The 72,089-nt window shown below is 43.1% G+C and overlaps 1 protein-coding gene and 1 long non-coding RNA gene across 2 annotated transcripts; one reads left to right on the forward strand and one right to left on the reverse strand.

Moving 5' to 3' along the window:
* Positions 1–3,880: 3,880 nt before the first annotated feature.
* SOX1 (SRY-box transcription factor 1) lies at positions 3,881–5,221 on the reverse strand (the record flags this gene model as incomplete). The annotated part of the gene is made up of 1 exon (XM_084495166.1): positions 3,881–5,221. Exon 1 carries the CDS (start codon positions 5,003–5,005, stop codon positions 3,881–3,883), a length of 1,125 nt encoding a protein of 374 aa, XP_084351292.1. The 5' UTR covers positions 5,006–5,221.
* Positions 5,222–12,339: 7,118 nt separating this feature from the next.
* LOC311427755 lies at positions 12,340–18,897 on the forward strand. The gene is made up of 3 exons (XR_014687538.1): positions 12,340–12,454; positions 14,688–17,328; positions 17,429–18,897. It is a non-coding gene; the product is annotated as an uncharacterized lncRNA (long non-coding RNA).
* Positions 18,898–72,089: the final 53,192 nt, after the last annotated feature.

Raw genomic sequence — 72,089 nt, forward strand, 5'->3', positions numbered from 1 at the left:
CGCGGGGGAGCGGAGCTAGAGGGAAGGGGCTTCTGCCCCGGGCCCAAAGAGCCCTCCACGGAAAAAGGAGGGAGATGGAGAAAGGAAAAAAAAAAAAAAAAAAAAAAAAAGTGGGAAATGGGAAAAAAAAAAAAAAAAAAAAGAAATAAAAGAGAGAGAGAAGCGTTGGGAAGGGAGCTGTGGAGTTCAGGCCAAGTTTGCGTTTTGGCTCGAAGTTTGGAGCGGATCAGACCTGTTATCACTCCGTGCCGCCTGGCCTCCTGGCTCCTCCGCCTCCCCCTCCCAGGGGAGAGGCAAAGCCGGGCCCGGGGGCGGAGCGCGGCCCGGCTGCGGGGGGCCCTGACCCCAAGCCCCCCACGCTTCAGGCAGCCTGACTCGGCCGAGAGGACACCTCCGCCCTCGGCCCTCCGCCTCAGTCCCTGGATTCCCCTTCATTTTACCGAAAACGAGATTTAATTTTTTTTTCTTTTTTTTTGCTTCTTTCGCATAGGTGATTTTAATAGCTCTGTCAATCACGTTATAGGGGGAACATTTCATACAATTTTAGACCTAAAGTACTTAAATCATAAATTGTTCAAACCTATTCTTAGTTTCGCATATTCAATTATTCTCTTATATATAACCTGCACAACAAAAAGCCCCAAGACTGAGTTATTTTACCCTACCGAAAGCCAATTCCTCTGCCTCGCAAAGTAGCTCTAACTTTGTTTGTACACCCAGTTCTGGAGTTTAACTCGAACTGAACTACAACGCCAAGCCAATAAACCACGAACAGAAATAAATTGGATAGGGATTTTTTTTTTTTTTTTTAACATTCGCAAAGGGAATTGCATTTCTTTGAAAGGCAGGCTGAGAATATTCCAAGTTTACTTGAATACAGCCGAGGCTGGGGCTGTTTAATCCCCCTGTGTTGAAAGTGCAGGTATTCCTATTATTCCAGGCATAACGCCATCGAGCCGCTAAACTGTGGGCAGAGGGAGGAAGGCTCGTTAAAGGAGCTCATTTAGAGACCCGTACTATGTCTCTTCTAAGAGATTTCTGTAGTATTCCTGCTTGGACTGTACAAAGGCTGATTTCCTTTTCTCCCTTGACCGCCCCACTACTCTCACTACTCCAGTAGCGTTCAGCCATACAGCATCAGCTCGCTGTGGGTTTTCCCTTCCGCTTTGTCAGTAAATGCGAATTTCAAAAGCTGTGACCCTTAAAGAAAAGGCACGTAACAGGGTTGCATCAGATGTATGTGCGTCTGCATGTGCACGGGCACACACACACACACTCACACACACTCACTTCGGTCGTGATGCTATCGCTAGTGCGTTCAGCTATGTACGAGGACGTACACGCAGGGCAGATAGCGCGTTACAACCAACAGTTCAACAGGTACCCAGCTTGTTCTGCGCGGTGCAAGGTACGCCTGTTAATATTTTAAATGACACATAGGCTCACGCTTGGCTGCAGGAAACCAGCACCACAGAGGGTTTCTCACAGGGTCCTGCTTTGTGTGCGCGCTATTTGACACCGAGCGCTTCCAAAGTGTCTGGACCTGCACACACCTCGCTATAAGAAAGCCTTGGATAGTTATAGGGGAAAAATAAAAGGGTGGGGGTGGAGGGGGGGAGGGAGGGGGGATATTACCTAGTTAGAAATCAGTGGACATCTAAGAAATTTTTGCATTCACTTTAACGAATGAGTGGCTTAAACAAAATTATCCAAATGACTCCGAAGAGTTACACGTTAGTCGTCTTGTCAGCATTATAGTTAAAGTGCAATCTTTGATATGGACCGAAACAACTCCTTTTCACCCAACTAACATTTCCCCGCTCCCGGATGAACGAAGTTCTCTTGGCCGTCACGAAAAGACGGCTCGAACAGCCCGAGAGGCTGGCGCGACCGAGGTTTCCACCCTGGATCATACAAGTATATATATTTTTTTCCTTTTGTTTAAGCACAGTATGACCAATTTCGAAAATTTATTTGCTACAGAGCGATTTTGAAACGCAACGCGTAGTGCCGTTAGCGCTGTTAGACGAAGTTTACAGCAAACTTTCAATGCCAGAACACCGAAAGGTACCGATAAACAACCTGAAGGAGGGTGTGTGTGTGAAAAATAATAAAATCAATCCAAACCCCAAATTAAACAGAGTTCAAAGCGCCGAGCAACATTTGGCGAACACAAGCGCGCATCCCTGAGCCCTCCGGCACCCGGCTGCCAGCCCCCGGGGCCGTGCGCGGAGCTCGGCGCTGCCTCTGCGCGGCTGCGGAGGGTCGGCGGCGCTCGTCCCCCTCCTGGCCTGGGGCTGGCCCTTTTTGCTCCGTGCTGGCCCGGGCTGGACACCGGGACTACCGGAGGGGAGCGGCCGCGAGAGCCCCAGCACCCCGCGGGCCCCCCGGTGCGGGGCGCAGCGGAGCGGGGCGGCGGGAGAGCCCCGTTCCCCCCGGCCGGGGAGCCCGGTGCGGTACACAAAAGGAGCTCGGAGATGCAATTTGGCCTGCCTCGGATCCGGCGCTCAAACAGCCCCGGACACCCCCGATCAGCCCTCCTGGTTTGTACCGAGCGTCAGCCACCGCCGGTCGCCGAGGGGTTGCGCTTCGCTCCGCTTTCCGCTCCGCTTTCCGCTCCGCTTTATAGCATCCTCCTCGTTTGCTAGGTTCACTTGCCGTGTGGTCGGGTACACCGTGGTAAACATTGCTACGCTTTCGCCTTTTTTTTTTTTTTTCTTAAAAAAATAAAATAACAGGTGACTTTTTCCGCTTTGAAATTTATTTAACTCAAAATTGAACGCATCCTTAGGATTTCTGTTTAGCAGAAAGGCTTTTTAGTAAACTATATACACAATCTGAATTCCCTCGTAATGCCTAAATAAAAATTATTTCACAATGCATTTACAAGAAATGAAACAAACAAACAAACAAAAGAAACAATAAAACCAAAGAGAAAACAAACAAAAAATATTCAGATACAATAAAGTTTACAAAACCCAGAAAAAAAATAAAACATTGCAGCCTCAAAAAGGAAAGAAAAAAAAAAGTTTTATAAATAAACAAACGAAATAGAACAGAACAAAACAAAAACGCGAGAACATCTACAAAAACTTTTAAGTGTTGTTTTGGATTTGCTTTAGTACATGAGTAATAAATGAGAACTGTTTCCTCATCAGCTTCGACTTAATTAGGCAGGAAAAAGCCTTCGCAAGAAGCGATCCGTGAATGAAATCGTAGCGGTTCTGCGCGGTATAAAAGTTGGCATCGCCTAGAACTTTGTGTGGCTATTATTGATATTTTTTTTTGTCTTTTCGTCGCCGTGTTTTCTCTCTCTCCCTCTCTCTCTCTCTCTCTCTTTCTCTCCTCTTTTGCAAATAAACGCTCTATGTCTCTTGGGTGAATGATAAATACTGTACAAAAAGTCTCGATAAAACACAGAAGTTCAGTCTAAAACTAGTTTCATAAACTAGTCCTCCTAAAAAAAAAAAAAAAAAAAAAAAAAGGTAAGTAAAGCAACCGTTACCTTTTTTCTCTCTCGTTATTATTATTATTATTTATTATTATTATTACAAGAACATCAAAACATTTCTTTTCTGTACAAAAAGAAAGAAAAGAAAAAAAAAAAAAAGGAAGAAAAAAAAAAAAGAAGAAAGGCGGGAGGGGGAGGGCGGGAAGAAAAGGGAATAAAAGGCAAAAATAAGAGGGGGGGATCGGGGCCGGAGAGCCGAGGGGCCGGGGCGAGGCGGGCGGCCGGGGGGCGAGCGGGCAGCGGCGGCGGCGACGGGGCGCAGTCCCGCGGGGCGGCCCCGTGCCGGGGCCGGGGCCGGTGCCGGTGCCCACCTCCGCCGCTCCCGTTGCCGGGGCCGGTGCCGGGGCCGGGGCCGGGGCCGGGGCCGGCTCAGATGTGCGTCAAGGGGACGGTGCCGTTGACCCCCGTGCTGGCGCTCTGGTAGTGCTGGGGCAGGGAGTGGAGCCGGCTCTGGGCGGCGGCGGCCGCCGGATCGCCGCCTTCCCCGGCCGGTAAGTACATACTGATCATCTCCCGCAGGTCCCCGGGGCACGGGGCCCGCGAGTGCGAGGTGACGGGCGGGCTCACGCTGGGCTCCGACTTCACCAGCGAGCCCAGCGCGCCCAGCGCCCCCGAGGAGGCGGCCGCCGCCGCTGCCGCCGCCGCCGCCGCCGCCGCCGAGTTCTGGTGGGGCTGGGAGCCGTAGGGCAGGGCGCCGTAGCCCGAGGGCGAGGCGCTCATGTAGCCCTGCGAGTTGGAGATGGGGCTGTACTGCAGCGCGCCCATGTCGTAGCGGTGCATGGGCTGCGGGTTGTGCGGGTGGTGCGGGTGGTGCGGGTGCGGGTGGTGCGGGTGCCCCCCGCCGCCCGGGTGCTGGCCGTAGGCGAGCTGCGCCTCCTGCATCATCGCCGCCGCCGCCGCCGCCGCCGCCACCGAGCCCGGGTAGGCGCCGTTGGCCCAGCCGTTCATGTGCGCGTAGCCGCCGCCGGCCGTGCCGCCGGGGCTCTCCAGGCGCTGCCCGACGCCGCCGGGGCTGACGCCGACGCCCATGCCCACGCCGACGCCCGCCGGGCCGCCCCCGGCCGAGCCGGCGCCCAGCAGCCCCCCGGCCAGCGAGTACTTGTCCTTCTTGAGCAGCGTCTTGGTCTTCCTCCGGGGCCGGTATTTATAATCCGGGTGCTCCTTCATGTGCAGCGCCCGCAGCCGCTTCGCCTCGTCGATGAAGGGCCGCTTCTCGGCCTCCGACATCACCTTCCACTCGGCGCCCAGGCGCTTGCTGATCTCCGAGTTGTGCATCTTGGGGTTCTCCTGGGCCATCTTCCGCCGCTGGCCCCGCGACCACACCATGAAGGCGTTCATGGGGCGCTTCACCCGGTCCTGGCCGCCTTTGCTGCCCCCGCCGCCGCCGCCGCCGCCGCCGCCGCCTCCTCCCGCTCCGCTCTGCCCCGAGAGGCTGCCGGGGGCCTGGGCTCCGCCGGGGGAGTGCAAGTCCGTCTCCATCATCATGCTGTACATTCACGAAGCTTTGTCACTTTCCTCCGGCGCCGGGCGCGGAAAGCGGATCGGACATAGAGGAGCCGAGGCGAACGGGAGCCAGGCGAAGGCGAAGGCGGAGAGGAAAGCGGGAGGGAGGCAGCGCGGGCTCGGCCCCGCCGGCGGGCACCTTGCCCCTCTCGCAGCCCCCTCGGGGGGACCGGACTCGGAGCTGCTCGCACAGGTGCTCGGCAAAACTTGCTGCAGCACTTGGCCGCCGGGGAGGGAGGGAGGGAGGGAAGGAAGGAGCGGAGCGTGCCGAGCGCCCGGCGGCTCTCCTCCTGCTTCGCTCGCTCGCTCAGCTCTCCCGGCACACACGCGCACACCCCTCCTCTCTCTCCGCCGCTCTTGTTCTTAACAGATCTATCTTTTTTTTTTTTTTTTTTTTTTTTTTTTTGTTCTTCGCTAACTTCGAGGGAGAGGAGGGCGGGAGGGAGGGAGGGAGGGAGCGCGCTGTGTGACTTGCATCCGCTGATCGCAGGTGAAACGGGGAGCGGAAGGGAGAAGGCGAAACCCACCGCCACGCCAAAAAAAAAAAAAAAAAAAAAAAAAGTATTTAAACGTTAACTAAGAAAAAAAAAAAAAAGCGGGAGGAGGAACGGGGGAGGAGGGGGGGGTGGGGAAGCCAGCCCGGCCGCGTCGAGCCCCGCCGCAATTTGCTGGCGGTGGTCTCCCTCCCGCGGCCCGGGCGGGACGGGACGGGGCCGGCCGGGGAGGGGAGGGGAAGGGAGGGGTCGGCCGGGGAGGGAGGGGCGGGGAGGGGCGGGGCGAAAGCCGACCCCGCCTTCCCGCGCTCGGCGGCGGCCAATGGGGGCGCGCCGAAGGGCGGCGATTTGCATAACGCGCGCGCTGAGCAGTGACGTCCGGCGGGGCGCGCCGGAGCCGCGCGGGAAAAGGGGGCGGGCGGCGGGGTCACGGCGAGGACCCGCCCCCGCCGTCCCCCCCCCACCCCATTGGGACCCCCCGGGGGACCCCCCCATACCCCTGTCCCCTGTCACTCCCCCCCCCAAAGCGGGGCGACCCCCGCCGCAGGCCGTGCCCGGGGCCGCCCCGTCGGTGCGCAGCATCCCCCCAGCCCAAGGGGGCTTTGCACGCGTGGATTTCCCCCAGTTCTTGCCAGATCCGCGGGGGCAAAGCGCGGGAGGTCGCCGCAATTGCTAAAAATGAAGGATTAAACACAGCATCGCTCGGGGTTGAGGGCTGGGAGGGGACAACAGGTCGCTTCCCACTCGGGTGGCCAGACGAGGACACGAGGAGTCAAACCCACGGGAGGAGCAGCACGGTTCACACGCTGCACGACACGTCCCACCCCACGTCTTTAGGGCCGTCCTCACCCCGAGACACAACACTAGGCCTCCCGGAATAGGAATCGGCCCGGGACAGCCCTTCCCGACCCGTGGGGCCGGCGGAGGTGCGTGTTCCCGGACAGGGAGTTCCCGGGCCGGCAGCCCCGCCGCCTCCCGGGCCGCCTGCGGGCCCCCCCGTGGCCGCGGCGGGAGGGACGTCCCGTCGGGGCGGGGACGGACAGACGGACGGACAGACGGATGGACGTGCCCGCTGTCCCCGCCGTGCTCGGCCCCGAGGAGGGGGCAGGGGGCTGCGGAGCGGCCGAGACGGGAGCCCCCGGAGCAGGCGGCGATCGCCGTCTGCTGGCTGCCGCCGAGCCTCCCGCAGCCCCCTCCCCGGCCCGGGTGGGGGGGATCCGGGGAAATGCCCCGGGGGGGGCCCTCTGTCTGCGTGTTCCCCCCCACGCGGGGCTGGTCCCTCGCTGATCCTCCTCAGAAACACGCGTGGGAACGGCCTGTGGCTCCTCCAGCCCCACGGGGCCAGACCCAGCCCGCAGCCCTCGCGGGGATGCCCGGGGGTGCCCCGTCCTGCCCGGGGGTTTGGGGGCTCGGGGCCCACGGTGCTGAGCACGGTGGGAAAGGTGTGTGAGCGGAGCCCCGCTCCCTTTTCCAGCACTGCCAACTGCTCCGAGGGATGCTGCGGCCCCGGTCCCAACTCAAACACGGGCTCTCCTTGTGTTTTGTTGTCTCTCCCCAGCTTGCCGGGTAAAAGCGTTTGGAGAATCTCTGGAGCTTTCGAGTAGGGGCTCACCCTGTGAACGGTACTCACACATATAATTCAAATTTCACAGCTGACCTGCTCTGAAAACCTCAATCAGCTTCTAATTGAAGGGAAAACAAAATATTGCTTCCCTACAGCAGAGCTAACGATTTAATCATTATATCAGACATTATAGCTTTTAATTAGGCTAATGCTGATACTGTATGGAAAGAGATAATTCAACACAGTTCTTGATGAATTCTGTAATTGGGTTAACGGAGGAGCAGTTGGGGGAAGAGACGTCAATATTCAAGCTGCGTCTATAGCCACCAGGTTTATGAATGGAAGGCAAGGGGGGAACAGGGAAAGGGAGGGGGAGGAAAGGGCTAAAATTCCCCGACGAGAAATGTCTCCCCCTTCGCCCAGGAGAGCTGTGCCAACCAACGGGAAGCCTGAGAAGGGTAAGGGCCGTCCTGCCGCCCCGGGCTGTCGCGACAGCGGCGCGACATCACCGCGGGACCTCGCTGCGGCTCCCCGCGGGGCAGCTCCCGGGCCCCTTTCCGTGGATCTCCCCCCCTCTCCCCCTCACGGCCGCGGCGACAACACTCGGGGAAGGGGCCACCCGGGCCACCGGCGTCGTGCCCGGCCGGCTTGCCCAGGGCAAGACCGGGGGCAGCGGGGAAAGGGGCAAACTGCGAGGGATGGCTACGAGACGGGGCCGCAACGCTTCCTAGAAGCCGCGGGGAGCAGGCAGGTGCCCCCCGCCCCTGGGGCCAGCAGGGTGAGCGCTGGGGCTCCGCCGGGCCGGGGGGGCAGCAGGGAGATGCTCTGCGGGGCAGCCTGGTAGCGGCAGAGAAGAAGTGCCCGGAGTGCATCCGCTTATTTATTTACTGGAAGGGCGGTTGGAGCCCTTTTTCTAAAGGAATTTCGAAATTCCTTCTTTTCTTCCCCCCCTCCGCGCTATCGACAAAATGGCCTTTTCAGAAGAGTTTGAACATCCCAGGCTTTTTTCTTTCCGCTCCTTCTTTTCTGCTTTTCCCCGGCTCGGAGAATTGGGCCGCATGCCTTCGGTGCGCCTAAAAGACCCGCTATCGACCTGCGCACCTTTCATCTGCGATGTGCCCGGGGGGTCCCTTGGAGGTGCCCGGGGGGTGTCCGGGGGAGCCACCTGCCCTGGCTGCAGGGCAAGGAAGCGTCCAGCCCACCCCCAAAGCTCTCTTCTCGTTCCCTTCTCTCCCCGCAGGACATTTGGAGCGGGCCCGACCCGCGGTCCTGCGGGACTTTGGAGCCCGCAGGGAGAGCAGAGCCGGGGGCTTAACGAAGTTTTGCCAGCGGGGGCATTTTAGGAAGTGTTTGTTTATGTTACGCATTGGCTCGACTTCCAGCAGGATATTCCTCTGAAAGAGAAATACTCTGTATTGTGATCTAGCCTTGTCTTATTTTGTCAGTAATTACAGGAAAATTAAACGGGTCATTGATAACATTCCAGTGACACAAACCCCTGTAATTAACAGTCTGAATACACCTTTTTACATTACACAAAAGTTGTAATTTTCAAGTCTGTTCGGATTTTTTTTATTATTATTATTTTATTATTTTATTATTTTATTATTTTTATTAAGGCGCACGCACGGAATATGGGCTGAGCAGAAGGCAAAACACCTAGCGGGAGGAGAAGGTTTGCGGTGTCTGGGTTTTGGGGTCTGGGTTTTGTACCTAAAGGGACAGCCAGGGCTTGTACTTTTTACAAGATGGGTTAATCGAGAGTTCACGATAATAATAATAATAATCGTCATCATTATCTGCCCATTATTTTTCTTTCTAGTATAAGGAAAATATTTCGAAAGTACACTTTCGAAGTGGTAAACTTCTAAGGGAAAAAAACAAAAACTACGGGAACGGAGGGCTCATCGGACTGGTACGACACGGGAGTTATTATGAAGTTGATCTTTAAAATTGCTCCGTTGAAATGTCAGTCACGAAACCTCGGGAAACAGCTTCACAAGGCGAAGTGCCATTTGCTGCAGGGCAACCTGGCAAGCCATGGCGCATCGCCTGGAGAAGTGGGCTCTAGGACCACATATAAAGGATATCTTTCTGTTTTGCATCCCCGAATTGCAAAAGCTTCTTTCAGGGCAAGTCAGAAAGAATTTGCGTAAAAAAAAATAAATGAGGAAAGAAAGAAATGAAATCATATAGAAGCTTTTTTTTTTTTTTTTTTTTTTTTTTTTTTTTTTTCTTCTTCTTCTTGCAGGCCATCCTGTTATTGCAAATTAGATTAGCTACACAGGCTTCAATATAAACATGACATGAGGTTCACAGGAGAGCGAAAGTATCATCCACTCCAATCTCTCCTTTCATCGAAACATCCCACATAAATTACATCTTCTCCTTTAATACACTTTTCAATGAGATTAAAACATCACCTTGACACGATTTCAAACCTTTTCAGTCGCATCCAGTGCTTACTTCAGAAAACAGCAAACAAGGGGAAAACTAGAAAGATCTAAATATTCTCTGGCTGCTATTCTGGAAAGTAAAAGTGCCTAGAGGGAATAAATGATCCTCTTGCTCCATCCAGTGCAGCGCTGTGGCCAGGGGAAGGCGTAAAACGAACCCCAGGGAAGCAAAGAGGAAAACCTGATTTCCTTCCCCTAGCTGTACTCGGCTACCTAGCTGGAGCCAGGATACAGGTTATTTACCTTTGGGAAAAGAGGTGATTTTCACAGATCTGTGTAAGGCAGGGCGGTAGCACAACTACTGACGCCTTTAGCAAATGAACCTTTTATGGGGCTATCGCTGGTAAACCTGACAAAGATGCTGCTGCGGGCAGGGCAGGGCAGCCCATTCAGAGACTGCCCGGTTTAGGGAACCACTCGCAACTTTCTGGGTGTGCTGCGCAGCCCACCCCCCGCCCCACAGACGCAGGAGGACCCCCAGGCACATCCCAAACCCTCTCCTGGCAGCAGCGGAACCCGTCCCGGTGTCACTAGCAGCCCCCCGCCGCCGGACCCGGCGAGACCCTGCCCCGCAGGGCACGCATGAACTTTTGCCATGGGGTCAGCGGGGAGCCCCCGGAACCCCCCAAGCGCTGCCCCCCGTTAGGATCTCGGTGCTGCGGGGCTCGGTGGGCAAGCAAACGAGAAAAGGTGGTTTGGCACGTTACCCGCCCGCGAGATACTGTACATTTGGGGACAATTTGCACCCCCCCATCCCCAGCCATCCATCCACGCACACACCCCTTAACAAAGAGTCTTTCAAACCACCACCTTTTATGGCAGCCTGCGGGAATCAATGCGATAAAACGGGTTTTTAATGGGTTAATTGACTGGAGCCGCTATCATGTTTAAACACCTGTTTCTGGAAAGAGATTCAGCCAAAACCCGTCCCCTCCCTGATCGATAGATGCACAGCCTTGCTCCATTGCCTGTTGATCGACCCCAAACACCACCGGCAAATAAGAGAGAGAGAAAAAAAATCCATTTCTCCTCTTAAATATCCCGATACTTTATGGTACGAGGAAGCTGCCCGGGCACCTAGGAGCTGGGGAGGACACAACCCCGGGGCGGACCTCCCCGGACAGCCCCAGCCCAGAGTTCCTTTAGCTGGGACTTCACTGCCCGAGCCTGGGCAAAGTCCCCCCACCGAGAGCCCCCGGCAGCTGTCACCTTCGCGGGGGACAGGACCGGGGATCCCCCTGGTCCCTGGGAAGATGGAGCCGGGCTCAGCCCGGCCGCATTAGCAATGCTAAGAGCCCATGTGAATGCTCACTCCGAGGGGCAGAGATTAAGCAGGCATTAGTTGTAATAGCCGAGGGCTGCTCTGCCTATTGATTTTTCTTTTTTTTTTTTTTTTTTTTTTTTTTTTTGGCAGTATGAATATAGCCGAGCCCGTCGGTCAACCGCAGCGAAACTGATCCTTTGCCCAAAACACCTCTCTCTACGTGCCCCCCGCACACCGACACGTTCATTTCTTCACGCCACACCGGAGCGAGCCGCCCCCGGCGCCCTCCCCTCCCCGGCCCTCCCGCAGCCCCCGGCCCCGACCCCGACCCCACACCCCAGCGAGGCAGGCGGAGGGGGGCAGCCCAAAACTTTGTCTCCCCCCCCCTCCCCAATCCATGTCACAGCCGATAACCCAGTGACTGCGAACGGCTCTTCCCTCCTTGCAGGAAAAGTGCCTGGGAAGCCCTCCCCTCGCCGGCTTCCCCTCCTCCCTTCCCCAGACAGGGTGAAGACCCCCTCAAAAGTTAGAGGCACACTTACAGTTGCTCTTCCAGCTCCAGCCTCCTCCCAACATATCAGCTCAAGGGGGCAGCTTTTTTTTTTTTTTTTAATATATATATTTTTTTACCCCCCCCCCCATCTCCTCTCCAGCCTAACTCACGCCTTCCTCCGACCCAGCCGGGCGCTTTGGGGCCGGAGCCCCCTTCGCCTGCCGCCCTCCTCGCCCCTCGGCCAGCCGCGGCTCCCAGGCGGCTGTGCCCGAGCCACGAGTGCCCGGCGACACACGCACACTCACCACTCGCTCTCTCGCTCGCTCGCTCTCTCTCTCCCTCGCACACACACACACGCACACACACACACACCCCGCACGGGAGAGGGGGAGAGAGAGAGGGAGAGAAGAAAATGAAATTTATTATTGATAGAAAAGACTTTAAAGACAATTTCTGGTTATTGTTTCGCTCTGGAGAGAAAGGAAAAAAAAAAAAAGAAAAGGGAAAAAAAAAAAAAAGAGAGGGGCTTTTCTCCCCACCCCGACATAATGAAACGTCTTTTGTGTGGCACCGAACAATACCAAACAAGTATTCTAATAAATAGCCACTTTTTTGTTCCGCCGCGGCGGTGAATAGAATTGAGCAGTTGCTTTGCGAGCAGCTGGAGCGCCGCGCCGAGCGGGGAGGTGGAGCCCGGCGCCTTCCTCCTCTTTCTCTTCCCTTTTCCCCCTCTCCCTCACGCACTTTCTCCTCTAACCTTGCCTCTCTCTCTCCCTCCCCGCTCCCGCTGGGCCGCTCTCCCCGTCCCCTCCCTTCGCTGCCTCTTGCAGGACCGGGGGCACCGCAGGTGATGCTCCGCGCACCTGTGCGGCACAGGCACCTCCGGCCGCCCCCCCCTCGCCCATCCCCTCCCCGGCAGCCCCGGGACCCCTCTCCCGCCCCCTCTGCCATCCCCAAGCCCTGGCAGCCTCCCCCTCCCTCCGCCGGCGAATTTGGGGTTCCCAAGGAGTGCGTCCCTGCAGTGCGTCGCCGGTCCCCCCCAGCCCCGTCCCCCCTATTCTTTCCCAGTCCCCTCCTCTCCCCCCCTTTCTGTCAACATGACGAGCACTCTAGGAAAGGCACTCGATAGAGGTTATTAAAACGGACACAAATCAGCTAAAGATTTCCAGGTAAAGCTCAGGGGAACCCGTTTTCTTTGCCGCGCTGGACGTGTCAGGGTGCGCGCTCGCATGTGCGCGCCGGAGAAACCGGGGAGGGGGCGGGCGGGGGGGCGGGGGCCCGCAGGGGATGGCCCTGACCCTACCGGGGCTCGGGGCGGCCGCCGGGAGGGCTGTGGCTGCTTTCCCCCTGCAGGGGGACCAGGAGCACCGGGGCCAGAGAGCTCCGAGCAGCCGCTGGGGACAGTCGCCCTACCGCCGCCGGAGCTCCTTTCATCGCGGGCTGGAGCTAGTCCTCGTAAAAAAAAAAAAAAAACATATAAGAAATGTTGATAGTAATAATAAAACCCGACGCTGCCCTCCGGTATGCTTGACAGCTAGAGCCCTGCTTGTCTCGCAAAGGCTCTAGAAAGCCGCCCCCCCCGGGTTCAAACAAACCGTAGCACCTGCTGCAAAGACTGGAGCGCGGAAAGGTTGCCTCGCCGGCTGCTTTGCCTTGCTCAGGGCTGGTGCACCCAGCCATTAGGGAGCCCGCAATAAAAAGTACTTTTCTTTCGAATTTCAGCCGCCGCCGCCGTTTGCAGACCCCTACCCTCGGCTGGAGGCTGACGGGGAGCTGGGGGGAGCGGACGGGCGTGGGCTGGCGACCTGGCATCGAGCCTCACGCTCTCATCGGGGGGGCTCGAAGCCACCCCTTGGCCAAGGCACGGCGATCGCCCGCCCCTCCTCGGCCGTCCCGGAGGGGGCGAGAGCCCCCTGGGTCCCCGGGGGGGCGCAGGGGCACCCCTGTGTCCCACCCTGCTCGCCCCTTGCGCTGCCAGGGCGCGCCCGTGTGCGTGTGCGGAAACATTTTCTCCCCCCGCCCTTTTCTTTTTTTTTAAAACCACCTCCCCCCCCCCCTCTTTTAAGTGGATTTTTGCTCTCACTTCAATAACACGCCGGCACTAATTAGCTGCAATATTAAGAAACGCTGCTAAATGACAGTTTTATCGGGTTTGTGCAGATAGGAGGAACGCGGGGACCCAGCGCAATACCCATCCAATGCGTTCGGCGCTGGATCCCCGCCAGCAGCCACCGCTCTCCCTTTTTATATGGAAAAATGGCAACATTTTGGAAAGCAGCTTTAAAACTTTGACTTATATTTTACATGCTAAATAACGGGGAGAATGGCGACGGCGTTACAGAAAGCTTCAAACCCTGCAAATATTTGAATGGGGCTTTTTTGTAAAGTAGAGCAGCTGTCAGTCAGCTGGCTTTGACAGCCTGCCACAATTTTGTCATTTAATAGTGGGTGTTAGGCTAAGTGCAAAACACTCTGGCAAACAGATGTCAAACCTACATCTCATATAAATGGGGGTTGTAAAATTGAGTTTTAACCCACATATAGGGTTTTAAAAAGCGGTGCCAGTGTGTAAACTGTATACCAAATAGAGATGCTGACAATCTCCCGTGTGGGCTTGTTATTTAAAGTAGGCTTATTTAGAAATCTGACCTCCAAATTATGCTAAATTTTCTTTCATTTCAAACAGTGGAATATGAGAGCACTGCTTGGGAAAGTCGAAATTAAGGACAGATATGATGGCTCACTGAAAGGGGCTGATTGCCGTATATACTGAAAAAAAACAGGGCTCCTCATTTCCTCCACACGCTGTTGGTCTTCCCAACGTGAAGTGCTTAAAGAAAGGAAAGAAGAAAGGCAGGAAGGAGGCACGAAGGGAGAGAAGGGAGGGAGGAAGGGAGGAAGGGAGGAAGGGAGGAAGGGAGGAAGGGAGGAAGGGAGGAAGGGAGGAAGGGAGGAAGGAAGGGAGGAAGGAAGGGAGGAAGGGAGGAAGGAAGGAAGGAAGGAAGGAAGGAAGGAAGGAAGGAAGGAAGGAAGGAAGGAAGGAAGGAAGGAAGGAAGGAAGGAAGGAAGGAAGGAAGGAAGGAAGGAAGGAAGGAAGGAAGGAAGGAAGGAAGGAAGGAAGGAAAGGCTTGGCAGGGTCCAAGTTCTGAGGGACCACTTTTCTACAGAGTACTCGAGGGGCTTGCTTTGGTAGAAGGCGGCACGGAAGGGAAAGACCACGAACACAACGAGGAGGCAGCGGCACCAGCCTGCTCCTTTACGGCGAGCGGGGCACCCTGCGGGAAGGTGGCCGGAGCCGGTGCAGGGGGTGGCAGGGGACATTAAGAGCGGCAGCGGGACAAATAGCGCTCAACGCGGTTAGTCCCATCCGAAGTCACGCTTCGACAGCCGCTTTTCTCTTAGGAGCTCACGTTTCCAAGATTTGTCTCTTCGCCGAGATGTGGTTTTCCCCTGCGCTTCCAGGGACGCCCCTGACAAATGTACTTTGAACATTTGAAAGTGTCATAAATATTTATACCAAAAATTCTTCGTTGCCTCAGATGGCTGGAACGAAGCAAGAACAGAAAAGAGGGTAATTCATCGCACAACTCGTATCATATGGATGGTAACAAATTCCCCAGGATAAGTCTGCACCCACATTATCGTTTCGGAAGCTAAACGTGTTGCTTTCTAAACAAGTCGACATGAGGGGATTAAATGAAACAAGCGTATTTAGAATTGCTCCTATTATTAATTAACCGTAGTTTAGACGCGCTCAGCTGATTTCCTTGCCGAGCACTCAGTTGCAAGATCTGCACGGTCCTCGCTGATGCTAAACGAGTGGAGGAATGCACACGGGGCGACTATTGATCGCACAGTTACAGCTGTCCGCCGTCTTTGAGTCCCATTTGCCCCGAATTCTTCCCCCCACCCTCCAAAATAATAATGACAGGAATAAATCCCGCAGGCTCCTCTGTCTGATTGCAGCGTTCCCCTTTTTGCAGCTCTGCAAAGCCCCTTCGGACCCCACCATCGTGGATGTGCCCGGCCGCTGGCTCAGCCCCCCAAGGGCAGGGGGAGAGGGGATGCCCACGATCCCCGGCCGGCTGTGGAAGGGGGCTCGGGGCCGCCCCCAGCCGGGGCAGTAAGCCCCGTTTTTTTCTTTTTCCCCGCCGGCTACGAAATCAGGCTGCGGGGAGAAGGTAGTGGGGGATGCTCGGGTCACGCCGGCTCCCATGCCACCGCAGCTGCGTGCCTGGCACCGGGCGAAATCGTGACAGGGCAAGGCTTGTTTTCTCTTGGCACAGCCGCCTCCGAGTTTTTAGAAGTCGGTTGCAGCCGCAACTCTGCCGAGCAGCTTGCGAAAGCGCACGGAGTGGCTCTGAGGCTCTTCCCCGGGTCCGGGGTGCAGCCAGGGAAGGTCCTTTATTCAATTCCCTCCCGCAGGAAAATGCCCGCAGCTATTATCCAGCCCATCTGCCCGAAAAGAAAGGCTCTGGTAAAACCACGACCCTGATTTTCGAGCAACAAACCGGCCGACAAATCTGGAACAAAATATTTACCGAAGCTGCTTCTTGATAGGTAATGAAAAACTTCCATTGGCACCTAAAAATGGGCATTCCGTTAGCTCTACTGTTACTGCTTTTTTACCAGTATGCTTGTACGAGCGAGCCCTTCATTGCTTTCCAACACAGACACAGCTGCCGCGACACAGTTCTGAAGCTCAGAAGTCAAAATACAATTGACCTTAGATAAATAGATTTTCTCAACAGCACCGGTTTTATTAAGTCTTGAAATTAAGTCCGGTGACTACCTGGCCATCCTAAAATTGCTCTGAGATGTGGATCTGCGCCGTTTCTAACTGCAGTGTCATCAGAAATCCAGGCACTCAACTTGTATTTATTTCCGTGCTTTGAACACTAACATTAGTATTTCTTCAGGGGGGAAACACTATGGCACAAATTCAAATGATAGATCGGGAAAATGACTCTAAAATAACATAGGAAATGGAAATAAAGATGAGTACGATTTTACCATTTAAAGATTAAATTGGGCTTGTGCTGTTGAATTGAAATACAAAGATGGTTAAAATTGTGTCTTCACTGGAGTGAAATCAGAGTGAAGGCATGAGATCTGTAATACGAAGGCCACAGCTTGTAAAAATCAACAGGTGAAATCTAATTATATTGCTTTGCAGAGCTCAGTATTCACCATTTGTGTTGATTCTCTCATCGTAATTCATTTTAGAGCAGTCGATAGCCACTGAATTGTTTTCTTAGTGGTTTGTTTTTTTCCTTGCATCTCAGATTTGCCCCTGCTTTGAATACATTCTCAAGTCTGAACCACACTGCTCAGGTGCAAAATATACCTTGCATGACCAAGGTGCAGATCAATTTTTCAAGTGGCTTGTGAGTAGAAAATACGGGGCGGGGATAAGGCATGCCACTGCAATGTGATCCAGTCCTTTGAGGAAATCATTAAATTTGAAGCTATTGCTGTAAAATGGAGCTTAGTCTAACATCAGGCTTTGTGTCTTATCAGAGAGGAAAAACTATCACTCCTTGTTGAGGAATGAAGCGTTTGGATGCTTTGTCATCACTGTCACCTACGAGACTACTAGAACATTTTACAGCTTTAAGAAGTCAGTTTCTTTCTGGGCATTCAAGCACATGTAACAAAAGGTTTGCTTTTTACTGTGATGGCAAAAATGTTTACCCATCTTTTATATGTTTAATATTACTTATTTGTGTTCATCATTTAACATTATTTGTGTTATCACTCAGGGGAAGTGATAGCATATTGTCCACTTGATGCCCTGGCTATAAATGAAAATAGAGCTTATGTATTTTTTCTATTAACTTTTCTGTTAGTTTCTAATGCAACTAATGTTTCAGTGCTGAAGAAGTGATTTCTTGGGTCATCGAGATGAGAAGGCCATAATGAGGTCTTGCTAAGACAGCAACTGCTGTGAAGCCATTTGAACCTTTCAGTTCCTCTTCCAGTGAAGATGATTAACTCTGGCCACCTCAACTGATCCACATCAGGACTGCCACTGATTCAACCAGTGGGTGAAATTGCCTGTTACATTAGGTCCAGCTGTGTTGTCAATTTTTTGCCTCAAACTTTACCCAAGTGTCCTGATACCCTGATTGTTCCCACTGCAGAAATTCTGGTCCTTTTACCAAGATGGACATTTCATTTCCCTTGTGAGGAAGCCTGGAAGAAGGACAGAGGACAGTTTGTTCCTGATCCCTCTCCTTGTAGTCAACCCAGACATGAGACAATCTGAACTGCGATCCAGGGACTCATTCCCTGCTGCAGCTCACAAAAGCAGTACACGTGCATAGAAATAGTGGAGGCAACTGCGTGTCACCAATGGCTAAGAAACAGCCTGAGGTCCTTGGGTAAGTCCTTTAGACTCCAATACTTGCAGGGATTCAGGATATTTAGAAACAAAATTTTCACTGAAGTTAATGGAAGCTGTGTAGTGTATTTAAATATATTTATGTATTTAATCTCCCTTGAGATGAAGACTTGAGATATCTGACTTAATCTTGAACCTTCACTGAACCTTGGCTATTCTGGGTTGTTCCAAGAACACCCAGGAGCATCACAGAGGAATTACAAGTATAAATGCTCCAATACTTTTAACGAGAAGTAGAGAGGCAACAAACGTGTTAAGGTTTCTATTTACCACCACTACACTAACTGTGAAAGTGGGAAATAATGATCAGAATATCTGAGGAATGTTGCCTAGCTTGAAAACGTCTCTGCTAGTAATGTGATGACTGTCTTGTGGAGTTGTGGTTGCTGGGAATTCACACTCTGATTTTATGGAGAGATAAAAGAGTGGAGTTTATATGGAATAAACCCCTTTTGAATAAAACAATCTGCATAAATGCTTTAAGAAAGCCTATAATTATGATAAAAATGTTGCTCAGAGTTAAAATTATGAAGCAATCAAAATTTATAAACAGTCTCTCATCGACTTTTAATCATACTTTCTTATATACAAACTGTAGAAAACATATAGTAGCAATATATAACAATACACATTTTATTTTCAGTAAATTAGGGTCCCATCCCATACTCTTTAATCAGACAAAGCTTGACTTGTCAGGCTCTTCCGGAGTACCCTTAAATGTTGAAAACCACATGAAGGCCACTAGTTTCATATACACTCAGCCAAGGCTTTATCCTGTTAGTAGCTGAACACCCCTGGAGAAGCACTGTGCACCCTTTGGGTTAGATCCAAAGCTTTCTGTGGTCAGGTCATATTTCCATCAACAGACTCTGGATTGGGGCCTCTTCTCCCACTGCCTTCTCAGGGGACACTTGCTTAGTATAACATGGGATATGACCCATCTTTCCCCTGAAATTACTTTGAAGGCATTGCTCTTCATTTGTAATTCATTAATGAGAATGGTTAAATTATATGCATCATCTAGGACTTGGATGGCAAGAGATATTCAAAGGAAGGAGTATTTGCAATGGGAACCTTGCCAATTTGAATGGTAGCCTACCATGTCTATAAGCTCCATTGTTTCTTTTGAGCTGAACTAGCTGAACACATTCAGGACGCGTTCTGACATGCACTCTGCATGTCTCCCTCTGAGTCATGAGAAATGCTATCACTGATATGTCAAATTAATGAAATATTTGCTTCTAACTATATATATATATACATACTATATATATATACTATATATATTTATATACTATATATATCGTATATATGCATATACTACAGTATATGTATATATAGTATATATATATACTATATATATACACTATATATAACTATATATATACATATATATTTTAAATCACAGCATTGCTAGATTTCTTTCTGAAACAGAATATCATGCAAACCCTTGCACCTGGATTCCTTATAGATAAAATGAGATGATACGCTAACTGTTCAACTCTCCTTAATTATCAGAATAACCTTTTCTGTTAAAACATTGATTTAAATGGAATTTTCAGGTAGGCATATTAATAAGGAATAGCTGCAGTGATTTTCACAAGGTTTACATCCTTCTAATGGAGGTCAAATAATGTCCATAAATACACTATCTCAGTGCTCTCAAGAAGACAGACCCTTGTGTGACCTTATATTTATTCTAGTTTTCTTCATGTCCTTGGGAGCTTGTCCACATTTCCATGATCAAAAGTCTGAACCAAAGGTCCCCAGGAGGGTAAGTGGCAAGGAGGACTCCAGAAAGTCTCCTTCTGAAGTCTGTGGGGAAGAATCCAAGAAATGCTTATCCTTTCAGTTTGAGGAGCAACATGAACATTTTGAAGCTTTTGAAAGAAGTGATGTTGTATTTTATATCAGTTCTACATGCTTGGAGTGGAAGCATATTTTGGGCTTGAGAAAATAAAACCTCAGCCTCATCTACAACTGGATGATTTAGATGGCAGTATATATACATATATATATATATTTAGAAGGATGAAGAAGCACTTGAATGCAGTTTTATATGCATTTTTTGATATAATTAGGATGTCAAATAATGGCATTCCAGGACATGTTTGTTCCATCCAAAACAAACAAATAAATAAATAAATAAGACAATTTTTATTTTTAGAGAGAAGAATTTCTTTTTTTTTTTTCTTTTCACTGTTCATTTTTCTCACTTTTGGGGTATGCCTGCAGAAAAATTGTGTAGAAGTTCTCTTCTGTGATTAATATTATTAATATGACATTCTTTTTAACATAGACTTGTTTGTTATGAACTTTCTATATTTAAAAGTCTATAATCAATGAATATAAATTCTCATTTGTATCTACGCATGGGCCTAAAATGTAGTTATGTTTCCCACAACAGCTGAGATAGATGAGTGCATTGTGAGTAGTCTCTGTAGGATGGAGGGGAAAAGTACTCCAAAGAAACTTAAACAAACATAAAGCATGAAACCAGACATTCCTTATGCTTACATTAAAATTATATTGAAAATTGGGAGCACGAACTACCAAACTAGGCTTCATTCTGTTTTACAAACTGTAACATTTGTTTAAAAAAATCTAGAGCATAATTGTAAATTCAAATTTCCTACCCATTCTTACATCGACATTTGTGTTTTTCTCTTAACATCTCCCACATGTTAATGCAGCAGCTTCCTAGCCCTCTTGTTACTTATCACATTCAACGTAACAGTTTAGCAAATTCTCCAATTGTGTTCGTGCTCGCTTTCACAGACATGGAGAGCAATTTGATGTGTCCTTTTAATGAGTCATTTTCATGCAAGGAGGAAAACAGTGGTTGGGGAAGTTATTAAAGCTTTCTGCTCATTGATTTTAAGACTCTCTGCTGAAACTATGTTGCTTAAAAAACAGCTTGTTTTGTTAGAAGGGTTGAAAACCATCTTTTCTTCTAAATCCTAAGTTTGAAGAACTCCAGCTTCCTTCAACTCCTTTGCAGAAGCTGCAGTTTTGTCACTAATTGACTCTGCCACAAAACTGTGGCAGTGAAATATGGGATTTAATTTTATTTAATTTTAAAATGTTTTTAATACTTGGGCTCCAAACAGAGAGAATGCAAAACTACCTGTGGATGGCAGGGCAGATACTAGTCCAGCAGGGACAGGAGTTGTTCTCTTCATTTGTAGGAGATGTTGACTCTAAATCATAATGGTGTCAATATAATTATCATTTTTTTTTTTTTTTTAACCTGTGCTTCTGCTGATCATTTTAGTGATGTGTTTAATGAATTTATCTTGGTTGAATGCTGAGGTGGACACAGGTTCGAATGCTTGAGAAAACTAATTTCAGAGGATGTTTTTTTCAGAGGAACAAGGAAGTCAGGGCCCAAAACAACGACTGTGATAAGAAAGATCTGCCAGATCTCCTGCACTGTCCACTGAGGTCACTCCAATAGTCCTCTTACTCCTACCTGTGGTCATATGTGGTTTCTTTTGGGGTTTCATTTACCTGACAGGGCTTAGAGAGGTGTAACATACTCAGCTTTCAAGCAGTACTAAAACAGTGCTCAACTTTTTGGCTAGAGTGGACCACATTGTGGGACATGAGTGTGCTTTCCCAGCCCTTTGTTCTGGGGCAACAACCCAGACATGCCTTAAGTCCATGAGACCAAGGTGCACCCCATCCTGTCACCACACTCAACTTTTCAACAGATGCACCAGAAAATAATTGTGGCACATGTGCCAATGGGTCTCCTGATTCAAACCATCCAGACTTATTGCTGCTGGGTGTACTGTTGAGCATGTGCACCTTATGAGAATGCATACGGGGGGGGGGGGGGAGGGATGTTCAGAAAAAAAAATATAAAAGAAGGTGTACCCAGCACCATGTTGTATATAAGCATATTGCACAAGCATTCTTACTTATGCTTTGCATTTGGCAGGGGCTGCGTGCAGTGCATGCATGCAAAGGATGCATTTTTTTCATCCACTTTTGGCCATTCTGTTGGGGTGTGGGTGCATGCTGGAGCCCTTGGGAAGGAAGGCTGCAGGACACAAACTGCCTGAGAGATTCATTCAGACAATAGCTCCCTCCCAGGGGCAAGATGGGGGAGCAGGACACAAGAAAGAGGCTCCAGGTTTGAATCAATACTTTTCTGGACTGGATCTTGCCTGCTGCACATGTTAAGTTTTACATAGGTACTACTTGTTTCTACTAATCAGTCTCACAAAAGCATTTTATTAGAATAAATGACTGGCAGAATGCAAAACCTGTAGGGCTTACATGAATAAAAAAATTATATATATATTTCAAATATATATATTTGATTAACTAAAGAAGAGTTTTATAAAAACACTGATCTTCCACAATTTAGTGAAAATATAGATGAAATTGGTAGCTAAAGCTACTGGTAAACATCATTTATGGAGCGCAGGCTTAAGAATATATTTTCCAAAATGAATAAACAAAATGCCAATTGTTTATTAAAAATACTAATTCAATAATAATAGTAATAAAAGTTTTAAGTTTATTTTGTGCATTAGCAAAATAACATTGGCTGTACTTAAGATCTGTATAGAAGAATGACACAGGTCATTGTGAAATCTTAAAAGTCTTACTAAACAGTGAAACCACTGCAGTACATGCTGAACTACTTAAGACAGACATGAATTGTCCAAACAAAATAATTTGATACTGGCTGTTTTCCACATTTTAATTAGCAAGAACAGATGGCTGTTGCATAATCCTATTTAATGTCTGTGCTTGGTATCTCCCAAATAGCTCAGTGATTAAGTTCATACCTTAGTGTGGCTAAATGCATTAGCTGAAAGCAAACCACTAAGATTCACTTTCTGACACGGGCATAATGCAAACATGTTTCCTTCCACTAACCTGAGAGAAAAGCCTCTATTAACTCATAGTCTGTTGGTTGTGAAGATGCCCAGAGGTATTTTGTATAAATGCATATTGATGTCCCATGCGAGTTTTAACTCCTCAGCAGAGTTTCTTTGGTAACTGAGATCAGAGTGCCCCCATTATATAATCACCACTCTCAACACATACAGCCTAATCATGCAATTGATCACTCATTTAGAGTTTGGGAATTCTCTGGACAGCTCTGTGCAGCTAACCCTTGCTGTGCAATGGGCTGTGCGGGCCTGGCAGCTACCAGAGGTGGCATTGTACAGGGGCAAAGGAGGGAGGGTAGGGAAGATGTTGAGCTCTGCAGCCCACCTGTCTGTCACACAGGGTCCTGAGGCACAGCAAGGCTGTGAGTATCTCTCCTCCTCATCATCATTGCTGATGCTGTGTTTGACTGCTATTTACCACAAAGTGATGAGTTCTGTTAATTATCATTGATAACAAGCTACACTCACATGTTTATGCAACATGAAAAAAAGTAAACTCTCATCATTTAAGACTTCTGGTATCACAGACAGCAAAGTTCTACCCTGCATACCTAGTGCTACATTTTTTTCTTTCCCTTTTCCTTCTGCTGATTTCATTGAGGTTATAAGATACACGTTATATAGTTGGCAACTCACTCCTGCTTCTTTATTTGAGTCTTAATGTTTAGGGACTACTTTGTCCTATGTTCATGTAAAATGTGGTGCTATAAGTGTGTGCTTTACCACCTGAGGATGTATATTTTAAGGTGCTTGACTGTTTCTTCATATGAGAAAATAAAATTGCTAGTTGCACAGCAAGGGTATGAGTAGTTTGTGATAGAAAACTTCTGTACACTTGGACAAACTAAAAGTTGACTATCAATACATATGTATATATATATTTGAAAACTTACAGTAGAAATTAACATGTGCTATGGTAAAAAGCAATTCTAAGTGGTTACACAAGATTTTAAGTTTTACTATCCCAACTCAATTGCTCTCACTTAAAAAATAAACAAATGAACAACAAAACAGAAAAAAATCCCACACCCTAGTTATGATATATGTTATCTCTGTGGCAATATATTTTGTTACACGAGTCTTGAACACCTATTGTGTATCTTTCTATGCATTTTAATAAAATTTAAAAAATTTTAAAGATAGGATACATATCTCTATTTGTTGTGGTATTGTATTGGATGACAGAATGTATGTATCTCAGTGAGGTGTGTACATATATTTTTATAAGGAAATGGTAGTGTATAGCTAGTGTGAAATGGCAGGTTTGCCTGAAAGTCAAAGGGGTTCCTTCTATGACTGGCAAATTTACAAGGAACTTGTTTAATGTCTTTCCCTACTGCAATCTGCAAGTCCTGATTTCATAGTGATAAATACCAATTCATTTTTGCAAGGAATTTTTGGCACCATCTCTCCACCTGGAATTTACTGTATGAAAACTCCGCATATTGACACTGCGACTCATCCTTCTTATTTGTATGATTCTGTCTTATTTTCAGATGAAATAATAGTCTCATACGTGAGGCCTCGGTGGAAGCACATTGTGGAAGAACAGATATATAATCTCATATTTGGTTTTATATAAAGAAGTAATTTTCATGAATATAATTATTAAAGTTTAGTAAAAAGAGAAAACATCAATATGGTTCTGTGTCAGCACTGGCATCATTTACTGAACCAAGACCACAAAAAAACTCACCAAAGTTTTTTTGTCATTGCATTGTAAATTAAGGACAGCTTATTTCTTTCTGAAGTCCAGCAACAGTAACTGTTATATAAATGATAAATAGAACTGAACTTTTAACAAGTCCAAGAGGCCTTCTTCATGTTCTCAAGACATTTTCTCTGCAATGCCTTTGTCTTTACCTGTAAAATGTTGCTACTGCAAGCTTCACTAAGTCTGGCTTTCACTCAGGAGGCAGAAAGAAATACAACTCAAGCCCAAGCAAATGTTTATGGACAGGACTTGAGATAGATGTGTCATAAAAAAGATATCTCTCAAATCCTAAAGCAGATTTCATGGTCAGTATTCACCAGTCCTTCCTACCACAGACCTCCTGCTGGATATTAAAGAGACTTCAATGACAGAAAACATCTGTATGTTATTGTCAGGGTGTATATTACAATACATCTAGAATTAATTTAATACTCCAATGAAAAGTAGGTGAAGAAGCAGTACTACAGACAATATAATATACTATTACCAAGGGGAAAGGTTTTATATATATATATATATATATATATTTAATGTCTTTATGCAGTTCTGTTTGTATGTTTTATTTCAGGCAAACTCCATGTAGAAATGTATAAAAAGCCCCCTTATTCCATCCTTGTCCAACAACTATAAGAAAAAAAAAAGTGTTCAAGGAAATTAGATTCATTATGGGGTATTCTGTGCTTGCTAGTGATTTTTTTTTAATGTTCATTTAGAATAAAGGCATGAAAATAAATGATAAAGTTCTTTTCTTTATACTTTTATGAAGTCCTTATGAAAGTAAAAAGTTTTTGATTCCTCCAAGCAACCATAAGTGGCTAATCTGGGATGCTTGATATCCAGCACAGAGAAAGGAATCTTATTTGAAATCAGGCCATTCTTAACCTCCATTTCTACTTCCTCCATTACTCCACTCCCAAAGACAGTTTATGTGTTAAGCTCTGCATCACCAAGCGAAGCAAAGTATTTCCTACAGACATGGGTGTACGTGGAGAGTCCTTAGGAACTCAAGTGTCCCTCACATTGAATGCTTTTTCTCTGTCGGCCTGGCTTGGAAATAAAAGTCGAAACATTCTCTCATGAGAATCAATGGCAAATTCAAGAGGACACAGAAAATAAAAACATAGTCCAAGTAATGAATGGAATAATTTTAATTGTGTTTGGTTTGGTGTATGGACTCAGTAAATCTCACTTATATAATTGTGTTTTGAAGTTAATTATCTACTAAAATTTCCATCTAAATATATTAAAGAGACATTTCCCTCTTTCTTATTCTGCTGTGAAGTCATTCTAACATCCAAATGATTGAGCCCTGGCATAAAGCCGTTGACATTAAAACGAGGTGTAATAAAGAGAAAAAGGTAATTGCCAGAAGGTCAGTGAAGAAAAAAAGGAAACAGCTGGCCTTAGTTTAGCAATAGCACTATTAGCAGCGCTGTGAAGTGAAATAGTTACCAAAGAATGGCCATTTGGATGATCTGCATTGAAGAACCTGAAAAATAACGTCATTTTATGATTTTCAGATAATCAGAATCAAGTTGCAGATGCTTCTGTGATTGATAATACATACAGAAAAAGTGAGTGGCATTAACCTTGTGAAAAAGTCCATATGAAAGTCAACAGAAAGAAAGATTCTTTTTTTTTTTTTTTTTCAAGGGCACAACTGACTTTTTCCTAAAGTACATGTGTAAAATGTTGTTCTCTAGAACTACACCTAATTTTCTACATTGGATATGAAGAGACGTGGAGGTAACAAGTTTATGTACAGATATCTAAAACTGGATGAGGTAAGTCCCATCAAAGGTCTCTCTGATGCTGGAACACCAGCAGCTGCATAGCTAGGATCTGGGAATAACATCCTTCAACACCTGCCAGCTGCTGCCACACCAGGTCTTTAGCAGGGAACACTACTACTGTGCAGTGACACTACATAAACATAGCAACTCTGCCAGCCCTTGGTTGTGTGGGTTATTTACAGGGTATATTCTGTGGTCTGAAACTTGGAAAGAGGACTCTTGTCTCATGATCTGCATCTGTATTGGGTTTACATGCAAGGTTTTGGTAGTGGGTGGATGCAGGGGAGGCCTCTGTGGGAAGAATCCAGCAGCAGCCCCATGTTAGGTAAGGGCCAGTTTCAGCCAGCTCCAAAGAGACTCGCCACTAGCCTTATCTGAGCCAGTAAGCAATGCTGTTTGGGTCTCTGGGAGAGAAGATTTGAGAAAGGGGGGAAACAAAACTGCTGTGCAACAGCAGCTGGGCAAGAGGGTTGAGAAAATGTGAGAGAAGCAGCCCTGCAGACCCCCTGCTCAGTGCAGCAGGAGGTGCTCCAGGCACGAAGCAGCAGTTCCTCTGTGACCTGTGGAGAGGCCCCTGGTGGAGCAGGCTGTCTCCCTGCAGCCCATGGGTCCCACATGGAGCAGATCTCCACGCTGCAGCCCCCCCATGGGTGGAGCAGGTGGATGTGGCCTGGAGGAGGCTGCGGCCCATGGAGAGCCCCCGCAGGAGCAGGCCCTGGGCCGGAGCTGCAGCCCGTGGAGAGGAGCCCACGCAGGAGCAGGGGTCTGGGGGGAGCTGCTGCCCGTGGGGGACCCGTGCTGGAGCAGTTTGCTCCTGGGGGATGGATGGACCCTGTGGTATGGAGCCGTGTGGGAGCAGTGCTTGAAGAGCTGCTGCCTATGGGCAGCCCCCACAGGCTCAGTTTGGGAAGGACGGCATCCCGTGGGAGGGACCCCATGTGGAGCAGGGACAGAGAGGGACCATGAAGGAACGGTGGGGACAAAGCGTCATGGACTGACAGCAGCCCCTATTCCCCATTTCCCTGTGCTGCTGGGAGGTAGGAAGTAGAAGAGGGAGGATGGGGGGAAAGGTGTTTTTAGTTTCTTTTGAGTTTCTCACTGCTCTAGTCTGCTAGTGATAGGCAATAAATTATATTAATATCCCTATTCTGAGTCTGCTTTGCCCATGATGATAATTGTTTAGTGATCTTCCTGTCTGTATCTCAACCCTTGAACCGTTTTTGTCATATTTTCTCCCCCTTTCCCTTTGAGGAGGGGGAGTGAGAGAGTGGTTGAGGTGGAGCTCACCTGTCCAACTGAGTAAAACTACATGGCATCTTTCTCCTACTCAATTTGCTCTTAACAAGGACATTGAAGAATAACTGATTTCCTCATGTGTCCTTAAAAATAAATTAATCTGGCAACTGATTTTTTTCTCCAAATGAAGTGCAATGTCCCTCCCCATTGTGGGGGATGCTTACAAAGTATTCTGGAGAGTGTAAGGGATGTCTGAGGTCAGGTGGGAAAAGCTATTGGTATACAAGTAGGGTTGGTGTTTTTCTTTTTTTATTGCAATTATACAATTAAAATTATATAATTAAAAATTAGATTCCCCCATCCCCCGTGGTTTTTTTTTTTTTTTTTTTTTTTTTTTTTTTTTTTAATGCTTTATTTCAGTTATCAATTGTGATTACAAATCAAAACTAACAGCTCTGTGTATGCTGCAATATTATTCGGTTCTTAGGGCTAAAGTCAACTTCCTGTGGCTAATGCCAAAACTTCAAACACACCATTAGAATACACTCTTTCCCTGCAGCACTTTGATTAATTAAATTTCTAAATGCAAATTGTTCAAGATCCCCTGTCCTTTTTAAATTGCAGGAGTGCTTGCTGCTGCTATTAGTGTATTGAATAACTCTTTGGAAAATGTATTCTATCTCTTGACTTTGTTCAGAGGAGAAACAGAAATCAAAGCTTCAATACAATACCCAAGAAAGCTAAGTCCCTTTCCTTCTTTGGGCCCATCTTTTCTGCCAAAGCCAAAACAGCCTGAGAGTCGCCTGTAAAGTCAGAGGTAGACTGTAGCTTGATGTCCCTTTATCCTAAGAGATTGTTCTGAATCATCTGCTGAGAACGGTAGATCCTCAGAAACACCTCACTCACATCTTGCACCTTAGGTAGCACTCATGCATGGACAACTATCAATGTAATCTCTAATCTAAATATGTAATCCAGAGAATCTCTGTAATTGACAGTATGAGATAGTCTTCTCCAAACAGTGAGACTAGAGTCATTCATTCATACCAGGTGGGATAAACCACAGTTTGGAGGTTGTTGGCTCTCCCCACTGACTACAGAAAGTGCCTAACCAGGATTACATGCTTAAGAAGGCTAAAGTTACATGATTTGCACCTAGATCAAACCTGCTGCTTGCACTACTAAGTTGTCTGTATATGTCAGAGTAGTTCTGAAAGGAGAAATTCTCAGGGAGCCATAATCTCTTATAATGGTTAGTGATGCATGAAGAAACCAGAGGTGAAATACAGATCTTTAGTCCTATAAAGCCTTAGATTTTATTTTGTTGTTGACTCAAAAATATACACTGACATGAAGCTCTTGTCTATTACTAGAGCTGGTGTTAAGTCTTCTTGAAGAGAAACCCACTTCACAGACTCTGGAACCTATCAGCTGTTTGTAGATTAGTTTTTGTAGATGTTTCTCTAAAAGCATACATGTCCTACTGCTATTATGTACTTCTGATTTGGGGAATGCAATGCTGCAATTTGCTTTATTACAAATATGTTTTTCCCACTGTGATTTTCAGCTATTTGTACAGTTGCAAAAATTCATGTTTTGCAATTTCAATTTAATTCTGGACAACAGCCTGTTTGCCTGGGTTATGGCCATCTGTAAACAGGCAGTTGAATGTGTTCAGATATATATTCATACATTTACTCTGTGATCGTAAATTTGTAAGAGCTCTTTCATGAGTACAAAATAGGAGGTTAGGCCTTTCTTCAGTAGAACAACCTATCTCATCCTCCTCCTTTCAGTACCTGTTTCTTTTCTACATACTTATAGTTAATGTAAATATCTCTAACATTCAGTAATGGCATACCAATTACAGAAAGCACCCCATCAAACCACCAGCATTCACGAGGCTTTGATCTCCCGCATGAAGCAAAACACAACACTGGCCTTTTTTTCTATCAAATTATTCTCCAGAGCTATCCTTGGATATGAGTATTTCTTATTCTTTATTTTCTTTAGTGAACAAGTGCTTATAAGTCTCATGCTTTCATATGCTGACAGTCATGTCAGTTTATTTATGTGAAGTTTTGCCTTGTCTGCTTTTACTTAAGTACATGGAATAGATTCAGTTTTGGGATACGTCTTATCTATATTATGGTGTCATCGTAGACGATGTAGGAGACTTTCAGAAAGCCTGAAGTCCTGCTCTTGAAACACCTTTTGTCCTGCTCATTTACTATCTCAGTTAATTTTTTACCTTTATTATAAACTAATGCTATTGTATCATCTAATGACACATGATGGTTATGATATTATTGCAAATTAACCAGGGTGGGAAAGTACTGAGCTCTTGATATAGGCACTGAGTATTTTCAACCAAGTCTAAGACATTTGAGTCAATTAGACACTCATGTTTGGGCCAAAGAAACTTAAAAAAAATCATCTGTATGACTATTTGGTATCTCTTCCTTTGTTGTCAAACATATCGCTTAATCTATCGAATCTTCACACTTTTGGTATTTATTCCTACGTGGTCTGACAGTCTTGATGTCCGTTTACAGTCTTGCTGATCCCAAATTCTTGTGCTGTTCTAATGGCCTAGATCACAGAAAGCTATTTACTGTTCATTTGTAACCATCACTTACTTTAGTAGGAAAAAACAGTGCCAAACATCTAGAAAACAGGTGGAGGGGCAGCCATAAGACATATCATTAATGACCAGAATCAAACCTGAACAGAGCTGAAATCTTGGCTTTGCTGGAGTCAGTGGGAACTTTGATTTTAAGAATTTTCTTCTCCACATTATAGTTATATAATGTGCTAAATATTCCTTTTTGTGAAATTTAATCTATTTTTATTTTTATTTTTTTCCCTCCATGCCCATTTAATGGACACATGAACACAGCAGGAAGGAAATACGTGATGGCATAGCGCTCAGAGCCAGTCTCAGATTAAGTGGCCTAAGTGAATTCACTAGTAACAACAGGTTGGTCTCCATCTCTTTTATACAAAAAATCATTTGTACACTAAAACATACCAGGGTACCCAACAACCTAATCTGCAGGTACATATGCAGGTTTTGGGCATGGTTCTTTTTACAGTTAAACACATAAACATGTTTGTAGAACTAAGGTAACCTTGAGTTTACTGAAAATGTTCTTTTCCATGTGTTGTCAGTGAATGCATAGTGGAAAATTAACTTTTCTATATGTTGAAAGATCCATCAGAGTAGTTTTGTCTCTTATTTAATGATTTTTAATATATGTCAAGTGGTAAAATGTGTGTATCATGATCACCCTGATAACTCTGGGGCCTGCAATGTGAGAAAGACATAGACCTTTAGATTAGTATTTCTGTGATTTCTATGCTATGCAGTCATGTATCTCATTTAATGTCTCCATATGTAGATAGAGCAGATGTTTGTGCTCTTGCAATATATTTGATACCAATGGCAGAAAGAAAGGCAGAAATCAAAAAGTTATGTTGATATTACCAAACACAGTTGTTTCAGACCTCCAGATAGTTTTTTCTGTCTCTCTCTTTTTTTTTTTTTTTTTTTTTTGCATAGGAAAAAAATGCATAAATGGAATGGCAAAGACAGGAAATATTAAGGTCCCCATGTTAGCAAGGAAAGTGGTAGTCAGTGAACACAAATATAACCATAAGCTATTTGGGTTGCTGTTTAAAAGAGAATACCTGTACAGCAAGGGTAGATTTTCACTTAACCAAAATGAAATGAGATTATAGGTTTGGAAAACTAATTTTTATGTGTATAAACCAGTTGTGGGAGGAAAGAGGTACTGAGGAGTGCTGAGGTCCTATTAGGGCATCTCTTAGAGATCCAAAGGTAGCTGCATTTTTTTAATCCTTGGGTAATACCCAAGGAAAAAAAGACTATAGCAGTTACAGATAGATTGCAGAATACAAAAGTAACTCTCTAAAGATCATACAACATGTAAAATGGAGACACAGATAAGATCACAGGAGGAAGGCTGTTTAAAAATAATAAAGGAGCTAAATAAACACTGGCACATAGAAAAAAAAAAAAAAAAAGATAAAATTCATGTAAATGTCTATGCACCATTACAGGAGGCTTAAAAACAAAAACCAGGTTGCCAGGCATTGGAGAAGAACCTATAATCTTCATTATGAAGTAAGGTGTAGTCACAAAACAATGGGACATGGTTTGTCGTGCGTATAACCATACAGAGAGAACAGATGGTGAAAACGGAGGTGTGGGAGTGACCTCGCACCTGAAAAAAAGTAAAATCCACAGACTAATAATTTCTGAATAGTGTAGGTCACATGATATAGCACAGACCTATAGCATGATATAGCACAGACCTATAATACAGAAGCCCTCAAAACTCCTGTATTGGAGATACCCCTGTGTTTACATCAGGAGAGAGGCTTTGGGTTAAATCCTTCCACTAACAGGCACATTAGGAGTTTTGCTATTGGCATCAGTGAGTTTAGGATTTTATTGCCTTTACAGGGGTCCTGAAGCTGCTGGCACAGCCCTACCCACTCTAGGTCTGTGCAGCATCCTCCTCCCTGAGCACTCCCGTCTGGCTGGCACACCACCAGGCATCCATCCACCAGCTGTGAGTGGAGCAGCCATATGGATGGAGAGCTGGCAGGAGGTCGAGCACCACATGCTTACAGCTGTCCCAGGACAGCTCAGAGCTGTGTAGTTTTATGGGATTGGGAGAGCAAACATTATTCCCAGGGATGCAAGAGGTAATTGAACCTCAGTGCCTTAAAGAAAGAAGAAGAAAGTCACTGTAGTGAATAGTAACAATGGCAACATTACCCATAACATTAAAGATGAAACCACAGACTGAATATGTACATAGATTATTAAATTATTGATAACTCAGTGTACTTTTTTTTTTTTAATAGCTAATTCTAGACAGAAAAATAAAAGAGCCTATTTCTGAAATGATCTTATCAGTTAAAATGTAATCTTTTCAGCTCTCCTTACAGAAGATGATGTTTTAATTACTACATAATGCTGGTGAAATAATCTGAGAATTTGTAACAGGAAACAAGCATTGCTAGAAGAAATTAAACATGTCCATAACACAGTGGCTCATCACCACTGTAAAGACAACCAAGCAGCCTAGCCAGTGGGTCTGAATGGCCCATGGAAGCTTCTGTGGAGGAAAATCCCTGTGTCAGAGGCATTTGGCTTCCTCCCCTCCCCTCCTCTGAGCCTGTCCCATGGGATAGGGTGCAGACCTTACCTCAAGCACTCCCAGGGGCCTTCCAGAAGTTCAGCTGCAAGCTACCCATCACAGGTGGCATCATTGAAGCCATCGTATTTTGAAAGTAAAATTGTAAAGCTATATTATAAATCAGTCAAATAATAATGCTGTCAGTTTTAAGTATTTACTGACACCAGGAGATAAAACAATGGAAAGGGAAGCTGCCAAAGGTGAAATCACCCTTACCAGGATGGAAGAGATATCAACTGAGGAGAAAACCGTGCCCTGGGGGGAAATTTCCATTTAGAATAGTGTTCTGCTGGTTCTTTGCTGCTTCTGTACCTGAACTTTCTGGTAAGGCTGGTAGATCTAACCTGAAGTTATTCATGTGAATAATCGTTCGAACTCACATTTAAGTTAGGGCAGAAGGGAACACACGGGCCCCGTTTTTCACAGTCCTTATTATGAAGGGGTTCGAAATTAACATAGAAGAGGGAGGCTTAAGGAAAATTAAAGAGACTGTTTTCCTTATTCATAACAAGACATATCTGGGTTACAGTTAAGTAAGTACATCTTGGCTTCTTGCCTTATACTTCCTCTCCAATCAGTAATACTTATTTTTATAGTGAAATCAACTGTTACAGTGAACTGAACAGGCAAACACTGTTGCCATGGCTCTTGAACTGATCAGCATAAAACATTGTTCACCCTCAGACCTGTTACTGGTTTTGGCGAAGATACACAGTCAATCACGAAATCACAAAACCATGGACTGGTTCAGGTGGAAAGGGCCCTCTGGAGGCCACCAGGCCCCAGCCCTGCCCCAGCAGGGCCACCCAGCGCAGGCTGCCCAGGCCCATCCTCAGGTGGCTTTGGAAGGCCTCCAAGGAGGAGACCCCACAGCCTCTCTGGGCAGCCTGTGCCGGGGCTCCTCACCCGCACAGCACAGAAGTGCTCCTGGGGCTCAGAGGGAGCCTCCTGGGTGCCAGTTTGTGCCCAGGGCCTCTGGTCCTGGCACTGGGCACCTCTGAAAAGAGCCTGGCTCCATCCTCTCTGCAGTCTTGCCTCGGGTATTTACAGACATGAATGAGATCTTCCTGAGCTTCCTCTTCTCCAGGCTGAGCCGTCTCAACTCTCTCAGCTCACAGGAGAGGTGCTCCTGTCCCTTGACCACTTGGTAGCCCTCTGTTGGACTCTTTACAGTATGTCCAGGTCTCTCCTGTACTGGGGAGCCCACAACTGGCCACAGTGCTCCAGGTGTGTTCTTGCCAATGCTAGGTAGAGTGGTGTTCTCTATACCAGGTGGTGTTCTCCTCAGTCCTGCCAGTGAGGTCAAAGGATGTAAAAAGAAGGACTCTGATAGTACAGGTCAGTGCTACAGAACTGACGTCGTCAAAAGGGTTTTGGGTTCTACAAACATGGGACTGTATTTGAGGATCAGTGTCTGCTTGGAAGAATCAGGATGCATGTCACTAAATGGGCAAAGACATTTTTGCTGACAAGATAGGTAACCTCATCCTCATAAGGAGGACTTTTAACTAGGAAGAGAAGGGAGGGAGTAACCAGCAGTTACTCTAGCAGTTGCAGGTTAGCAAGGAAATGTTTACAAGGTGCTGTTACGGAAAAATCCCCTTCCCCCCCCCCCCCCCCCCCCCCCGCCCCATACATACACTTTCTAGGAACACAACTTGCTGGGGTGCCCCTTTTAAATGCCTGCACACTAACATATGTAGTATAGGGAATAAGCAAGACAAGGCACAGGTGAGTGTATGGTTGCAGGAGTACAATCTCAGTGGGATCATGAAGATGTGGTGGGATGGCTGTTTAGGAAGTACAGGCAGAGGTGGTGAGGAGGGGGTGTCATCCACTATGTCAGTGAGCATCTGGAGTGCATGGAGCTCTGCCTGGGGATGGATAGGGAGCTGAATAAGGGTTTATGGGTTAGGATTAAAGGGAGGGCAGGAAAGGGGACGTTATAGCGGGGTTCTGCTACAGGCAGCCTGAAGAAGAAGACCAAGCAGATGAGACCCAGTCATTTCATCTGAATATTACAAAAGTATATACTCCTCTAGGAAAACTTAAAATCACAACTTTAGGAAAAAACCTAAAAGCACAAATTATAAATTCCAAAGGTTCTAGAGATGATAAAGGCCTCAAATTTTGTGTTCACACTGTAGTAGTTGTTACTGTACATAGCAAATGACCTGAAAGGAGATTGTAGCTTTGTCATATCCAGCTCCTCCAGAAGTTTCCTTGGGCCGTTGTTAACTCCTCTTACACAGTTACTTTACTCTGAGTGATAATAGCATTATTGTCTTGAAAGATGGTGATTAACATGTGAGGACCAGCAGAGAACTCAAGTTATATGACCTTCACTCAGTTTGCACTAACAGGTTAGCTGGAAGGACCAACCATTCACACCAATGGTGAGGACTGAAGACAAGTGTAAGATTTCAAAAAGTCTTTAGTTTGGGATAGTGTCTAGCTGTGTATATTCTGAATTGCAGCTGCAAGGTGCTCTTCTTCCACTCAAAAATGGCACATCTCAGAAAAACTGAAAAGAATCTGTAGTAGCCTAATTTTGGTTTTGCTGTCACTACATTTACAATAATGGCATTATCCCCAGACAGAAATAAGGGCTTTTGGAAGCATAGAGGAAGATATAGTCTCTGCCACAGAAAGACCTTATGATCCCAGAATTATCCATAGGGCCCAGTCTGCAATACACATATTCCTTTGAAATACCTGTACTTGAGGGTATCCCTCAAGAGGCATCTCTGCGGTTCTCTATTACATACCACCCCACAAGCTACACAGGAAATCCAGCAGTACTACATACCTTTCTACAAGTTCTTGCTTTAAAGAGAGCCACTGTTTGGAATAATGAAAATGTTCTCAGGTGAAAAGAAAAAAAAAAAGGCATGATGAATGCATTTTACACTTCGAAATTGCACAGTTGTTTAGCTGAGGAGATGCCTTTAATGAAATAAAAAACAGGTAGATGAGCATACTGACATTGCGTTTCAGGTCTGCCTATGCATTGTATCTTTCTGATGGGATCTGTTCTTGGTGTGCTGGCTTCATGGAAGAGTGAGTGCTTGACTGTGCACAAGTTCTCTGGGGCAAGAGAAGGTTAAAAACCACACTTCACCCCGAAAGGTTGGTGCTCAGTTGCAGTCCTTGCAGTTAGGTGATGTATAGAAAATTCTACCGTATCCTTCTCCAGAGGTGCACACCACTGTCAGCTGGACACAGAGGAAAATAACAGCAATAAACTACAAAACAACTGGAGAAAGAAATGACATTCCTATGGTTTGGATGCATTAAATTCAACTGAGGCTTATTCGTGGAACATTGTCATCCTAGGCTCCCTTTGAAATCAACAGAGAAAAACAGGCACTTCCATAATGTGATTCAGATGAAGAATGGACTCACTTTTTCTCTGGAGGTTTCCTTTCTTTCTCAATTACCTTTGCAGAAGTCCTTGAACAACTCTGCTCCTAATTAGGCAACTATGCTTCTACAGTCTCAGTTAGATGCTTAGCATTGGGTGTGATAAGTTCAGGGCTTAGGTCAGAATCTGACTCACATGGTTTTGGTGCTTAATACAAATTCAGGCAGAATTTAAACACTACAACCTATACAGTCTGTCAACCATGGCTGCTTGACCGACTGTCTGTATTAAAAATTAACAGTAAGGAATACTTAAGCAGTGACAGCTGGGACCGAGCCTCAGGACTCTCTCATGCCTGCCCTCACCAATGGGCTGCAAAATCAAGTTCCCTCTTACCTATTCTCTCTCTGCTCTGTGGCCTCTCATAGTGAGCAGAAAGAAGAACTTCTCTAGCTTGATGGGTAGGCTAAGCTCTGAGGAAAAGGGAATTGCGGTTCAAACTCCTTCAGTCTGAGAAAGGCTTAAAATCCATGTTTCCCACTTCTTGTAAGAGTGTTCAAACAATGAAGTTATTCTGAAGTGGCTGCTGCCTCTTCCTCCTCCATCATTAGCTGCTTGCTCTCAAGAGAGGACTCAGTGCTCTGGATTTCAAGTGGATGGAGGTGACCGAGGTTCAACACTTGTTCAGATCTAAACTGAGAGGTTTCCCAGGTGACTGGTAGGTGGGAGTTTCAGTGACCTGCTCAGGCAGTGGAGAGAGATAGGTTCTCTGCTGCTTAGAATGATTTCAGAGGTGACTACCTTTCCTCACCAACTGTTTGGAATTGAGATGCCTACCTCAGGTACACTGAATCATCCTGCTGGGCCAGGGGCTGCCTGGAAACATGGCAGCACCAAAGCTGAGCAGTTCCTGTTAACAGTCTGAACACTGCCTTTATTTCGTTACACAGTTCTTAGCCATTTCTCTTTGGCATGTACTGAAGAAATGGCATTTCTGTGACAAAAATATTCTTCACCTACCATCATCCATTAATCACAGCAGTCTAGAATAGAGGAAAGAGTGCTTTCAGTGAAAGACACCCGAAACATACTCAAGGTGATCGAGAGCATTTTTTTCATCTTTCAAGATTTCCCTTCCGTGAAGAGTTGGTGTCGTTGTTTGTGATCATACTATAGAGTGCACTGGAGGACTGGGAACATACATGCAGTTATGTACTGAAAGTTTGCCAGCCTACGCTTGACATACTCTAGTCCATCCTTTGGCATAGTAATGAGCATAACAGGCAGAAAAAGTGTGTTCACTCTGCTATAAATAGCTAGTTGCATTAAGTATAACATTTACATTTGCTTGTAGTTGTCTGAATTCAGAACAAAATTCGATGCACTACACTCATGCCAGTAGATCCTCTATCCCCCCCCCCACTTAATTGCACTCTTTTTTTTGCTAGCTACTTTTCCTCTTCCAGTCCTCAGCATGCAAATTATGCCCACTTTCACGTATTTTCTGACCAATTTAGACCTAAAATTTATGCTGCTGTTCACATCACTGCTGAAATTGGCTCAGAGCTTTCCAAGGGAGTTGCACTTGTTGACAGCAGGTATGAATATATTTCTTGGATTTGAATGCCTTCGTGTGAAAAAAAAAATTGCAGAGCACTGTCAAAGCTGTGGCTGATATACTGCATAAATGTATAAAGTAAATAACCATACTTACTATGATGAATTCTAGTCTTAAACCTTAATAACCACCTTTTGCGGGTAATGAAGTTGCTGATCTTTTATGTGGAAAATATAAGCCTTGCACCCTAACATTTACGTTCAAAAAAAAATCAAAGGCTGGTTATCAATATGCTTACTTAAATCCACAAATTCTGTATATGGATAGGTGGTTAAAGAATTACCAATTACTGCAATATCATGATGGGCTCCTCCAGCAGGAACATGAGGAAGGAAATCCCACAGGACAGCTGGAGTCAGACAACTATTTTAGACACTCTTTTTTTAGGCAGAAGGTGCTGAGCCTCCTTTCAGAGGATATTGATTTTGAACTCTGTATGATATACAGACTGGCCTGATATTGACCTTTGTCAGAACTGCAGCTGAACAGTTTTCAAAGCATCTGCTTAGCAAAACAAAAGTAAACTACAGAAGCATATTAGACACAAAGCACTGACCTCTCTGGACTGTTATTTCCTTTGTTTGCTATTTAAACATGAGCTTGTAGTCTGAAAGGCAGCTTACTCAGGCTAACAAATTCTCTGAATGAAACATTGATGTTTTGGTCATATCTGATAATTTTTTAGAAAAATTCTATTCTTTAAAAAATGGTAGAGACGTCCTCTTTTGGTAGCAAGTTACATAAGAAATTATTTCTGTAATACAAGAAAAAGACCAAAATCCTTTACCAACGCAGATTTTTTTTTGAATGAAACATTCAGTACTTTGAGGGGTAAGTACTGTGGATGTGAAATCATAATAAACACTAGTAATGCAGATTACTGCACAATTAGGCATCCTGAGGGAATGGAATGGATGTAGCTTCTCTCATTTGTGTTTAAAGCATGTGGTTCTCCCTGTTATCTCATATTGGTTTTTATTAAATACAGCATAGTACTTAATGATAAACATTGCCTAAAAAAATCAGATGGAGTGGCGTGGCTGTGGCCACACTGCATGAGGAGACAATGCCAAGGAAGATCAGTGTAGGTACCAGTGGTGTCAGTACTGCTGCACTGGGTGGCTTGAAGCTGGGCTGGCCCAGAAGCTCAGCTGCTGAAGTGGGACAGTTAGGTGCTGAGAGTATCATTACGGAAAGACAGAAGTAGGGCTGCAACACATGTAAGCACAGCAAACTGGCCCTGAGAGCAATGAAAATCTAGTAACAGGGTTTTCAGTGCATCAAAGATAATCCAAGCAAAAAACACAGTCCTGTGAAGTTGTAGCTAGTAACTGAGAAGATGGAAATAAAAGAGGAAATTCAAAATGGAAAAACACCCATTGGAAATGAAAAAAAAAAAGGGAAAATTTCAGAGAGAATCTGAATTTCCCATCAAAACTGTACTTGAGAACAGAGCTTTTCAGTGAAGAAAAAAAATAATCTTGTGAAAACATAATTAAAACAATCAACCAACAACAACGAAAACACATACACACACAAAACCAGGAATGAACAGATTTCAGAGTCATTGTTTTCCAACAGGTTTTGATAGCCACTTGGCTGAACGAGCAGCTGGAAGGCCCTAGACCCACTCCAGCAGACAGACAAAAATATACTCCTGGTAAATAGATAAAGAGTAAGAACATACACATGGGGTAATGCTAAAGCCCTGCTTATTGCTCCCTGGTAGGTAAGAAAGGCAGAAAAAAGTCAAGTGGCTGAAGGTGCAGAGGCTGGTGTCAGGGCTGGTGTGCGAATGCTAGTAGCACTCCCTCTTCCTGTGCCTTGTGCTGAGCTTGTTTGATTCCCAATCGCTCCTTTTATATTTAGTTTTTCCACAGAATAGTCAGAGAACACAATGAATATATTGAATGCTGAGGTCAGAAGCAGGCTTAGAAAAGACTAAGTAGCTCTGCACCAGCCAGCCAATGGGCAGAACAACCTCCCAGAGCCACAAATGAGTCCCAGCTCCCAGATTATAATGCAAAGGCTTCCAGCTGCAGGTCTAAGAGACTCTAAGGCCAATGAATAGCCTTGGGCTGTCAGAAAAACAGAGCTCCACACCACCCCTTGAGAAAACAACCCAGTCGTTTGTTAGACTAAGTAGCTGGTTTCCATTTTTATTGAGAACAGTTAGAGTCAGAAGAAAAGGTTAGGGGTGGGAGAAGAGGAAGAGAGGTGAAGTGAGAGCAAGTATTCAAGGTCACTGCAGGTACAGCGAGACACACAGGCCTCTGTGCAGTGGGTGTTGCTGAGGAGGAGGATGCAGAGCAGTGTGTACATGCAAAAGTGTGCAGATGTTAAACTGATAAGACCAGATGCTTCTGAAAGTGATGCCAAGCCTAACCATGGTGAATGGCCCCTGGAGGGCTAACAGGTTTGTGGGTGACACCCTCTAGTGTTCATTTCATGAAGAAAATGATGGCGCAATGTAGGAAGAGGCTAGCTGAAGTTTTGTGTGGTTTAGAGAAAAGTGAGGTAGAATTATGCAGTGATGCCAGGCTTTTGTGCCCTAGAAACCTAGTATAACAGAGACCTTGTTAAATATGAACAACTGCATAAACAGGCTATTCAGGTACACATCGGTCCCATCACCTCTTCTGTGGGCACCAAGCCAAACATTGAATAAACAACGTTTGACACTGAGAGAGGATTCCTGAAGAAAAGTGCTGTGGTAGGAACATTTCCTTGCGTAGATGAGACCCAATGCACAGCAAAGCATTGGACTGACAGAGCACATACAGACTGAAGTAAAATAATGAAAAAGGTAGCAACACAAGTGAATATGGGTCATCAAAACTTAGCTGCAAGAGGGCAATTTCTTTGTCCAAGTCTCTGGCTTCTGATGCATATGCAAGATCAAAAGAGACAGCTTTTGAGTTCAGTTCATCACAGTGAGGTTCTCATTAGCATGAGCATGAGCAAGAGCTTGCTGTAGAGCTTCATCATAACAAGTCTTTTTAGGCATCTTAAAAGAAGTTCACAGTACAGCACCACAGACATAACTCATCTGCAGAAATATGATACCGTATCATATGACACGGAACTGAAAATGACAAAATAAGCACTGATCCATTAAACAGATTGCTTCTGACAGGGCATGACATTATGGCCGAGTGTTTTAAAGAGCAAGTTTGTGTAATCATGTCTAATTATTTGGCCTGAAACAAGAGACTGACAAAACTATCAGCTAAACAAGGTCCTCACTTACCCACACCATTGGAATCTATCATTACTTATTGGTCAAATAAGACCAACAGCACCCCTCAGGAGAGAAAAACAAACAAACAAAACAAAAAAAAAAAAAAACAAAACCAAGGACAACATCTGAGTAATTAAGAGTTTGATCCAGTGTTTCAAGTGACACACATGTTCTGTGATCACAGAGATGTGACAGCAAGGATCACTCATTTACAATGTACAGAAAAAGGGACGTGTCAAATCAGGGAACTGCAGAGGCAATTAAATCTTGGATGAGCTTGTTTATAACTGTGGACATTTCTTTCCTAAATGCAAGCGTTTCCTCTGTCAGTTGTTTCTCTTGTTCTCTGGGCCACATTCGGGAGACCTACTGTAAGAACATTATTTTTAAGTGTCAAATTGCAGATCCTAGCATGGTCATTCAGGGTACATAGTGCTGTCAGGTGCGTGAGGCAGGTATCTTCATAAGATCAAGCAGTTCCCTGGCCTATGGGACAGGTAGCATCTCAGCAACAGAAAACACAAAGCAGTGGATTGTGCCTGAACTAACACATGGTCCTAAGCAGAAGCACTAGTTCAGAGCTGCATGTATAGAGAAGGCATAAATTCTACCTTCAAACCTATGCCTGGTGTTTTCCTGTCAGTTAAAGTATGCCTCCAGAAATGCCAAGCTATGAGGAAATGCTGTAGAAGGAATCCAGATCTTAAGCCAGATCCCAATCTGCAGCCTTGTGTCAAACAATGAAGCCTTGAATTTGATGTGAGCCAGCGTCAGAAACCTATGCAAGGAGGAACAAAGAAAAGCCGTGAACAGGTGAGGCTGGCAAGGGGTTACTTCAGCAGGAGAATTTCATCTTGCCTGGTAGAAATGAAATGAAAACTGCAGATGTGAGAGTAAGGGACTGAGTTATTCAAAGAGCCAGAAGAGCAATGTCTTGGCAAAGCTCCTGCAGGAGGTGTCTGAGGGAAGGAAAGAGATGGTAACAATGAAGGGAGCTGTGGCAGCAGGAGTAGGCAGTGGATTTGTCTTGACGATTCAGGAGACAAAGGAGATGGGAAAGTATTTATAGAGGCAAGCAGGGTTGGAGAAGGTATTTTCAAAATAGAGGTTGCAAGAACAAGGTTACTGTGCTTGTGTCTCCGCCACTGACTCATTACGACAATTTCCCCATCTGTAAAACTGAGATAATAATACTTACCTATCTTACAGAGGGAGGGGAGTGTGTTGTGAGGATTAATTAGCTAAGGTTTGTACAGCACTTTGAACATGTAGAGAGCGATATAAGTGCTCAGTACTAAGATTATTATTAATATGGAAGGAATAAGCCAGGGTGGGGGTGGAGAGCGGGTGAGCAAGCTTTTAAAAGATAAGAGGAAGGAAGTAAGAAGAGGATGACAGAGAATAGGAAGGGATGGGATTAAGGGACAGTTTCTTAAATTAGAGGTAAACACAGGGAGACCTTACTGGGAGCTTAACTGAAGGAAGAAAATGCAGAAGCCGAGCTATTAGAAGTGTAGGCCTATGAGCTCTGATGTTATTCTCTTGTCATTTTCTCTTGTTTTGTCAGCTTTGCACAATGCTGTGGGATCTTTTTGTCTTCTCAGAAATCTTTTTCTGGAGCACTGACTGCAAGTAAAATAAATGCAAACTGTCATACTCAAGTTTTGCTCTGGCACCAGTATTCTCGCTGAATCCATGAACTGGGGGCCTGAAAGCAGAACTGAAAAAATGGGTAGTTCCCTTGTTTGTGCTAGTTGTGCAACCTTGTCTCCGGTCCCTCCAGTAAACACATAATAAAGAAAATCAACCTCCTTTCCAGCATTACTGTTAAAGATAGGAAAATACAATATTTTTGGTAGATCTACAAAACAAAAAATGAAGTCATGTTTTCCTCCTCCTTTTAATGAAGTAAAGCAGATGAGGGTGTTCCTGTTGCCAAGGGATTATGGCAGGTTGTCCATGACTGGCAATTTTGAATTGACTGGACATTGCTCAAACAAGGAACAATTCCAGGACACTCAGTGGTCTGCTTTTTGAAAGGTGTAATTGCAGTGGTCACCCCGACAAAGTAATCTTCAAATTTATAATGGAAAATTAATTTCTGTCTACCAAATGCCCAGCTTTTACTATGTAACAGAAAAATTACATTAATTACAAAATTAAATTGTTGTTAATTTTACCCTGAATAATCAGACAAAACAAGTGGGGATGCACTCTCTGCTCACCCAACAAAGGAGATATAGTGGAAAAACTTCCAATTAAGATAAACAAAATGGACTTCAAAGTCAGTGCATCTTAAAGAGTTTATTTCAGTCTAATAAAAGTCCTTAAAAAAGCAACGTTATTAAAAGAGATAATTTTTCTTACAGACCAGCATGTCCTTAGCCCTCCTTTGGGGATCTTGGTTAGAAGTTAATGTGATTCTAGGTACGTCTTTTGATTCTTTTGGTACAGCACTGGAAGTAACCTGTTGGTTTACCATGTTCATTACTTCATGTAGCTGACTCCATGCATGTCATCCAATTCATAAATACATGGAGACAAAATTTCAAAGCGGCCTTTTTTTTTTTTTTTTTTTTTTTTTTTTTGCTGTGCCCAGGTCCACAGAAATAACTACTGGATCAAGATAGGGTACATAGTCTCTGCAGTGAGCCTTCATTTACAAAGGGGGCTGGTTGAAGCAGAGAAAGTCCATTTATAAAGCTAGGTATTTCTGAAAAAATAAATAGAAAAGACCAGATATGGCTTGCATTTGCAGTGACACCGGGTGCTAGTAGCTGGTCAGTGAGGTATCTGAAAGAAGCTGAGAACTCACCTTCTGACAGGGAATATCCATGAAAGTTTTCAGGCTGATTGTTTTCAGCTTAAAGGCTGTTTCCTTTTGAACAAATGGTCTTAATGTAGCACAAGAACCTATTGGAGCTTTACTTTGGAGAAAATGCATACATTTGACCCTTGAATATAACGAAATCCAGTAATGCAGAAAAAAAAGAAGGTACTTCGTTGTCTGTGAATTCTCCATTGAATAGTGTGAAAGCACTTTGTACAGTTTATTGACAGGCTTATCTGGGCATTTATTCTACTTTATTTAGAATGTTGACTACAGAACTTCCTGCCCTTCCCATTTCAGGCCAGATTTTTTAAACAATTTTCTTTCGTAGTTAATGATATGTTTCAAATTTAGTGTGCTTTAGCAAGGTCATGTTCTGCCTTTTCTTACACTAATAGCACAAAGCACACATACACACGCGCTATTTAAATATTCAAGCAAACAAAATGTCTGGCAGCAACCTTGTAGGCTAACTAGAAGATGAGGGTGCCTTGGCTGTACAGCATAAATGAATGCAGAGATTTTTTATGAAGTTTGCATATGGTCCTAGTAAAGATGGCCTCTTCCATAATTCCTACCACCACCTAAGTCTAACTTTTTTGTGTGTTGGATAACTACATCAATACTGCTGGTTTATTTGCCAGTGCTTTGCATGGAAACAGCACTCTGCCCCACCTGGGAGAGCAGTGTGTCTTTGTGTAAATAAAAGTGTGTTAATGTGGCGTTCTCCTGTTCCTTCCCTGTTCTTTATACAGGCCAGAAAGCTGTGGCATTTTTGTTTGTTTTGTTGTGGTTTTGTTTGCTTGATTGTTTGTCTGTGTGTTTTCCTGGGAACTGCCTGTCCAGTTATCCAGGCATTGTTGCCTTCAGACCTCCATTCCTAACAGCCCTTCATTTTGTTGTTGCACTCCTTACCCTGTTACCCTTTACTGGTCCCAAACTCTGAAGTGCAATTAGCAGCCATATTAATTTGTGCAAAGAGGACTTGCTGCTATTATTAATGCTGTTAGGTCCATCCATACATCTCAGGGGTTTATAATGTTTGCATAGTGTTTCAATGACAAATGCAATCTGGAGAGGGTTCTCAGGACATTAAAATCTGCACAGTGTTTCAAAGACGTGATGTTCAGAAGAGACTTCACAGCTCTTCCAACAATTAAAGTTTAAATAGGAGTATATTTTTTAAAAGAGGCCAAGGATTTGTGAAGGTAATCCAGTATAAGAATTCTTCATGAGACCTTGCAAGTAAAAAATTGAGGGTTTGTCCATGTGAGGAAATTAACTGGCAGAACTATGGCAGTATAATTATAATGCTGCAGCAGCTACTGCCTGTGTAACTCTCTGTGTTCCTGCACAGAAACTATTCTGGAATAAAAGTCTTTTTTTTTTTTTTTTTTTTTTTTTTTTGGTAGACCTTACACTGCTTTGGAACTAACAAACTCTTTCCGCCTCATAATCATTCAGCCCCCTACCCCTACTACTCAAATCAGCCTTCCATTTTCTCTTTTGTGCAAATGCCCCTTCACCAAATTACACTTTCAAAGCACAACCAATGACTACAGAAAATGTCAGTAACTACTAATTATAGGCCGAAAAAACACATGCACACACAAAAAAACACACAAAAATCCCACCACCAGACCAAACCAAACCAAACCAACCAACCAACCAACCAACCAAAAAAAAAAAAAAAACCAACAACAAAAAAACAAGCCAAAAGGGTAAGGGAGTGTGCAAAAGAGTGACAGAAGTCCAGAGCCAAGATGACCACATGTAATGTACAGTGCCAAGGGGAATGGTAAGGTGATCTTTAAGCAAGGAGAGAAATTACTGTGTTCCATACAGTGATCCAGATTTTCTTTCCCCACTTTTCGGTGCTTCGCCAGTTTTTTGTGTGCAGCACTTGCAGATGAGTCCTAACAAAGTTTTGTGCAGTGTTTTAAAAGAAAAGCAACGTGTGGTTTACAAAGAAAGCTGAGGCAGCCCAACACAGAGCCTTCAGGGAGTGAATTTCAATTGCTTTCAACTTAGTATTTCAGGAAACTTTAAGAGAAAACAGATAGAAGTATTTAATGTTCATATAAACCACAACAAAAATAGGAACATTTTTTCACTTCTCTACTTGATGAATAGTAAGAAGGAACAATATTAAGCTGGAAGCTTAAAAATTTCATATGGGATAATGCATAAGCAGGTTAAGTTCAACTGAGGATCTGATATTGCAATAACCAAACAAATACAGAACTTGAGTGGCTTATACATGTTATCAGAACTCTTCAGGTGAATTGAAGTCTTAGTAAGAGGATACACTTTTCATGTAAACTGTACAGTCTTTTCATAAATGTTTAATATTAAACTTATCTAAAATTCTAATAAAATAAAGCATACAAGGACAACATATACATGAAGTAGTTCAAGTTGCTTTTATTGTGGCTCTAAGAAACGGTTTATATTATGTTGGATATGTTTAATCAAAAAATGTGAATGAGAGTCACATAAATAAAAGATTCCGTCTCACCCATTGAAACTGACCACAATAGACTGTGTGGACTGGTTTGTCAGTGCACACCTTTCTGGAAGGCACACAAGTCTTATTTATTTAACAGAGAGTTCTTCTCATTTCAAAGTTTGTAGTCCTACACTTTGCAGGCTTGCCCAGAATGGGACAATAAAGAAAAACAACAACCATATCTGAACTTTATGTCCACAAATATTCATGTTTCATTATGAGAAATATTTTTAGGTTTTTATTCTTTTTCTTACAAAAATGTTTAAATAATTAAGATCATTGGCAAGAGTATTAATCAAACAGGACAGCTTAAATATATATAGCAGAATGTTCACTTAGTAAGAATTCTATCAGGAGACGGACATGTAGATCATGAACCATATATCTGACCATTGGAATTTGAATTCTGGGTTAGAAAATGGCCTGAACAAAGCAGTCAAGTACAACATCTAGATTGCATTAAGAACTCACACTGATCTTAGTGCTGATTTTGTACATTGCTGTTCCAAACGTCACTAAGAGGAATGGTGATCCCTCTATCCTACAATTACTAAGGGAGTTTATTTGTGTAAACATGTTTGCAGGAAGGTACATCTTCCATGCAGACATCATCAGCATCAGTATTTAAGCCAGCCCATGCAACCAAATGGTCCTCCACTGCTGGGGACTTCAGAAATACTCCAGTGTCTCAGCTTCAGCAACCACCTCACCACTAGGAATGTTATGCATTGCTGTGTACCAGATAGTCTGGAATTATCCTTATGACAAGAATAGCATGTAGAAGCATATAAAACATTCATTTTTTGCAAAATCTAGACCTGACCATGCAGTTACAAAAGATAATAAAGACCTATGGTGACAGGAAGAAAAATACCAGATTTAATGTAGCTATCCCAAAGTTGAGTCTCAAAGGTCTTTTCTCTCCATCTCTTTATATCACTGACAAGCTGTTGACACTTAATTTGTATGCTGTAGGATTCAGCCTTGATACACGTTTTGCCTTTCCAGATTACCTTAGTTAAACACCCACCTCATCACCTATACCCAAGCAATTGTTTCCCAAGAAGAGATAATCTGTCAGTCATCACAGAATTTATTTAGTCTAGGGTGGAAGAGAGATGCAGAAGCTGTTTCAAATGGAATGGGTTAGAAGAAGCATGTTTGTGAGGTCACCCACAGGACACAACCAAACGAAATTCATGAGAACATAAGAACCTACTGGGTTGTACCAGTTGTTCATCTAGACCAGTATTTTGTCTCAATGGCAAAAAGACTTGTCACTCAAGGACAGTGTGTGAGCCTCATTATTATCTGCAGTCCATTTCTTTTGTACTCATCCAGCATACAAATAGTTCTACTGGAGGTGTTAGAGGACAGCTCCCTGTCTAGTCCTTTTATACCTCTGTATGAACTTACTGTCCGTGATTTTTTCTGTCTCGTTTTGAATCTCCTCTTAGCGTCTGCCTCCACAAGCTCCTGTGACACCAAGTTTGTGAAATTCACAATAAAGTGTGTAAAAAGGACCTCATCTTCTTTGTTTTAAACCAAACTCCTACTATTTTCACTGAGTGCCCTCTATTTCTCATACTGTGGGATATGGTGAGCAACAGTTCTGCATTACCTATCACCTTTGTGGTGGAAGTTCACCCATCTACCACCTCAACCCTCTCTTCTCCAAATGAAAGAGAGGTATGACTTCAGTTTGTTACACAATTCTGACTTGTCACACAGATTAACACATCTGTGTTGCATATATTCTATTGTAGTAGAGTATTTTGAACCTCTTGTAATACAATTTTCTAAGCAGCTTCAAGAAGCCTCGATTGAAAAAAACAGCTGTAGTGTTCATATTTCTCTCTATTCATAAGCATAGAGAAGATATTGTTCAAGTATATAAATCTATTATGAAAGTTGTTCATATAAACCATATAATTTATGTTGTGGCATTTGAGAATAGATAAGTCACCGTCGAACTAAGTATGGAAGGTAGAGAAAAACAGAAATTTTGGGTACATGTGGAGACCCTCTTAGAAGCAGGTCTTTAAGATTTTCTGAAAAACAATAGGGATTAAGACAGAGCTGAGAATGAAAGGCCTGATTGCCTCTGACTTTCAGTGAGAGCTGAGAATCTATCTGTCCCTTTCCCCAGAAAACAGGACTTTAGAATCATAGAATGGTAGAAGTTGGAAAGGCCCTCTGGAGGTTATCTGGTCCATCCCTACCCCACCCTCCACTAAAGCAGGGAGCAGGTTGTCCAGGACCATCTCCAGACGGCTTTTAAAGAAATCCAAGGAGGAGACCCCACAGCCTCTCTGGGCAGCCTGTGCCAGGGCTCTGTCACCTGCACAGCAGAGAAGTGCTGCCTTTTATTCAGAGGGAGCCTCCTGTGTGCCAGTTGGTGCCCACTGTCTCTTGTCCTGCCACTCAGCACAGCTGAAAAGAACCTGGCTCCATCTTCTTTGTACCCTCCCTGAAGGTATTTATAGGTATTGATGTGACCTTCCTGATTTTCCTCTTCTCCAGGCTGAGCAGTCCCAGCTCTCAGCTTCTCCTCTCAGGACAGGTGCTCCAGGACCTCCATCATCTTGTTGGCTTCCCTTGGACTCTCTCCAGTATGTTCATGTACTAGGGGGGCCAGCACTGGACACAGTGCTCCAGAAGTGGCCTCACCAATGCTAAGTGGAGGGGAAGGATCACCTCTCTTGACCTGCTGGTGACATTTTGCCTAATACATTAGCCTTCTTAACAGCAAGAGCACATAGTTGGCTCGTGTTCAATACCTTGTCCATCAGGATTCCTAGCTTCTTTCCTGCAGGGCTGCTTTCCAGCTGGGTGGCCCAGATGGCCAACAACACCTGGGGCTGTTCTTCCCTGGGTGCAAGACTATGCCCCTCTCTTTATTAACTTAATGAGATTCTTGTCAGCCCACCTCTCCAACCTGTTGGGATCCCTTTGGATAGCTGCGTGTCCCTCTGGTGAATCAGCCACTCTTCCCAGTTTCATGTCACCCGTGAATTTAGTTTACCTCATTTTTTAGATTTTTAATGAAAATGTTATACAGGACAGGACCCAGTATTGACCTCTGGGGTACTCTGCTTATTACTAGTCTCTGAGTAGACTTTGCACCACTGGCCACTACCCTCTGGGTCCATCTGTTCAGCCAGTTTTTGATCCACCTCACTGTTCATTCATCCCGTACTTCAACAGCTTCTCTATGAAGACAGGAGACAGTCTCAAAGGACTTACTGAATGCCAGGAAGACAATATCCATTGCTCCTCCATCATCCATCATGCTGGTGATTTCATTATAGAAGCTCATCAGGTTGGCCAGGGAAAATTCCACCGTATGTCATTTCCAGAATTTTGAGTTCCTGAATGTACAATTTAAGCATCATCACAGTATTGATGTAATGTAACTTTTTGGTATGTCTTTTCTTTTAAAAAATATTCTAAAATATGGAACAGTTTTAAGATATACATACAGTATATATATAATCAGTATATGCCTTCCTATGCATCATCATACCATCTGCAGAGGTATCTCCTTTCCTGTAATCTCAAAAAACTACTTTCATAATCCTGAAGTCAACCAGATCAAGATATCTCACTCAATTTTTTTTTTTTTTTTTAATTTTATACCTATTGTTGTAGTTCCTGAAGGTATTTCCATAGAAATATTTAGGGATAGTTACTAGTCACACAAATGTCTTAGCACCATACTCTGGGAAGTCTGGGGACCAAGGTCAGGACACAGTTTATGTCAACATCAACATCTCCTGAAAAATGTCCAGCTGAGAAAATCTGACGCATATGCACAGGTTGTTTTTTTCAGCCATTTTCTTGTATGTCTCAAAACAGTTGTTTAAAAATGTCTCCCGATTTGCAGGGTAAAATGCTTTAAGTCTTACAAATGACTTATTACCAGAAAGCAGAGGACCAGTTTCTTTAGTACTGGAAGTCAGAGGACCTTTGAACTCCAGCCACAGCTAGTGGGACCTGCCAGGCCCCTCTTTTTCAGCCTTTGCTGCCTCCTGAAGACCTGGTAAATAAACCCAACCAGCTTAGCTTGACTCGCCTTTTGCACTGTGTCAAAGGAATAATCACACCCTAATTACTTATTCAGCCTCTGGCTCTTCTTGTGTCTTGCTAGGGCTTTTCTTGCTCCCCTTCCCATGCTCTGCTTTATGCTGTAATTCTCTGGCTTATGACCCTTGTCTTTCACCTTCCTCTTGTTTTGCCTTTCAGATTGGTACAACTGTATCCAGTTTCCTGTCCTTTGACTTGGCTTCTGATCTCAGCTCTTGCCCAGATGCTTGCCTTTTGTAAATTTACTTTTCTGCTTGACTTTGACTTGCCTTGGTCATCCTATTTATTGGGCTCTAGGCTGAATTCTAGGTAGATCCCAAATGAGGTATTGATTACTTGTTAAAATCCTCAAAGAAGATAACATTCCTCATCCTTTCCTTATTTGTTTTTGATACATGGAATGATCTGTTCTTTGTTTCTGTGAGGAGAATGTTTCTTTCTTTTCAGGATGAAGTTGTATGTCTCACATTCAGCTCTCAAATCTGGAACGATGAACATTTGCCCAGCCATTAACCTTTGACCCATGCTTCTGCCAAAAATTGTCTTGCCAACAGAGCTTAGTATCAAACAGCTTGATAACAGAGATGTATTAGTTCAAGTGAAGGACATCTTACCTTGGCAGAGAGCTGACTTAAACTGTATTCCCAAATTGTGGAACTGTATTTTTGATCATATGTTTTCAAATGCTCTTTCCAAAGCTTTGAGAAAATTGTTAGAATATGAAGCTGGATCTACCATATAACACAACAGTAAATGTTCTTTGCTTTGAGGCAATGAAAAGAAACAGGCTCACTGGATCATATTCTACCCTTTTCTGCACACTAGCAACACCAGTGATTTCATAAAGTGGCAATCAAGAGAAATGTTATAAATACCATTTATGAACATACAGTTTATCCTTGTGTATAGTCTATACTCCCATTCAGGAATACATTTAAGCAAGTGCTTGAGTGCTTTCCTGACAACGGATAATTTCCAACCAGGGTCTCTGCACATCATCTCTTTTGCTAGGGCAAGAGTGAAAGCTAAGATTATCTTGAAAGTTCACTCTAATTCTTCATTTTCACATTGTCAGAGTTATCTGAGGAACCCAATCCCCAGTAAACTACACATTTTCCAGATATGGCTTAGCAGTGACCTTTTTGTTTTAATCAGCAAAACTCAGTCCTCTTTTTTTTAACAGCTTCAAAGAGGAAAAATATCTTTTTCTTTCTTTTGTTAAAAAGGTTTTAAAGTCTGGTTTTGTAGAATGTCAAAGCAAATGGGATATGAAGTGGCATGTCCAGCTCCCTCAGTTATAAGTTTAGCTACAAAGTGAACTTGGTGACTAGTGGCACCCCAAAAAAGAACCCTCCAATCACATGCATGTGCACATAGATATACAATTTGTGTTATTTTTTTTTTTTCAGATTGACAGACACTTCTCAGACACTGCAGGCTCACTGTCCTGCAGAAACATAGGATCTGTTCCTGCTGATGCCTTGCTCCTCTCAGAACATATCTCTGTTGACACACTCCCTGTCTTGATTATCAAATAAACCTTACAGCAGGGGAAGGGCTTCTATAATGAAAAGTATCACAGACGTACAAGACTGCAGGCTGACTATTCTCTCCTCTTCATCTCTGGACTTCATCATCCCATTGCTAATCCATGTTTAACCCTTTTTGTACCTTTTGAACTTGGTCCTCTGTTCTCTTTTCCTTTTCCATTTCTCCCATTTCCGTCTCAGTATCAATGATTTCTTAACTCTTTCTATTTCACCAGGTATTCATGTTCAAAATCTGTGGCTCTTATTGATGGAGTATGTGCACCCAGCAACATTATTTGGACAGAAGTAAGAGACCTACCTTTCAGCAGCAAGAGTTAATAGCTTTTTACTCCATCCATATAAATCATTCTAAAACAAAACAACGAGTGGTCTTTTTTATCCAGAATTTCAGCTGACTTCAGCACCTGGATTCACAGGGAAGAACTTCCTCAGCTAGCACATCCCTGACACATCTCCCAAATTGCATATAAATTGGACAAAGAGTATAAGCCTGCCATCACTTCTGCTCACCCCAAACTGATCAATCGTCAGACACAAGATACTGGAGCGGGTATATTTGAACACAAAAGGTGATAAAGGAATCTCCCTGACTCAACAATGGCCTGGCTCAGCTGTAATCTCCAATATATTCCTTTCCAGTTCTGTGTCTAAAAAAATTAGTCATATCCTCAGTTGGAAATCCAGACTGTGAGAGACCAAAATTATATATTTACTAATGCATTGAGGAGTCATTCCAAGCTTTTGGTCTGGCCATGTACTCTGACAATATCCAGTTTCATATTTAGGGATATTTGGATGCACCCAAGCCTTGTTCCCTGCTGTCATTTCCCCTCCACAGTGCTATGCAATGGCTGTTGACAGAGGTCTGTAGATATTCTCATATATTTAAGGGCTTGGGGTACACAATGGTATGCACAGAAAGATAAATCTGAGTGGAGATCAACAAACATGACTTGCATTGAAAACTGTCAGTGTAGGAATGGAAATGTCTTTTTCTCAGGTAACATTTTTCACACACAGGAGCTCTGAAATAAGTGATAGCATCAATTGTGTCTCTGCAAGCAAGAGAGCATTCACACAGGGCTGAATGTGTCAGCATTCCCACACATCATAGCAAGGGAGAGACTTTGAGATGCTTACTTGAATATCCACTATAAATTCTCCTCACTTCAGCTATCCCAGAGAATTTGGAGGGAGGGTATAAGGCTCATCCACTAATCATCTCAAAAAATGTGAAAAATAGAGTGCTCAACTCATGATGGTTTATTGAGTGTGAAAAGCTGAGCAGAAAACAAACAAAAACAAACAAACAAAGTTAGATTTTTATTTGCTTTGTTGCATACCTTTTCTATTTCCATTGGATCTAGAAGAAATATATTGTATATGTAACTACCTAACTGGAGAACAAACGCTGCTAATGTGAGTACAAATACATACAAATGATGAGGTCTTTCTTGGCAAAGGCTGATGCAAAAGAACTGCAAAAACAGACAGCAGCACCTGAATCCCATTGTCTTTTAGAACCTGTAGATTTTACTCTTACAAAAAGTAGCCAGTTTTTGCATAAAGAGAACTGGATATAGGGAATTTCTTTATTTTGTTCCTCTTTGCTGATATAATGAATATCAAATTGAATATGGAAAAGTGCTAATCTGTTCCCTGCTGTTTGTTGTACTTCTTGAAAAGCGATTTTGATATTTTACTAAAGAAAACTAGAGAATCATAGAACGTCATCCATCCATCCATCCATCCATCCATCCATCCATCCATCCATCCATCCATCCATCCATCCATCCAATTCTGCTTTACACTATATCCCCAATTTCTTCTGTTTTTCTTTCCAACCTGAAAAGAGGCTGGTGCTAAGCTTCCTCTTTTCTTCAGTCCTTCTAATAAAAATTAATGATGTGTGCACCTGAAGGTCAAAATATAAAAATCTGTGATCTTATTTTGCTCAGGCATAACTCTTGTTAACTCTAGATAAATTTGTACTGCTTTATATGTATTTTCTTTTTCCTTCTCTTGTTTCCTCAACCCTGCAGAGCAGTACTTAGGGAAACAAGGGAAAAGAATAAAAGTTATAGTCTAAGTAAGAAATTTAAAATACTTAAATGTTTAAAGTAGCTTTCCCCCTTTGTTAGACATACAGGATATCGGTATTTACCTGCTTCCATTGCTAAAGGGTGGCATGACAGTGTAGTTCTTTCTGAGGTGGCATGGATATGTCACTGATGGCTTTGCCATTAATAAATAATGTAGGTGATCAAACCTAATTCTGATGATACCATTATACCATGATTTATCATTTTTACATATTTTGAGGATAAGAATTTTTTTAGCTACATGTGGTATAGAGTTGAGCAAAAAACCCCACCCCTAAATGACATAATGACATTACTGAGGCTGGTTTCTGTGAAAATAGTACTTACAAAGTATAGCACAGTAGTCGCTATATATTCATTCCCTCTCCCATCACTTAATTACATCACCCTTTAAGACAGACGTATGATGTAATTAGAGATTTGAACAGTTCACAGCCAGATCACTTAAAGTAACATTGTTAATGGGCTTTAGAAGTTCTCCCTTTAATATTGCCAGTGTTATAACTTCTAATTACCTTAATAATTAGGGCTGTGTCATTCGTGACTGAGGTAACAGTTGCTAACACTAATGGGTATTAGAGGTCTCTCACAAGGCATGTTTTCATGTTCTCATCCAGTTGCTTAGGGCAGGCAAGAGCTATTTGTCCTTAGAAACATAGCCGTTGCTATGTGGTGGCCTGGGCAGAGGCATCCTTACTAACCACTTTAATGCTGCCACCACCACTGCTGTTTTCATTGAGGAATGACTATATATAAAATGCATTCACCACGCACTGCTCTTGAAATGCAAATATGGCACCTATGGATGAAATCTGTTGAACTCTAATTGCTATTGTTGCTATTTCTACACATAACAGCATAAACTTGAGTGTCACACCTGACCGAAATTCAAAGAAATCCATAGGTAACCCTTCCGACTCCCAACCCCACAAATTAGCAAAGGTTAAGATTTTCAAAGTTTAAGATGACACATTTTCCTAGATGTTCCTTCATTGTACATACGTAATCCAGAAGAGTAATTAAAATTAGTTTAAAGCCAAAAGAAATGTAATTGCAATGCATAGCTATTTTTGTCTAGAGATGAGGCTAGTATTTCCCCCCTCCCTCCCCCCCCCCCCCCCCCCCTTTTTTTTTCCTAAAGACTTCTGGCATATAATAACAACAATATTCTTCTATGAAGATTATGAAGAGTCAAAAGTTCCCATTCTGTATTTGGCTGAAAGTAGAAATTCAGAGATACCAACCTGAATGTTGGTCATGTTGCACATCAAAACTTAAGAGTGTGGTCACAAGAGAACGAATAACTCAGAAATTCCTGTACTGTTTTACATAACCTAAATTAATCAAGATTTGTGTAACTGGAGAGCAAAATAAGACTTGGAGTATTATCAAACACAAGAAGATTGAAAAAAAGGAAAAAAGGCAACTTCATTGGACATTCACTAAACTTGTTTTAAATACATAGTCAGTCCCAGAGGACTGATTAGGGAATGGATTCTGTTTACTTTGGTTTTTTTGAACTTTATTACTCTCTATAATATGACTGTGCTAGAAAATCTTAAATCCACAGGGAAGGGGGTGGGAGCATTCACTTCATAGATTTGTTTGTTTTTCAGACGTTTTTTCAAACTGATTTCCTGACTCAGGTTAAATTACTCTAAACAGGTAAAAGGGCATCTTTGTGAGGCAGAAAAGAATGCCATAGGGCCAAAAAAAAAAAAAAAAAAAAAAAAAAAAAAAAAAAAAGATTAATTCATCTCAGTATTACTAAGAAAAATCAGGAACTTAACATTTATTAGACTGGACATGAAGGACGTAGTCATATAGATAAGATACAGATGGTAAATTAGCCCTTTAAAGTACAACATTGAAATCAATACTCTGCACAGACCTCACAAAGACACTCCCATTCCTCTTCATCTAAATTAAAATCTGGGTTTAAAAAAAAAGAAAAAAAAAAAAAGAAAGAAAACAAATCTCAAACTTACGTATCTACATGAGCAACAACTGTGAAAATTTCCTTTCCTAAGTGTAAAAATATATTACACTTATGGTTGAATCAGATTTAATTTCCATAGGTTTCCAATATTTGTTTGGCAAGTGGTCTTGCTTCTTTTGTGGTTCTTGTTAGTAAAAACAAAACAAAATAATTGTAATAGTACTACCCTTGACTGCCTTAACCTGGAAAAGGATTAGATATAATCCCTGAAACACAAGAACGATCTCATCAAGGAAAGAATTCCCATTAGGGGTGATCACACTTCCTGTTCATTATGAGATGTAATTCCAGGATTCAAAAATCACTACGTTCATGTAATTTTGAAGGTTTTTACATATGTAAAGATCTATATTTACATATATATTTACTTAGATGTATTCATATACATTTACGTGTATATATATGTATCTATGTTTGTACAGGTGCACATGCATATATTATAGTGACATGTGTCAGTATAGATTAAACATACCCAAAAGATTTCAGAAAATCTTCACTAGCCATTTGTATACAAATCTATTTCACTTAATTTCTGAATTCTCATGATAGAAATTCTACAATTATGCCCCTGAAAAGAAAAGACAAAACTATTAAGTATCTTGCAGATCTTAGGTCATATTAAACTATGCCAAGATCATTTAAAGACCATGAAGTGACATGTAATGTAACAGAAACAAACATAAACAGCAAGTAATTCAAAATACTCTATGCAATGTTTACAAAGATGTCAATCTTAGATGAATAAACTGAGCAAAGAATACCTGCATATATACTGTCATGGAGAACTGTGTACCAGATTTCCAGGTATACTAACAACATTCATTATTTATGGGTCTTTCACTGTGTCTTGCTATTACATTAAATGCCTAAGCAATTTCTCATATGCATAATCCTATGTCATAACTATATGTATATTAATGAGGATGGGTAAGTATAGTAAAATAGTAATAAGGGTATAATAGCACTTCACATTACCTCTTTTATGCCTGCGTTGTGAAGAACATTTTAATGCAAGTACTTCTATTAGACAGCTGAGGTAAAATAACCTGGTGATTCCAACTTGGCAAAAGACAGGCCCACACCATATATTATAGAAAAATACCTTTTAGCTCTTCTACTATGAAAACTTTTATTTTCTTTGTGCTGTAGAAGGGGACAAACCCAGCCTTTCCATGTGGTAGAGGACAGTATACTGGGGACAGTATACTATATATACTATACTATACTATACTACCATTTCTCTTACCTCTAGAGACCTTCCCATTTCTGTCAAGACAATTCCACTGAGAGCTATCATCTAGGAAGAAGCCCTGGTGAACCATTGCTGTGCTGTGTGCAGTTCGGCATCATCAGATGCATGATCTCAGACTTACAGTGTGCATGTCACACAACACACACTTATTTTTGTTGCCTGTAAAATGTCTTCCTCAAAGGGGACAGCAGTCAGACATAAATAATTCACCAGTTACTATGGTATAGAGTGGGGTAGCAAAAAAGAAAAAGCAAGTTTCCTGTTTTTAACTCTAAAAAATGATTCTGTGTTTTGCGTAAATGAATACCAAGTAGATGGCAGTATATGTAACGAATGATGTGTAACGAATGACATGCCTTTGTTTAGTATATCCTACTAGCATGATGTATGCATTTTCTGTGTAAGGTATGTGAAACTGTGTGGAGACTCCACACAAGAAAAGTGCAGTGTCTTGCTTGGGTACTCACAGGCTTTGTACAGCATGTGGGACATGTGTCCCACACTGCACCATACAGTCATTCAGACACAGACCTGGCCAGACCACGCATTGATTTCCAGTGAGCTGCATGCCTGTGTTTCCTTCCAGTGAAAAACAGGGATGTGGTGGGGAAGAGCTACTGAACTAAGACAAATCTCTCTAAATATCTGTTAAAAACAAAACAAACCAACACCAAAAAAAAAAAAATCACAAAACAACATCACAGTAACATTAATGTCAATGTTACATTTTGCCATCTGAGATCAACAGGAGAAATATGTGGTCTCACATCAACAGTAACACCTTCTCACTTGGCACAAGGAGAGGGATACAGACAGAATGTGCATCCAGATGCAGAACTGGAGAAACACTTCCAAACCTCAAAGTATTGGCTTGGCAAAACCACTTTTCCTGCTGATCGATTTCTCAGTCAGCAAGCTTTCTCTGCATCAAAGTCTTAACCTTGATATACCCATTTCTTCTAGCATTCCAGGTATAGAAATAAAGAAAACAAAAACTAGATAATTCCCCTTCTTCCCAAAGGACATGACATTTCTGCTTTCTATCACACGTAGTCAAAAAATAAAAAATAAAAAAAAATCACTGAATTAGAAAAAAAAATCAGCTATATATGTGTTTTACATATCAAAAACATAGAAACTTTATATATCTATATATTTATATATATATAAATATATATATATTTATATCACATCAACAGTAACACCTTCTCACTTGGCACAAGGAGAGGGATACAGACAGAATGTGCATCCAGATGCAGAACTGGAGAAATAATATATAAATATATATATATATATTATATATTATATATATATATATATATAAAATATATATTATATAATATATATATATAAATAATATATATTATATATATATTATATATATATATTATACAAATAATAAATAAATATATATATGTTTATATCTATATATAAAATTAAAAACTCCATTGTTTTCTTCCTGGAAATAATAATGTTGGTCAAGAGCTTCCCAGTGGGGTAGCTGATGATATCTGCAAGTGCCGATTTTATTGATTAGAGCTGAGCTAAGAAAAAATACATTCAAATACATATATTATATCCAAAAATTCTAAGAAAGCACAGCAACATTCTTGTCCATGTTAAACTGACATTAGAGAGTAAAAGGAGAAAAAAGCAACCTCACTTCAAGCTGCACTGTGATGCTTTCCCAACTTCTAGAAAGGCACAGGCAATACTATGACTTTCTGATATTAATATAAGGAGACTACCAGTTTTAATAGTGTTTAAGGTGAAACTACTTCACCCCATTGTCCTCATGCATCAAAAAAATCATCACTGGAGTTACAAGAAGGCTGAACATCTGCATGTTTATGAAGAAAGGAGTGATGATTAAGATAAAACCATTCCCTTACTGATCTCAGGCCGCTCTTTCAGATTAAAAGAATAAAATTAAATAATATCATAGCATTAAAAAACTCAGAGCTTGCTGAGGGTGAGTGAGTTCATGACAGGCACAAACACTGATAACTACATCCAACCAAATCATTCTTTGCTGACAAATCAACATACTACAGGTGCATACATAGAGATTAGCTTAAACATACTGCTATTTGCTACATGCTTTTTACTTTTCTCCTTAAAATGTTCTCTTTGGACCACAAAAATGTTACTCCATTAAAAATTTCAACATCCTTGAAGAATATCGGTGAACTGACTACTGCATACTCAAGCTCATGTGCTATGTAAAATGCTGTGTGACTCGATTGCAGTTCCACAGGTCCATTTTGCAGAGTTTCAGCAGTTTATTGGTAAATAAAGCTCCTTTTTTTTTTTTTTTTTTTTTTTTTCCCTCTATCATATACTTCAGCAAGTGCACTTTAAAAAAAAATGAGTAATTGCATTTGAGTCAACTTGCATACACTGATGTTAAGCACTGCTTAAGTGTTTGCAGGATTATGCCTTAAATTTGCAATTATCCTTATTGCAGCTGTGTGCCCTACCCCAATGAATGCATTTCTTATGAGTTTTAATTCATGTTTTCTCTTTTGGGGGACCAAAAAGGGCAAATATGAGTAGAGGCTAAGTGTTGTTGCCTCTGTTAGGCCTACTCACCTAATAAACCATAATATTTATTATTTTTATTGTCATCACCAATTGAGTTAGAATTAATGATTCACTATATCACCCAGTAATCATGCCATACATGCTACCTCACTTTAGGAAAGTGTGGGGTTTGAAATTCAAGACTGGGTAACTTCATAAGGTGTATATATATGTAACAGGTTCAACAATATGTCATAAGAACAAAACCAGCAGTTGCTAACAAGGCTTTGTGTTCGTTATTATTCAGAAGGTCACAGTACAGAGTCCCTACATACCTTTGAAAATACTGCTAAGAATTTAAAGCTGCACAGAATTGTTATGTGGGCATTCTATTCATTGTTAATTGCACATAATCATTTTTTGATCCAATATCCAATAGAATGTGAATGTATGCAATTTTTTAAAAGGGAAGCTATGGACAGATCTGATTAGTGCAGAGTGCCTCCAACATTGTTACTGAATAAGATGCCAATGAATACTTTTTTTTTATTTGTTCACTATCAAAGAGGTTCTTGAAATTTGGAAAGGCATGTTACTGATTCAATACCAAGTTTTTTTTTTTTTTTTTCTTTTTTTTTTCCCCCCAGCGTATTCATCTTATTCATTATTTTAGTCCTACTTTTATAAAGGAAATAAGAGCTCACTCTCATTTACCAGTATTTGACATTTTGTTGCAGGAGTCCTTACTATGCTAAATAAGTTCAGGACTGCTTTCAGTGTGAAGCTATGTGTTCACACTGGGAGTTTGCCTCTTACATTCACCTGGAACACTATCTCCATGCTGCTGATGTTTTGTGCAAATAGGAGAAACCCTCTATCCTCACCCTTCAGCCAACAGACACAGCAGTACTTTTGGCTCTGTTCAAGACTTCCATATTTAACAGAAAACTGGTTTATGAACAACGGCTAACACAAGCAGCAGCTACTCTCAGCTAGCCTGGTGGCAGCACTCCCCAGAACACCTCTCCCAGCAAACTCGACTCAAGCGCTGGTAACATTTCTGAACAAACCAATGGTCGCATTTAAGAGCTCTGATCCAGGTTAAGTGGAAAATGAAGGTTGGAAATAGGAATATAATCTAACCCCCCTGCCTTTCAGTGGCATTTCTTAATCAAGGTATCATGTTACTGATGTTATATTCAGTCTCAGCAATATAGGACTCAGCTGCTGGAAAGTGAGAAACATGGTCTTAACCCCTCTGTTTGTTTTCCTTATAGCAAACAGGAAAACAGCAGGGAAAGGAAGAGTTTGTCACCCCTGTGTACTATCCTGTAAGTGTAAAAAATTGTGGCAGACAGGAAAAAAAGGAAAAAAAAAAAAAAGAAAAAAAAAAAAGATGTTGAGGTTGAGAGATGAGCAATGAAAATGCAAAGATAACACAATGGAGGGCCTACAACTAGAAGTTTTTCAGGTTACTGTTGCATGGCATGTATGGGGGCAAGACAGAAGCAAATCTTCCTGCAGGGGTAGAAATATTCGAAGTGATAACCTGCAGAGCGTTTCCAGGAATACAAATGGAACAGTCTGTCCTGACAAAAACACCATGGAGAAGCTAATAATCAGACAAGGATTCTGAAAGAAAAAAAAAAAAAGAAAGTCTTCACATTTGTTAATTTGAGCATAAGCTGGTGCAAAAGGGAAACCAAACCCATGTTCTCAGTAATTTTACAAAATTTCAAACCTTTTTAAAGTAAGCTTTCATGCTTTGTCAGACCACTCTAAAGTGTGTGCATGTCAAAAGTGCCCTTCAGGCAGCATCTGATATTGCAGATCTGACCAATTGATTCTATCATTAGGAAGGGAGCTGAAAGATAACTCCGTAAAATCAGTGTGATGCAGTGTGTCAATTCAGTGCCATGCTATGGCACAGAGGGCTATGTCTGCTGATTTCTTATGAGGCAGACAAGGTCTTTCACCTAAAACCAGTACCATATAATTCCATGAGGCTATTTGTAAAGTGATAGACTACTGGGTTAGGAAATACGTTCTGAAGCTGTATGAAAAAGATCTTGACTCCTGATTTTGGGATTAAGGTCTGTAGCATCACAATTGTATTCCTTGTCACAGCATGTTTCCATATAGCCACTGGTAACTTTAAATGCGGAAAAGTTTTTGGAAGGGGGATGGGAAGAAATAGGGTCTAGATGCAGAGCTTTTATCGATGTCAGCAGAGCTGGTCCTACCTGGCCCTCCTGTAAACTGAAAGAGAAAGGACATTGCCAAGAGGGAGAGTACTGCAAAGACAGCAAAGTTTATCCAACTCAACTGGAGGGGCGAAAAGAAAGGAAACTTTATTTTTTTTTTCCTCTAATTAGTGATGCTTCTGGAAATGTGGACAAGCAATGAAATGCTGAGCCCTAACATGTGATCACAGTGCTTGTGCAGTCAGTTGGCAAAAGGTTTCATCAGTGAGCAGCCCCTGGTTTTCTGTCTGCTGGACATAAACACTATCTCAGCAGTAATTCAGGTTCAGTAATGAGCCTCCATAACCTTACTTCTTATTTAATGATGTGCACTTAAATGGTCCACAAACAAGAAGGGATATTACATTTGGTGCCAAAAGAAATATTTTCTGTCCAAGAGGGTAAAACATGAACTATAATGAAAATGCAGATAACAACTCTAACTGCAGAGATGCAATTATCCTAATTGCAATGCTTCCACCTATAAGTCGTGTTCACTTTTTTGTGATTATATCAACTTTTTTTTTTGTTTTGTTTTGTTTCCATTGAGTTGTTTGATCAGCTCCACAGTGCACCAATTGTTTGTACCTTAGAAAGACAGACCATCATCAGACCATTATAGCTGGTTCTATACTAAGGTCTTATCGTTCTACTGTTGTACAAGTAAATTAGGTTAATTAGGTATTACTAACACTGCTACTGCACTTTTACAGTAATAGAAAAGGGCAATACCAGTCTGTTGTCAGTGCTATTTTTAATTCCAGTATGTTATGTATCTATTTAAACAATGGCACTAAAAATATCCCAGAAGCTTATTAATTATGTGTTTGGTATGGTCTAAGGAATCTGGCTGAGGTAATTTTAGTCCTATTCATTTCTACCAAATACACATACTTAGTGCATACTGTCTGAGAGTTATGTCAGGATCAAAACATGGGGTAAAATGGTGCTCACTAATTTAACAAGCAACATTTTTCTGTCTGATCAACACAGTTTTGCATTTTAGGAATTCAAGAGAAACACCTGGCTTCACCGAGCCAAGAATCTGGATTTAGATTCAAGCATTAAATCCATGTAGGAGGAGACCACACCAGTCCAAGTGCCCTGCAAAGATGGTATGCATCACCTGCCAGCAACAAACGTTGGCACTCTATCCTGTGCATGCTTGTAATATTGGGTCCATAAGGCATATAACACTTCCTTTTTTTTTTTTTTTTTTTTTTTTTTCTTAAAATTTTCTAATGCAAATTCTTCTTCAGTCTATGGTTTGAAACAGCCCTTTGAGAACCTTTCCATAGTAAATGCTCCCACAAACATTTATTTCAAAGATTTTCTTTGGGTTTTATAAAGGCTAGTCTTTAAAAGAAGATCATATGTGAAACAGAGCTAGATTTTTCTTCATTGCCAGTAAAAGGACACAAATACTGCCTCTATTTTTCAATTATCCTAAACATAATAAATCTCATTGTATTTTCCTTAAGAGTATATAAAGATGCCAAGCTTCAGTATCTTAATGTATAGTGTACAATCTTTAAAGAGATCAAGGCAAGTTCATCCTAATGTCCCTATCTTCAGATTCTCAAATACCTTAGGTAAATGAGTGATACAAATATTTGGGGGTTAGAAGTGCACACAAATTACCAGTAACATTTCCCCTTTGATTGCCATCATTATGAATAACAAACACTGTGACAGCAGAAAGAGAGCAAGATGACATGATACCATATAAAATGACACCACCAGAAACATACCTGTAAATGAAAGCTTTGAGAAAATGCTATCTTTTTAATAGGAAATATAGCTCACTTGAATGAATATGCAATATTCTCTGAGGGTTTGAATTAAATACAGACCTTAATAATTACCCTAATTACTTCTGTTGTGATTCTACCTTTGAGTCTACATGAAACAAACATCTAACAATTAGTTACACTTTCATTTAATCAACTGGTTTTTGAATAAATGGCTGTTAATATTTCTTTTAACAAACTTGTTCTTTTAGAAAGGCCAAAAATAAAATTGTTTATTTCAATTTAGCATTTAACATGTCACTAGTTTGGAATAGCATATTTATTTATTTATTTATTTATTTATTTTTGTTTGGCTTTTTTTTTCTTCCCCAGCAACTGAAGTCCTCTATCTAGCCACAAAAGAAATACAACAAAAGCTACAGCAGAAGGTGGAACACATTATTTGGTAACACATCTCAAACACAGCCTGGACAAAACACCTCTGAGGGTAAAAACATACATCACGTTTCAGCTTCCAAGCCCAATTTAGTCTTCAGTCTCTCTACTGAGCCTGTCAATTAGGGTGTCAATTAGGCCTTGATCCAGCAGAGCACCGAAGCATGTGTGTAATCTAAGCATGTGAATAACCCTGTTGCTCACTGCAAATCAGGATGATGGTGACGGGGAACAAATGAACAGGGCCACCAGATCATTCTCGCATACAGCAATTACAGCATATTTTAAAATATTTTCTTGATGAAGCAACATACTGGAAAATTGTGGCATTTGTTATCTCTGCTGTTTTTGGAGCCAGTATAAGACAGGGATTTTGTTCATTTTTACTTATTATTTTTATATTTTGGTAAGAAGAAAGGAGCTAAATGTGCTGTCCTTTAAAACTATTTGTGAAATAACCATGTTTCCAAAACACGCCTGTTATGTAAAGTAGCACCTCTCTTTATAAAGCTGCATAGTAATAAAATAGTTTATGTATTATGCAAACATTGAATTTTCAGTGTTTGACTTTTTACTAGACTCAGCCTTAGCAGGGCTGCTGCTCCTAGCTGTATAACGAGCTGATTCCCTGTGCTGTGCTGAAGCTTGCCAGAACCTAAAATGGAGAGATTGATCCCTCTCTTCTTCCAAAACACTGAAGTACCCTGATTACAAAACTATTATCTTATAGTAACTTTTTGCTTCTGTTGCTTAGGCATACACAGTGGGTCATGAGGCAAGTCAGCAGTCATTGCAAACTGATGTGTATTCCTCTCCCAGAAAGTAAACAACCCAGATAAAGTATTAGATTACCCAGTTAGGGGGAACCAGGCAAAAACGCACAAAGATGAGACTACTGATATCCTAGTTGAGACTGGGCTGGGAACCCCACAGCTCAGTCCATTTTGTCAGACAACTCAACTGGGCTGTGCAATAGTATCACTTTCTCTCTGGAGTGCTTCTTTAGAAAGGAATTGCAGGCATGTCACCTTTAAGATCTTTCACCTGACCTCTTGAAAGTTGACTTCCAGGAATATATTCATATTGCAAGTGTTTGAAACCAGCTATGCAACATAGAACTTGCTTATGACAGAGATAAGCCTCTCCTTGCAGACATGCGTGCCATGCCAGGCAAATGCAAAATAAAATGCCGTGATAGAACTGATGAGCTTTTTCCTCCCTGAGTCTGATCCTTAGCTTGAGATTTTGACACCCAAATTTTCCTATCTTAACTCCAGAGCAAGTGATATAATGAAGAATACAAACCTAAGTTCAGGGTTTTGCCACACTTAGTCATGAAACGCTGTCATGCAGTGTAATACCAGTCACAAAGGATAAGGATCCAGTAAGAGCCTAATCTTGCTCCCACTGGAGTTTGTAGCAAAACTTATGTGGAAACAGAATGAAACCTAAATTTGACACCAATGTTAAAATTGATGGACTCCTTTCTATAACCTGTCAAGTCAGTGATAGGTTGTTTGTACCTTTGATTGTTACAGGCAAATTACCAGATCAGAATTCTGAATCCCTGTAATACACGAACTTCTAAAAGCGTAACTCTTGCTTCTCAAACACTAGGCTGCATGTTTTGTCAGGATAGTATAATACGAAAGGTTGTGATGTATACATTAAGATTTAAATGCACTCTCTGAAAGTGACATGAAATGTGCTTCCTTTCCAGCAATTTTTACATAAGAAAATTAACTCATTATTGCTACCTCAAGATCCAACCTCAAAAGTATTTTTTTTACACCAATATTTTTTAGCTTCTGAAAATTGCTGATTCTGAATATTTTTACAGTTTTCTGCTGAAGAAAAAAAAAAAAAAGATTTTGAAGAAAAAGACTGGTATTAGCAGAAACTTTTCTGTCCAATGTATCAACACATTTATTCATTCACACATGGCTACAGTCCATCCAAACACCTTTCACATTGAACAAAACATCTTCCCCAAAATTTCTTGTTTTAAGCAGAAGAAAACACAGTGGAAGGTGCACATCATCTATCATATGAGAAAGCCACCGAGCCAGAAAACAATTCTAAAATGTGTACAGGGCTACAACAGTTAAATCTTAAAGCTGCTGAGAAATTGCTTGGATGCTATGAGCAAAAAGTGTGGTTCCAGAGTATAATCCTAGTGATACACTATGTTCTTTGCAAAAGGTTGTGAGGCCTTGGCCTAATAAGCATAATCTCATTACACTGCAAATAAAAGTTTCCTATTTATCTCCAGATTTCAAATGAATCTAATAAGGCTTATGATACAGTCACCCAATACCCTAATCATATTTCTGCCTATCTAAAAGCAATCAGTAATTGTGTTATAGCAGAACGTGCTGACAATACCTCTGACACAGAAAGGAGAATGAGAGCCCAGCTGTACTAATTAAATTAAATGCTAGGCTGATGGAATACATTTGCTGAAGCTTGGAGAGTATGGGTGCAGAATTAATAAGCATTACAGCTTAGAGCAGGAGATGATATCATAATGGATGCAAGGTTTTGATGTGGAGAGCCTCATTCAGATTCAATGTACCATAATGTACGGATGTGACAGCTGCTTAGAGAGGTGCAGAACCTTGAACAAAGTGCACAGGAACTTTCTCCCCCCTCCTCTTTTTCTTCCTCTCTCCAGCCCTCCTCCCCCCATCTTTTTTGTTAGGAACTGTATTTTAATATCATCCATCAGATGGAAAATGACTTTGTTGGGGTTGCAGTTTACTATTTGTTACAACCCTGGTTTGCTCTGTGGTTTCTTGTCTTCCCACATTTCTCTTCTGTCTGCTGTTTTAAACTTATCATCCCTGTAAGGTAAAGAAATCTTTCTAGAAAATTACTCTACAGCACAATATATACATGGCTAATCTTTGTTTTGACTCTCTACCTTCTTTCTGCTTCTTTGTGATCATTTTTAATGCCAAAAACCCTGAGTGCAGGGGTACTCCCGTATGCACAGCGGAGGGAGAGGAAAAAACAAACACAGCCCACCTCTCGTCACTTCAGCCAAGCTATTGCAGGGGGAGTTAGGAGGATTTTGGAATGAATAAGAATCACTTAAATGATCCAGATCTGTGTATTTTCCCCAGCTTAGCAGCCACTGCATGCAGCCAAAAGGCCCCACCACCGAGCCACTCTCGCCTCGGCCCATGCCAGCACAGCACAATCTCCTGCCCATAAATTAGCAGCGCTATCTCAGGAGCTGCAGCGCCCAGGCTGCCGTGCCAGCCCTGCCAGCCAGGCCGGCCAGGATTCATTATCATGAGAATTTTGACAGGATATTAAATTTACTAATCCTGAACTTTCCGGGCTGACCCCTAACGCGCCAACAGACAATACTGGTGTCAGCCGCCTGCCCTCAGCGTGCTTTACCCCCCTCTGTCCCCTTGCAGCACCCAATACACATACCCACACATGCAAGACACACACCCACAGACTCCCCAGGTGGGAGCTGGTTTGGTGGTTGGCCTCCGGGGCCACTTCTCCCCAGCAGGTATCCCCTCTGCACCTTCCGCCCTTGTCCCCTCAGGGGACAAGGCTGTCTGCCCCTCTGGCACCCCATTGCGGGGTCGTGGGGCACTGCTTGCTGCCTGCTCTTCCCCTTGCTCAAGGCATGGAGCCACCCGAGTGTTTTTGGAAAGTTGGGATGAGATGGGCAGAGCCCCCGGGTGGCCTGGCCAAGAAGCTGCCAGAGCGACCCTGTGTCGACGGGTCCGCTCTGCACCCCCCTCTAAAAACAGCCCTTCCTGGATACACAGTGCCTATTAAGTTGCTGAAAACAGCAGATTTCCACTGATACTATACAGATAAAGCTGACCATTAAATCGCAATTTAACATCCCCAGGCAGCAGTGGCTGCTGACAGCCTCTAAAGCTTGTAATCCCATTTAACCCCCTCCTGTCACGAGCAGGCCCACCCTTTCAGAATAATGCTGCCCAAATTAAACCTGACATGGCAACAAGAGAAATAAAAACCCCTTTTGCTTAAAAGTCATGCCACAGTGGGTAACCCTGACCTTCGGCTTCTCCACTCCCTCCTCCAGGGAGCCCCCCCAGGCATTTGTGTTGACAGAGACGAGCTCAAAAAAAAAAAAAAAAAAAAAAAAAGGCTTCGCAAGGCGGCTGGCTTTCCCTTGGGACAAATTAAAGGGAATTTGCTAGACAATAGAAGAAAATTTCACTTGATTTTTTTTTTTTTTAATTCTTCCTCTAGTAATAAAAGATGAGCCAATGAGCCCCGATGGCTCCCTGCTAGCTGCTCTAGCTCAGCCTGCAGGCACTGGATTCTTGCAGCCCCAGGGCATCTCTGCATCTCGCCTCAGACCCTGCAACAGCAACCAGCCTGAGCCCATGTTCTCAGGGGCTCTGGTCTTCAAAATCCATCACTGGCATTTGGTGGCTGGGCCCTTTTCAGGAGGAACCGGATGGCTCCTAAAGTCCCCTAAAACAAACACAGAACTGAAAAAAAAATATCCCCTCCCTCCCAAGCTCTGGCTTCTGCCCGTAGTCCATCTGCTTTGTTAGGAGAGGGAGGGAAAGGCAGTGTGGGGTGATGAGACTCATCCTGCATTATTCACACACTGCTAGCCCAGGAGTACAGGAGGAGCTTTCGGACCTAATCCGGGCAGTGTTGTGCTCGTTACTCTGAGTTTGTTTGGGAAAATAACACCGTTCATTGACAGCATTTTCGAGAATGATGGACTGCACGGACAAGCCCTTATAAACAGCAAACATCTCTGTTTGCAAGCACAGAGGACGGCCTTGCACATCTAATCTATGCATGAGCAGAGCAGCAGAAATTGCTCCTCAGTTCTCCCCTCTGCTTGCTACCTGCTCAGGAAAAGAGCCAAAAGTCAGAAAGCACTTTGACACAGGTAAAGGTCACACTGTCGCTCTTTCCAGTTTCTTATCCCTCTCTTTCCTACAAATGCAAGGGGCATACAAGAGTCTGTGACCAAAATACAGATCAACATATTTTTCTGCCATCCATCCAGCTACCTACCTCTCCATAAACACACAGCAGTAAGCAGCCAGACCTGCCCTCACCACCCAGCACACTTTGCTCAGCAGTCCCCCACCTGCCCTTATTTCTGTACACTGAAGAGCACGCGGAAAAGACGCCTCGCGAAACATTGCTATGGCTGCTGCAAGAGAAGCATTCTCCCAGAAGGAGCTGAAACTTTGCAGCAGAAGTTTGCCAGCTGCAATGCACCCTGCCTGCACCACCTCGTCCTGCCCGTAACTCACCCATTCACCCTCCCAGAGGCCCCGCAGCAGGGACGAACTTGCAGCGCTTCTAGGAAGTGGAGCACTAAAAAGCAGGCTCATTACCTGGACACATGGCTTCTCATTACTCCTTTGCTTCAGACGCCACATCCCTTGGTGTTGCAGATCGGCTCAAAAATTTGAAGTACTCCTTTTTTTTTCCCTCCCCTCCCATTTCCCTCTTTCTTTCATTCATTCTTAAAAAAAAAAAAAAGAAAAAGAAAAAAGAAAAAAAGAAAAAAAAAAAAAAAAGATGCTTGACTAAAGTTAGCTTAAATTTGTTAAGAATAAGACCAGGATAAATGTTTATTTCAACTTCCTAGCGCGGCAGTGTACCGAAGCCCAGCCCGCCCAAGCCTCTTTAGCAATGGAGTGGTTTATTTAATTTGTCAGTATAATAGAAGCAGCTGAGTGAGAGACAGAGAATGCAGTGTGGTATAAAAGAAACAAAGGCTAAAAGTACCACTATTTTGATTCCCTTTTTAAAATTACTTCCAAAGTGTGGTATCTATTGTGAAGAATAATGCTGAACAAAGCACAGTGTCTTGGCAATATTCACAGAGCTCATTCACAGAGCCAGTTCTGTCTGTACATTCAGAGGTAGAATACACTTATAAATGATGCATTGGAAGGACTATAGTTCCTATTGTATTCCCAGTGTAAACAAAAAGACAGACAGAAGCTGAATGGCATATGGGCAGCGGGGCCACACTTTATTCAACTGTTCCAGCACCATTGTGAAGGTAAAATGTAACGGGAGTTCTCTCCCTCTCTAACTTCAAATCCAGTAAACACATTTTGGGTTAGCTTAACAATTTAAGTCTATATAAAACACATAGATCTGGTGGCGATTCTGTACACTCCTGAGGAATAGTGATCTTTAAAGCAATCTGCAAGAGGGGAAAGCTGACGTGTTTTGGAGGTCATTCCCAGTGGGAATAAGGAGTCTCTGGAGAAGACTGGCTGAAAGAGGTCTGCGCAGTGTCTGTGCAGGCGGATGCTTGATGCACAGAGCCCAAATGGTCTAAAAGAGCAGTTGTGAAAGCCAGGAAAGAGGCTGAGGTGCTCATGATCTGACCTACTTGGACAAAGACCATGCCTCTTGCAAGGCTTTTCAGGAAAGCCTCCTCCCCTCCCCGTGCCATTGGAAGGGGCAGTCTTTGTATGGACTGCAGTCTCCCCCTCTTTTCCCACTGCTGCCCCCCGATTGTTCACCAGCACAGACTGAGCCTGCAAATGGAGATTGGCAACTTTGCCAAATGAGCATAAATTGCCTTGACTAAGTCAGGCGATGTCCCTGCTGAGCACTGTGTGGTCAGAGACAGCTTCTTCACTGTGTTTGATGGGAAGGAAAAAACATTCACGTGGAGGCCAGATTAAAATTAGACACGTCCTTTCTGCCCTTGCTGTGTCAGCTGAAGCCAGGAAGTTTTATGATCACTAGCTCCTCTCCCTGCCTTTATATTCTCTGCTCTTACATAAAGGCTCACGTGCTGAAACTCTGCTCACTGGATTCAGTCTTTCCGATTCATGCAGGCATGCCTGTGTCTGTGCGATACAGCATATCTGCTGCACATCACACCACTCGGCCGCATTTGGAGGGATTTGTGCAAGTCGTGCTAAGGGACCGGTCTGCCTTTTCTGGTTTTGTTTATTTATTTATTTATTTATTTTGCTGGTCCTGTTGCATCTGCTCCTTGCTCAGTGTGGGTGATCACTGACTGAGCTCCAACAGCCAGATTAGGAACTGGGAGTTTGGTTTTGCCTGACAGTGTGCTCCCTGCAGGTGGGGGCCAGGCAGGATGTCACAGCTGCTCAAAGTCACTGGAGAATCCTGTCCTCTGGGAGCCCAGGAGGGTGGCTTCCAGTTGATGTCGGAGCTGCCTGGAGATGAGCCTGCCTGACTTGTTCTGGCATTAAAAGGACTGGCAGAATTTGCTTTGTTCTGACATGATGGAGATTTTGTGAGTTTCTGCTTTAGATAAGTCACTGCCTTATCAAGATCTAACATGATCATGTGAATACGAGAAAGCTCCGGATGAGGATTACTCAGCTTGATCCCTAAAGCTGAGTGCCTGCCTCTCTTTATGAGTATTTATAGCCTTTAATTAAAATCAAATCTGGAAACTCTGTGTCCCTGGGTACTTTTCTAAATTCTTTGATTCTATTCACAGAAAAATAGTACTTGGATTAAACTATGCTTGATGTTTCCAGGAAAAAAAAAAACACACCGGGTTTTCACTGTGAGCTGCTGCCTTCTAGAACTGATGCCAAGAAACCCAAAATATTTTAGTGACTGTGCTTAGATGTCAGCATTGATTACAGATGTTTGTGTCCTCCCACTAGGCTTTTCCTTCACTAGGATTAAGTCAGCAAAAAGAGCACTCAAAAAAGAATCTGCAGCTGCAGAGACTGGTTCAAAGTCCCTCAAGGGACTTCATGAACACTCTCGCACATCACTGGCCACTAGGCAGAGCCCTAGGTGGTGTACCCAGTGTCACCACGTCTGGGTAAATGAGGAGGAAAAAACAAAGCCTGTGCTAACAGACTGAGCAGGCCAGCCATCAGCAGAAAACAGCACAGAACTTGGAAGAAGACTTGAACTGACTCACTGCTATTCAGAAGGCCTGAAGTTGTTTTTCTCTATTCAACTTGATAGAAACTTCACATTGTTTTCTTCTGGGGAATTTGAGACGCAGATGGACAAAATGCAA

The sequence above is a fragment of the Aythya ferina genome, assembly GCF_964211825.1.
Source record: "Aythya ferina genome assembly, chromosome: 1".
Lineage (NCBI taxonomy): Eukaryota > Metazoa > Chordata > Aves > Anseriformes > Anatidae > Aythya > Aythya ferina.